The 72,089-nt window shown below is 39.8% G+C and overlaps 4 protein-coding genes across 9 annotated transcripts in view; 3 read left to right on the top strand and 1 right to left on the bottom strand.

The window, feature by feature from the left end:
• Positions 1-28,723, top strand: part of LOC136845056 (longitudinals lacking protein, isoforms H/M/V-like) — a 252,234-nt gene extending 223,511 nt beyond the window's left edge. Inside the window, exons 6-7 of one of the 6 annotated variants that reach the window (XR_010855053.1) lie at positions 3,900-4,264; positions 8,565-9,397. Coding sequence is in view for 4 of the 6 variants with exons in the window: in XM_067114810.1 (XP_066970911.1) it covers positions 21,185-21,679 (495 nt within the window). In the remaining 2 variants the exon portion in view is untranslated. Of the gene's footprint in view, positions 1-3,899; positions 4,265-6,284; positions 7,437-8,564; positions 9,398-21,184; positions 22,847-24,140; positions 24,369-28,015 lie in introns of those variants that run through there. The other 5 variants (XR_010855054.1, XM_067114856.1, XM_067114850.1 and 2 more) reach the window with 5 other exon arrangements.
• Positions 28,724-31,249: 2,526 nt separating this feature from the next.
• On the top strand, positions 31,250-36,738 carry LOC136845055 (protein TIS11-like). Its single transcript, XM_067114805.1, has 3 exons — positions 31,250-31,299; positions 34,107-34,360; positions 34,644-36,738. The coding sequence occupies exons 1-3, from the start codon at positions 31,297-31,299 to the stop codon at positions 35,203-35,205; spliced, it is 819 nt and encodes a 272-aa protein (XP_066970906.1). The 5' UTR covers positions 31,250-31,296; the 3' UTR covers positions 35,206-36,738.
• A 717-nt stretch (positions 36,739-37,455) lies between these two features.
• Positions 37,456-68,282, top strand: LOC136845052 (uncharacterized). The gene is given in 15 exon segments (XM_067114800.1): positions 37,456-37,495; positions 37,498-37,555; positions 40,651-40,814; positions 41,961-42,163; positions 42,427-42,600; positions 43,126-43,217; positions 45,128-45,313; positions 47,054-47,169; positions 48,909-49,035; positions 52,061-52,267; positions 53,341-53,515; positions 54,240-54,352; positions 55,956-56,123; positions 64,691-64,903; positions 68,018-68,282. Coding segments are annotated over 15 exon segments (2,142 nt in total). The 5' UTR covers positions 37,456-37,470; the 3' UTR covers positions 68,139-68,282.
• Positions 68,283-69,765: 1,483 nt separating this feature from the next.
• LOC136845054 (uncharacterized) overlaps positions 69,766-72,089 on the bottom strand; it is a 20,766-nt gene continuing 18,442 nt past the window's right edge. The window contains 1 exon segment of the mRNA XM_067114804.1: positions 69,766-72,089. This exon segment is cut by the window's right edge and continues 616 nt beyond it. The gene's annotated coding sequence lies outside the window, so the exon portion shown is untranslated.

The following is a 72,089-nucleotide window of genomic DNA, read 5'->3' as shown; positions in this document are numbered from 1 at the left end:
AATTTTAAATTGGAAAGAAAATTCAAACAATGGTGTATTCATTGTGTTGAAATGTTTTTCAAGTATCCCATTTTTTTTTTTAAGTTTTGAGTTTTCCAGTCAGAGTGTCTCGGTTTTTGATTATCTATAATATATCAAAATTTCAGCTGTCAGCTTTCTCACATTTTCCATCTAAATTTCCTCAAAAGAATTGCAAATTAGAAGCTCTGAATAATATCAAAATCTTTGAGGCCTATTTTCTCAAACTGGAGAAAAAATGGCTTGCACCAGTTCGTCAAACTATGGACGTATGTGAATCAATAAGCTTTGTTTTTATATAATTATGGGTATGATTACGAGGCGGTCTTATCACAGTTGATAAGAAAAGCAGCGTCGTAAGATTCCTTTGAACTAGATAATTATTAGTGAAAGAATGATACCTGTAATAATTAGGAAAGGTAATTTTAAACTAGTTTTGGGCAGTCTTGAAAAATGACACGTCGTTTTTGTCCAATAATGATAAATTTAATGCATATAATAACTAAATTATAACAGTAGGCCTAATGAAACTTTGTTTAAATTTAGTGCTGTTTTTCACTGAGCCGACCGAGAATGAACACCAGCACTCTTTCACTTGTGTACAAATTTAGAGCATAACTGCACTGACGTCACGCTATTCCTCTAGGAACATCGAGTAATGATTCTCGTTCGGAAGTAGGGACTCAATGCTGTGTAAGTCAAGTGTGAATTTGTAAGCGGAACTTCGATGTAAATTACAATCTATATTCCCTCAAGTGTCAATTAAAATAAAAAATATTTCACTGACGTTGGCTGTTAATTGTGCAAAATCTCTTAGAATAACAGTAATGAAGAAATTCTGTTTTGGAATGCCGCGAAAATTGTATTGTTTCTCGCGTCCTTAGATTATCCTTAGGCCTTCAGATGTACATACATACATATATACATACACAGACACGCTCTCTCTCTCTCTCTCTCTCTCTCTCTCTCTCTCTCTCTCTCTCTCTCTCTCTCTCTATATATATATATATATATATATATATATATATATATGTGTGTGTGTGTGTGTGTGTGTGTGTATGTATGTATGTATGTATCTTAGCCAGTATGGATTAACAGAAACATAAATGCATGGAGTAGAAACTTATATTTCATTGTATTTGCATTTCTGATCACAAAAAGAAGTATAACTGAGTAGGTCTTGTATGTGTGTGTATGTGAATGAATTCTTGTGAATTAAAATAAGCATACGATCTCCAGAATCTATAAAAAGTATTTAACTGATAAGAATTTTTTTACACTGAAATTGCCATAGTGTATCCTACAGTATATCTGAGAAGTATAAAATTAACTTCGATTTATGGAAACTTATCTGATATTTCTTTAATGCAGTTTATTTTTTAATTTTTCTATCTCTTTTTTTCTGTTATGGTCTGCTTTGATGCCTTGGGAATAATAATAATAATAATAATAATAATAATAATAATAATAATAATAATAATAATAATAATTAATAAATAAAATCGTACATACAAACTGTGACATTGCTGTAAAAATCTACGGAGTCCACTACCCACATTTAACTTACTTGAACGCTTATGCTGAGGCGCCGTTTTAAAGACAAACCTTCGGAAACCCCGAACTACATTCTTTCACAATGCAACTTATGTACGTACTCTCACATCGGGATCGAACCCAGGTCTTTCCACTGAAAGGCAAGGGCGCTACGATCTGAACCACATAGGTCATATATGTATGTGTGTATATACATATATATATTTTTTATATATATAAATAATGTGTAATAATATATATAAGGTTTTCTCCGCAGAATGACCAGGCGAATGTTTATCAGTATATAAAATATGAATTGTTTGTGTATGTGCGTGTATTGGTACGTAACCGAATACTGTTGTATTAGCAATGATGGGAACAAAATATTTATTATGATAGTTATTACACAGTTTAAGAATAAGTGGAAGTATTGTATTAGAATTCAGTTTATTTTCAAAGAGCAAATACTGTAGCTGACCACCTCAAAACATTTTTCTTAAGTTTTTTTATTTTTTTATAAGATCTTACAATGGCCAATTTGGTTTACAACTTTGGGTTTTGGCAAATCAATAGTTTTACTCTCTCTAATAATAATAATAATAATAATAATAATAATAATAATAATAATAATAATAAAAGTCTATTCTGCATCACTGTAACCAGAAGTTTCTTCGGCGCAACTGAGTTTTCTGTACAGTGTACAATGCCGTATGAAACTCTCATCCACGACCCATGAAACTCTTAGCCGTGGTCCATGAAACTTTCAGCCACTGCCCGGTAGTGGTGTGTGTTGTTGGCACCTATAGCGGTGCCAAACGCACGATCACGGCTAACTTTAGCCTTAAATAAAATAAAAACTGCTGAGGCTGGAGGGCTGCAATTTGGTGTGCTTGATGATTGGAGGGTGGATGATCAATATACAAATTTGCAGCCCTCTAGCCTCAGTAGATTTTAATATCTGAGGGCGGACAGGAAATTTTTTTTTTTTTCAGAAAGCTAATGAGTAAAAATACACAGTTATGCATATAATCAATTCTGTATTCATCATTTTTGTGTTTTGATGAATGCAGACTTGCTCGTATAAATAACTGGATTTTTAATAATAATAATAATAATAATATAATAATAATAATAATAATAATAGTAATAATAGCTCTTGAAATAATGTTAGAAAAACACTCTCAAAATCCCAACCAATATATAACGGATCCGAGCTACGTTGATGTTTCATAAATCTCGGAATATAAATCTCGCGGATCTGTTCAGCAAAAAATAAAAAAATAAAATTTTTTTTAAACACGCTTTTATTAAAATGCACCAAAAAGAGAAAAATAAATTTTTTGAGACACACCAGGATTTTCTTACAGTTAATCATGTCTACAAAAATAAAAGCGTGGAAGGAAATGCCACAAGAAAAGAAATATATTTTTTTATTTTATTTCTTGCAGCTTTCCTTCCATGTTTGGCGCCCACGCTTTTATTTTTGTAGACGCGTTTAATTGCAAGAAAACCTTGGTGTGTCTCAAAACTTTATTTTTCACTTTTTAGTGCATTTTAATAAAAGCGTGTTTTTAAAAAAATTTGTTTTTTATTTTATACTTTTTAGTTTTGACAGAAATTGTAGCCGATTTATTATCGTAGCCAGCGAAATTGATATCCTGTGGAGCCAAAGAAGGTTTGAAAAATCCGTAGAGTTATTTACAGAGTCAAAGACGTTGTGAAAAATCCGAAGCTTCTCTTACAAATCCTGAGGTACTGGGAGAGGTCACTATAGGGTCGCTAGAGGTCACTGGTGACCTGTTGATCATGTAGGATTGTATTGTCACCGGCATTGAGTAACCATGCACAATTTCAAGTCCATCAGACGAAAGGAACAGGTCGAAAATTGAGTTACAAGATTTGACCAAGACAAATTAACAAAGACAAAAAAACAAGATAAATAAAAGCGCATAAAAAATATATTTCCGATGAAAAGACAAATCAAGACGAGAAATACCAGGGCTCAGAACATGTGGGACGAGCTGACCTTTGATTGTCGAAATCGAATGAATGACAAAATAAAAAAAAGTGCAAGACTGACAGTTATTGTCATATACGTTTGTCACAATAAAAGCTTAAAGAACGGTGGACTACGATGACAAAGTATTATTTGCTGGACTGTGTATAAACCTAAAAGAATGATGGATCTGAATGAATGAAATTTCTGGAGACGTGCCGTTCACTCGTCACCCAAACGATGACAGATTGACGGATGAAAGAGGAGGAGCTAAATGAATGATTTGTGCACCCGCCATGGCCACACTGAACTGTTGAATTCTGATCGAGGAACACTTCCATCTCCCCCACAGGTGGCGGGGCCTGACATCGGCGACCAAGGATTCTGGAGAGAGGGGAGCGACCTGAGGCCTCCTGCCGCAACCGCCCCGGAGCCGACGCCGGCAGCGCCACCTAGGCCTAACATTTGCAATGCCATCGGCGGCCTGAAGACGTACGAGTGCCCCTTCTGCCCCTACAGGACGATCTACTCCAGCCACTGTCAGAACCACGTCCGCACGCACACGGGAGAGCAGCCCTTCGTCTGCTCGCACTGCTCGCGGCGTTTTGCGCAGAAGGGCAGTCTCCGGAGGCACGTGTTCCTCAGGCACCAGGTGAAACAGCTGTGAAAAGACGCCGCTGAGGAAATGGACCAGGGGGGACATTCTGCATAGATCTCGTGAGTAAAATAGAGGTGGGGGTTTTGTCTTATTTTTCTCGTTTGGAATAGAATTGAGTATTCAGTTTACAACGGAGGTCAAGCGCTGGGACCTATGATGCCATTCAACGATGAAAGGAAAATTGAGAGGAAAAGATTACAAAGGTGTAACAGGAGGAAAACCTCGCGGAAGCACAATGAAACAACTGTTCTCGTATACCAGAGGCTAGCTTCGGATATGGCGCATAAATGGCCGTCATTGTTGTTGCCGTTAAGACATGTGAAAAACTCGAAACTTAATCTTCTGTTTATATTTGGTGGAAACGAAAATAAAAACCAAACGTTCCCTCTGATGAAGAAAAACTGGCAAAATTATGAGTGACAAACATTAATTTTTTCGTTTGGTACTGAAAATCAAGTTTCCACATCGCAACCGGCTCCTGAAAAGTAGTACAAGAATAAATGGGAATCAGTGGATGTAAATTCTGGGTTAATGGAATGGAATGGAATATAGAGCTTAGGCCAAAGGCCAAGCACTGGGACCTATGAGGTCATTCAGCGCTGGACGGGAAATTGAAAGTATGTAGAAAGGTGTAACAGGAGGAAACCCTATAGCAGTTGCACTATGAAATAATTGTTAGAGAGGGTGGATAGCAAGATGGGAGAAAGAGAATGTGAATGGAGGTACAGTGAAAGAAATGAAAGGGGTTGCAGCTAGGGGCCGAAGGGACGCTGCAAGGAACCTTTGGTAATGCCTACAGTGCACCCCATGAGGTTCGCTGACGGCACTAACCCCCTACGGGGAATTTGTAGTAGCCTGTAGTCTTCAGTGTCGTCTTATCAAGCTAACACAATCATTTTACTCAAACAGTTTGTTATGAGTTTTGAGGATGCTGGCAGAGCCGTTGAACTGTGTGTTGAGGCGTCTGACGGATTAAAAATGAATAGTAAAAGTAATCTCTCTCTCTCTCTCTCTCTCTCTCTCTCTCTCTCTCTCTCTCTCTCTCTCTCTCTCTCTCTCTCTCGTGGTTTTTTTTATCACAACTTGTGGAAGGAGAAACAGGTTATAAATGTGAAAGTCTCTCTCTCTCTCTCTCTCTCTCTCTCGTGGTTTTTTTATCACGACTTGAGGAAGGAGAAACAGATTATAAATGTGAAAGTCTCTCTCTCTCACACACACACACACACACACACACACACACACACACACACACACACACACACACACACACACACACACACACACACACGTGGGATTTTATCACAATTTATGGAAGGAGAAACATTGTAAATCTGAGTATCTCTCTCTCTCTCTCTCTCTGTTAAATGACCCTCTATGAAAGAGTTAGAAATCACGTTTTGAATTATGAACTAGTTAGCCAATCATGTCCAGATGAAATCCTACTACGTGACATTCACTGACCTGTCCGTCTTATCAGTCAGTAATTGTTTTATATTTATGTAACATTATTTTACTTTTACGTTTCAACTCCCGTGGGAGTGGGATAGTGCTGTCAGTGCACCTCATACGGTTCACTGTAGGCACTACTAAAGGCTCTTTGCAGCGTCCCTTCGGCACCCTAGCTGCAGCCCGTTTTATTCCTTTCACTGTACTTTCGTTCGTATTCTCTTTCTTCCATCTTACTTTTCGTCCTGACCGCTTTTGGCTATAGTCTGGAAAGACATCTTCAAGATTAAGAATCTTGAAGGTGTCGTAGAAAGTAAAGGCGAAACCAGTTAGGATATATACTTAGTGTTATATTGTTCTGTTTGGTACATTATATATAATTATGTGTGTTTGTGTGTGCGTGTGTGTGTGTGTATATACATGTACACATGTAGGGATGAGCTCACGTATGAGAAGCATTACTTACTACACTGAAAACACTATAGAAAAAGCGACAAACAGGAACGTCCTGGTGAGTATATTCAAGCTACAATGATCAAGAAATATTTTAAAATACCAAAACCAAAAATTGCTGTTGTAAATGTAGAACTGGAATTCTGATCGAAGTAAACAGAAAAAAAATCTTCTCTACAGGTAGACATGGATACTAGTACCTACCCAGAGGGACCCATACCCCCCTGGACTGGAGGAGGAGGAGGAGAAGAATTAACGATGGCCCAACCAGGAACCCCTCACCACCACCATCATCCTCCTCTGACGGGAGCGAACTCGGCAGGGGCGGTCGGCAAGCTGCACGCATGCGCCTATTGTCCCTACAGGACGCCATACACGACGCACCTTCAGGCTCACGTCCGCATCCACACGGGCGAGAAGCCCTTCGCTTGTCCCCACTGCCCCGTCCGATTCGCGCAGAAGAGTACGCTGAAGGTCCACCTGTTGACGCACACCGGGGAGAAGCCCTTTGCGTGTCCCCAGTGCCCCTACAGAGCCTCCAGGAGCGAGACGCTCAGGTCTCACTTGTGGGCCAAGCATAGGGAACTGGTGGGCTCTCGGCAGAAGAAAGTCTGAGGAAGTCTAAGCTCATAAAGTCCAAAAGACAATAATTATTATTATTACGAGCTTGTTGGCCTACGCTGCGCGCGCTGGATCTTGGTGCTGCTGTCTCCCCTACCCTCCCCATACCCCCACCCGGGTCGGACAAACAGGTCTGCAGGAGGAGGGTGGATGTCTCCCCTACCCTCCCAGCCCTCCTACCTACCCCGGATCACCAGGGGTGGACAAACAGGTTTGTAGGGGGAGGGTAGATGTCTCCCCTACCATCCCATTCCCCTACCTACCCTTCCCCCACCCGAGGCGGACAAACAGGTTTGCAGGGGAGGAGCGTGGATGTCTCCCCTTCCTTCCCATTCCCCTACCTACCCTACCCTCACCCGGGGCGGACATACTGGTTTACAGGGGGTGGGTGACTGTGTCATGTCTCCCCTACTATCACCCGGAGGGCAAACAAGATCCACACAGATATTATTATTACAGGATTATTCAGAAGATGAAGCCTATTCATATGGAACAAGCCCACCAAAGGGGCCACTGACTTGAAATTCAAGCTTCCAAAGAATATGGTCCAAGAACCCGCCACGGGAAAGTCTTAGAGAGCCTATCCTGGAGTCTTTGTTTACGAGTCTAAGAGGTTTTATCGTGAAAGTCTATTTTAAGTCGAATAAACCCAAGCATTCGAAAGTGTCGGTGAATCTGAAAGGCTTATGTTTAGGAAATCTATTAGGCCTAGGTTCGGGAACATCTTCGACCAGTGATGAGAAAACTCGAGAGGCCTAGGTAAGCCTATATTCAGTATTTGCAAGATATTAAACAATGAAAGAGAAGTTTATGTCCACGGAATGTTTTGCGAATCATGATCGTGGTTGGAATGTGGTTGTAAATACCAAGCGTAATTAATAACTATAAGAATAGTTAACACTATTTGCACAAAATATGCAGAGAAATCGAGTCGTATTTTGCAATTAAGTACTAAAAACTGTTACCCACGAAATCATTGTAATGTAGAAGATTCATGTTTGTGGAACTCGAAGAGAACGGAGCTTGTTAAAGGCACTGAGGATGGAGAAATGATAGTAATTATGCGATAAAATAAAAAGGAAGACATTACTGTAAGTGAGGAAACGCTGGGTTGAAAGCGAAAGTTACCCTGAGGTCAGAAAAAAAAAATTCTTTATCAAAATCACGACTTGACGAATTTCTGCGTTTTGTGCTATTCTGTGCAGCTGGTCAGTTCAGTTTACCGGAAATATTTTTAATCTGATTTTGAAAGTTTCTCAAAGCATCTTACTGAACAAGAGGAATATGTTATTATAGCACGGAGGTGAATATATGGTGTAAATGAAGTAACGTTTTAAGATTTGTATTGTGGATGACTATGTTCTGTAATGTATGCGTGTGAAGGAGAGAGCCTGCTTCTTACAACGAAGAGGCAGACTTTGTGAGAGAGAGAGAGAGAGAGAGAGAGAGAGAGAGAGAGAGAGAGAGAGAGAGAGAGAATATGTGCTGAAACGGAAATTGACAGCAAGAAGGTTAAAAAAGTGTAACAGGAGGAAGAAAGAGGATATGAACAGAGGTACAGTAAAAGGAATGACATAGGTTGCAGCTAGGGGCCGAAGGGACGCTGCAAAGAACCTTAAGTAAAGCCTACAGTGCGCCGCATGAGGTGTGCACTGACGGCTCTACCCCCTAGAGAGAGAGAGAGAGAGAGAGAGAGAGAGAGAGAGAGAGAGAGAGAGAGAGAGAGAGAGAGAGAGAGAGAGAGAGAGCATGCTTAACAGGATTATACCTATTAGACTGTTCCATCGAATGTATCATAAGAAAAAAGATCCCTTATCTCAAGTAGGACCTCTTCTCCAGGAAACGCTGGCGACAGAAGGCTTCTCTGAGGGAGCAGCAACAAACTGGACCCACACTGGCGGAAGAATACCGGTGACTGGCAGTGGCGGTTCTCAGGCAAACACCAGTCTCATCCACCAGTGCCGTTTCTGCCCTTACAGGAGCGCCGTCAGGACGAACTGGGTCAACCACATGCGCACGCACACAGGAGAGAGGCCCTTCGCGTGCCCCTGGTGTCCAGTGAGGTTCACGCAGAAGGTGAGCCTCGTGGGGCACATGCGCACTCACACAGGAGAGAAACCCTACTCCTGCCCCCACTGCGACTTCCGGACGGCCAAGAAGGGAAACTTGAAGCCTCACATTCTGTACAAACACAGCAAACTGTAAGGCGTCGACTGCTTGTTTTATTTTATTTTTTTCAATTGAAATTTTTAGAATCAGCTTTGTATATGTTTGGTATGTAATTCCTACCAGCCTTGTTTAGATGTTTTCCCGTTTTTAACATTTCCAAAATGTACGTAGAAGAAGCACTTGTGCTGCAGCTGATTTCCTTTTCTTTGTGTGTGTGTGTGTGTGTGTGTGTGTGTGTGTGTGTAACTGGTAAGATGTGACGCTTCCTCGAGATCACAAGCAAACGATCACATTATTGTGGTCTTTTGAATTGTAAAGGTGAGATACTTTTGCAGAAATGTTGAAGAATGGGTCTTTTTGTCTGTTAAATTTAGCGGACATTGCCAAAGGCAGCATCATGTGACACTTATGTTATATAAATATCCCAAGGAGATATGCTAAGCTTGTTTTTTAACCACTGACAACCACTGTATGTACATATATGCAATTATAGATGCAAATATGGAATATTTTGTTTTATTTTCATTACTTTAGTTGGTTACGTGTGTAGGAAGGGAACTTCACATCTATGTCAGCTTTTCAAATGTTTGGACCCTCTGAGGAAAGTTTTTTCAAAATTTTGAAGAGAAGTCTTGCCCCAAGACCCATCAGTGTTTCAGGTTACGAAAATCTATGCCAAGTCCCGTTCTTATTTGTTACAAAAATGTGAACCAAGCAGTCCCCCCATCCCCCCAAAATGTAAGTTGATTTTATGCCTAGAAGATTAAAATGGTATACAATCCTATACTGTCCTAAGCTGGCGTCCCAGAGAATAATTTCTGTGATTCATACGAGTTTTGTTCTTCTAAGCAGTCTTTGCTAACAACTGTCAAACTTGCCAAGCCTAGTTAGGGGTATAGTACTTTTATTTTAAGTCTCTCTCTCTCTCTCTCTCTCTCTCTCTCTCTCTCTCTCTCTCTCTCTCTCTCTCTCTCTCTCTCTCTCTCTCCCCGATGTTTTCCCTAACAGTGGAATTTACGGTTTTTGAATCATGGAATAAAAATTTTAGTTTAGAAAAAGAAAGACGAACCAAGTTTTCTGAAGTCGACCCTTTGGCTGCGGTCGCCATTGAATGAAGGCTTCCCATCTTTCACGGGCACTGAGTGATAATGAGTCTATGCAAGAATAATGTTTGAATCATTCAAGACGTATCTATCCAATGACAACCACTGTATATCACAGGAGAAGTTATTCAAGAAAGTTGTAGTTAAACTATAACTGACGAAGGTAAGGGACCCGCTGGAATGGACCGAGGGAGGGCCTTCGAAAATTAACCAGGATGGTGATGGTAAAGACTTGTGGGTTGTAGTCATAAGTTTCTGTAGATCGCTGTAATTGCCCTGTCAATATCTGTAGACGTGTAATCTTAGTGTGCATTTGTGTGTTGGTGACACTGGGGAAGAGTAGCCTATCATTCATTTCTGATGGAGAAGATAAATATATACTTCAGAGGGTAAGAAATAAAAGTAGTTATCTTTAGAAATGTGTTCCTAAACATTCAAACTTAATTCAAGAATTGTCTTCCGATTTGTAACTGTCAATAATTCAACTTTCAAATTTGTAGGAGTGAAAGAAGCCACTCTTATGAAGTGTCTCCTTTTTACCATCAAGCATTGATATTTTAGTAATGTTTCTAATTCAGAATAATCACCGACGCTTGAGCAGCTGCTCGTCAAAACTGCCGCCCACTTAGATTAATCGTGATTTTGAGAGCAACTGCTCTCGTGAATTCCTTGCTAGATAAGATTAGGCGTCAGATTCTCGGTAGTGACTCCCTTACTAGGACAGCTGTTAGGGGGAAATATGAGATGTAAAGTATATTAAAAAGCTATTTTGTGATCTGACACTGATACCTGTGACAAGTTATGAGAACCCGAATAAGGAAAGCGTCCTCTGCAGATAGACGACGTCGTCCGGAGAGGACCAGGAGGAGGTGGTTGTGGTGGTGGTGGTGGTGTGGGTGGTGGCGAAGGTTCTCCCTTCCACCACCAGATGGCCGCTTCCCAAGTCAAGCTGCACCAGTGCACCTACTGCTCTTACTCGACGGGGAACTATTCCCACCTGCTCCGTCACGTCCGCACGCACACGGGCGAGAAGCCCTTCGCCTGCCCCGAATGCCCCTTCCGCGCCACGCAGAAGGACAACCTGAAGAGACACATGAGGGTCCACACCGGGGAGAAGCCCTTCGCCTGCTCGCAGTGCTCCGTCCAGTACGCTGACATGCACGGTCTCAAGTACCACATGTGGAGTCACCATAGGTAATCAAACACAAAAAAGGTATTTATTTACTCCGCTTGTTGGTTCTGTTTTCTTCTCTTTTGCGTCGATGCTCTTTTGTCCTTTTTTAATTAGATTTTTATTTTTTTAATTTTCTTTCTTTTTGTTTTTCTTAGTTCGATCAATCCTAAACCCCTTTTTAGTTTGCAGAGAAATTTCATTGGGCCACCAATTCTCGTATTATACATACATTATATATATATATATATATATATATATATATATATATATATATATATATATATATATATATATATATATATATTTATATATATTCTTTCTGTCAATTTCATTATTTATGTAATAGATTTTTTATTTTTTCCCATTTTTATATTTCATTTATTTTATCATTATCTAAATCTTCAGTATTATCATTTTGTAATTGTTTTTCATTGGGGGGCACGTGCCCAGGTGCCCCCGCCCCCATCCCGGATCCGCTATTGGTTGACTATGCTAGAAGACGCTATAAAGATTCTGCACTTTCACCAGCAGTATCCAAGCTGCCTATAAGTTAAGAAATCCTGACAATAGTAATTTTAGAAATGGTATAAATACATAGTTATACTGATCGAAAAAATTGATTCCCATAAAACTGACATCTGAAGTTCAGTTGACGATTCATCCTCATTAGGCCAGTGGGTCTGCCCCCCTACTTCCTCTCTCCTTGTACTTCACCTTTATAGCAGCCTAGTCCATACCTTTCTTCTATTACCCCCCCACCCCCTCCTCACATCGCCCTACCCCTCCTCTGCCCAGACAGGGATTGTTTACAGTAACCGGCGATATTGCTACCTAGTCTATACTTCTATCTGAGGCTCGAATTCTAAAGTAACTTTTTTGTTGGCAAAATCAGTTATTAGGAAATTATTTAGTTAATTTTAGTTTTCTGTAAAAGAAAACTATTGTGCCGGCTTTGTCTGTCCGTCCGCACTTTATTCTGTCCGCACTTTTCCTGTCCGCCATCAGATCTTAAAAACTACTCAGGCTAGAGGGCTGCAAATTGGTACGTTGATCATTCACCCTCCAATCATCAAACATACCAAATTGCAGCCCTCTAGCCTCCTCAGTAGTTTTTATTCTATTCAAGGTTAAAGTTAGCCATAATCGTGCATCTGGCAGTGATATAGGAAAGGCCACCACCGGGCCGTGGTTAAAGTTTCATGGGCCCCCGCTCATACAGGATTATACCGAGACCACCGAAAGATAGATCTTTTCGGTGGCCTTGATTATGCGCCGTACAGAAAACTCGATTTACTTGTTATGATAATGGTCCAACCAAAGAAATGATGAGACATTCTGCAAAGAAAATCTTCTCAAACCGTTCAACCTGAAACGGAACCCGATAAATATTATTTTGATACAATCCTTTGATTTGTTTACGGATCGGGGAGAAAGGGGATCACTGTTAACTAAAGAGGGCTTTTGGTATGATGAGAGAGAGAGAGAGAGAGAGAGAGAGAGAGAGAGAGAGAGAGAGAGAGAGGTTACTCTGCTTTGAACTGTGAAAACTATTCCATGCTAGAAAAAAAGGAGTGCTCAGTTAATCCGCTGATGTGATAATCATCACGGCGTGATAAACTTTCTCAAAGGCAGGAATAACAGTTTGAGGCAGGACTATATTTTGACAAAAACTGTAGTCGCATAACGGGAGACTTCATCTGACCCAGCTGTAAAGTCACAAGAGGTAGAGACTAGAGAGCGCCTTGAGCCTTGTCAGTCATCTCTGATCTTGACTGAAATCCGTGGAGAGTTTTATAACGATGAAGCCGAAGGTTCCCCCAAGAAGGGAATAAGAGGGGTTTTGAGGAGGGGGGGTGGGTGGGTGGGCGTCCTTTGGGAAAGCCAAGAAGGAGGAAGGGGGTGTGCTCTTAAAATAACATTAGTACAGTCAACGAAAACTGAATCACAGATGTTTGTTTACCTTCCATAAGAATGCAGGCCCCACATTCAATAAGACTTCAGATGACATTACATTCTGTTGATTTCCACGCATTTCTTTGGCATAAGATATATCATCCAACAGTCTTTAAAGGAATATTATGAATGGAGTGTGATCGGTGTCAGGGCAATACAAATGACCGGAACATATCGCCATGGACCCAAGTATCCGAGAGGACTGTGGGTTTGGTGAAGAAGAGAGGTACCAGAAGGAGAAGCGTGTTAGACGGGATAACTTGTGTGCACACCATGAGCAGTAATGCTTTTGTGAGCCCCATTAGCTGTAGTAGTTTGAAGAACCGCACCCAGAACGTAAGCGAATACAGAAGAGGAAAACTAACTTTTAAGTTGAATACGGGTTAAAAAAAAAAAAGGAAAAAAAAAACCATTGATATTTCAGCTCAGTTTTGTATGTAGTAAAAATAGTAAAAGATTTTTTTTGGATGAAAGTTGAATAATCAATTAAATTTGGTTATGAAATTCAAAAAAAAAAAAACTTACAGCAGAGCTACAGAGCCTGATGCAAGCAGCACTGGGTGACAATGAGACCCGATAAATAAATAAAAAAAAACGAAAATTTCAACACTGAAGGAGAGCTGAGTATCCGTAAATGACGTAATTAAAATAGCATAATATTAAAAAATTACAATGTAGATAACAATAATTTTGTAAAAAAAATCAAGATTTATAAGAAAATCATTGTTATGAAAATGTTGATCACTAAGAAGAAATAACATTTGCAAATCTTATACCCACTATCTCATTGTATGTGTATTTCGTAAATGAATAATTTCAGAAGTGTCTTGCAAGTTTGTGAATTCGCCTAGGGACCAGAAATATGCGATCTGTTTTACATCTTTTTGCTAAGCATTCACTAGCTTAAAGTGCTAAACTCCTGTTGCCAATCTATATATCTATCTGTCTATACTAATCAATAGGAAAAGTAGAACGGTCTATCGTTTCCTTACATAACCGGATGTTCCAGAATCACATCTTTGTTATTTTCTTAACCTTCTGTGAAAAGAATCACCTACTTTGTTCCGGATTTTTCCACTGTATAGGGAGAGTTCCTCAGCCCATACCAGAATTCTCTGTCCTACTCTGTGTTTCCTGTACCGTGTGAGAAGATAAATACATGAACGAGAACTAACCAGCGTCTATTCAAAAATATTCCTGATAGTGGTCTGATCATGTGTGGAAACGGTGATGTTACTGAATCTTATCTTTCTAAGAAACATTACTAAAATGTCCTCAGTGTAGGTGTGAAGTAACGAAGCTAAGTCTCTGACAATCGTCCCCCGGCAGGTAGCAGCGGACTCCCAGCAGTTCTGGAGGCCCGGGAGACGCGGCCCCATCCCGTCTGCGCAGGCGCAGCGCTTGCAGGGCAAGACGCACCTCTGCCCCCACTGCTCCTACTCGACCGTCGTCAAGTCCAACCTGATCAGGCACGCCCGCATCCACACGGGCGAGAAGCCCTTCTGCTGCCCCCACTGCGCTTACCAGACCAACATGGGCGACAACCTGAAGCGCCACGCCCTGGTCCACACCGGGGAGAGGCCCTTCGCTTGCCCCTACTGCCCCTACAGGGCCATTCAGAAGGTGCATCTCACGTCGCACCTCAGGTCGCACGGCGAGGGGATGGGGAGCTTTGAGGAGGTCTAGGGGACTTAGGGGGACTTCTTAGGAGGCTTCTCGCTCTCTTTTGTGTGATTATCTCTTTTGTATGTTGTGCTTTCGTGATGTACAATGAAAATAATGAACTCCTTTGAACTTGGAAAATAAGGAAAAACGTGTTAAAAGTTTGATTTAAGCATGAAAACAACCTTCAGTGAAATGAATGAGCCAATTAAAGATATGTAAACTGTCGTAACTTAAAGAGGCTGCGATCAGATGTCAGATTTATTTTCTTTTCATTTGAAAGATGATGATGATGCTGACCCCGTTACTGTGAACTCACTCCTACAATTAGGCTAGTAGTCAAGTGTTTTAAATCACTTCGAAAACCTTACTGCCTTTATTTTTTTACACTGCAGGAGGCGTCACAAGAAAACTGAGAGGTACGGTACAGTCATTTTTCCTCCCTGGCCTGCCATGTGTCACTTAGTCATTTCCATTTTCCCATTTTTTGGATTCATTCGACTTCTGTTGTACTGTTCACAACCACTACATTTGTAATAAATTATTAATTTTCATTCATAATTAATAAGTAAGTGGCTATGTGGCAACTACTGTCAAGCCGTGAGTTGATTTGTCATGTTTTCAGAATCCTTGGAAAGCAGAGACAAGTGCCAAATATTGCACAAAAATAGTCTGACTTGTACACAAACTTATTTTAGGATGAGTAGTGGGTGACATTTGAAATCAAAACTTGATCATGTGTTTACGAGTGTTAAAACGCCTGCTATTTGAATGTTATTTTCAAGTAAACAGTATCTGACATTGTTCAGTTTTGATACCCGAGACAAAAATGAGGATTTTCCTTATTTAATATCTGGACATGGTATGAATATAACTGCGCCTGGTATATAAGGGGAAAATAGTATTTATTTTTGTCCCTACTTGAGTTATGCTTCTTGCTTTGATATGTGAAACTGGCTCTACCTGGAAAGTTTAATTACCTTGTTTGATGTGTCACAGCAGATTCGCTTTACCCAGTCACATGCAATCTCAAGTTTGAACTGACTATGAATGACACAAAATGTTAAAAACGATCTTGTGCCATAATCTAATTCCTGCAGTAACTCTCTTTACACCTGCTACTGGTATCTTTCCGCCATATTTTACTGTGCAATCAGTTGTAAGTGGCCACACTGACGTCGTGCATGTTCATAGTGGATGTGCCACACGAACACGACCATGCACGACTTCAGTTTTGCCTGTTGCTTACCCAAGGCGATTCAATGCGTTGTTTCTACTTGTACAGAGCGCAGTTCAGAGTGCACTAGCTCTTGCAAGAAACCGCAGGAGTGCAAGACAGTCGAAAACGTTTGCTTTGTACCCTGGACAGATAAAGTTCTTTATTGTTTAATATCAAGATAAATACAGAATTTGTTACCAATCTGAATTTTTATTTTAACTCCCCCCCCCACCACAATAACCGTTTTATCATAAAAAATTACATGTATGTAAAAATTCTTCTTAGTAAACAAGTGATGAGGCTTCGTTTATTTACATTGAGATATTTGTCATAAATAATAGTTTTAAATTTTATGGAATGGATTTGCAATGGGAGTGTGCATGAATAGGGAGAGACCTGGAATGCACAAAAGGATTGTTGTGCCAACTCTCCTCTATGGGAGTGTAGGATGGATGTTGAATGGGAATCAAAGGAAGAAATTTGAAGCTACTGGATGAATGGTCTGCATAGAACATGGGGCCAAAGAAGAACTGAAAAGGTGAAGAATGTGGAGATAGGCAGAAGTGATAGATATGTTAATGTTGCTGAAGTGGATGAATCACAGTGTTTTTAGATGGTTCGGTCATGGGAGAAAACTGGGAGACAAGTTGTTGGTGATCAGTAGGCACAGGTTGTTCATCCACGACCCAGCCGTTAAAGTGTGACTCTGGCAGTGACCTCTGTTGTTTCTTCTCAGCAGAAAGTGTTCTGGGATGAGGCTGCCAGCCCATAACTTTTTTCGCCCAGGCTGCGACCCAATACAGTCATCTAACAACCAGGTACATCGTTCACTGCTTAGGTCTAAAAAGGCACAAGGGCATTCTATGGGAAATAACATGGAGAAGTCTCGCTTACTCTGAAACCGAACTGGGTATAAGACATGGTAGTAGCTATAGATTTGAAATCAGTTAAGAGTATTCTGTTTATGTACTGATGTCACAAATGACTGTGTAACTTTCCAACTGATGTCACAAATGACTGTGTAACTTTCCTTTTTCTGATCTCTGTCTTTTCAACATGAACATTGTCGTGATAATGAACTGGCATAAGATTAGCATCGGCATATCCATGAAATTTCATGGGCGAAATTCACTGTTGACTCTTGACTCCCCTTTTCTAAGATGGATGTTTCCTGCAGGTAGAGGCCCACAACCCAGTCACGTCCCCTACGAGCGGATCAAGAGCGCATCAGAGTGCCCGAGTCTCTGGCAACGCCACCGCCTCCACTTCGGGCATCAAGATCCACAGATGCCCTCAGTGTTCGTACAAGACGCCTACCGCCAAACACTTGAAGCGCCACATGCAATCGCACTCTGGTAGGAAGTCGTTTGCTTGCTCGCACTGTCCTTACAGGGCTTCTCAGAAGGCGCACCTCACGATCCACATGCGGAAGCACACTGGGAGAAAAACGCCACGCGTGTCACTTATGTAACTCTAACTAGAGATGTTGCCAGAATCGGAAATCCTGAAGTCTTATGAAAAACCACCAGGAAGCACAGTATTTGCAAGTGAAAGCCCCCTTTCAATCTCCCTCCACTTTTATTGAGCTAAATATTGACGAACCTCTAGTCATACTAGTGCCTTGGACACTCTCTGGTTTAAGTGTAGCTCGTTAGTAAATATATTTTGGGTGGTTAACTAAAAATCAATAATTCTTCTGAATAACATTATTTTTTAAAATTAAGCCAGAGTGGTTTTCCGTCATGCTCAATTCCAAGATCATAACTGCTCTGCATCAATATGAACTTGGTCACTGTAGTGCAGGAAACTGATTATTGCCAAAATTTTGCAAAATTGTCACACTATCATCTCATCATTGTTGGCTGTCAGACCTTACTCTGCTTCACTGCTTCTACAAATCTCCTGAGGTCATGTAGCTTCCTGTGCTTCACTACGTCTTCTACAAGTCTCCTGAGGTCATGTGTAAGGTCACATAACTCATTTTTATATGCCCTAAGGCCCAGGAGCTGACAGAGAGGCCTTGCAAGCACTCCCATGAGGCAAAAGGAGCTTCCGTGCAGGACGATCTGAAAATGAATGAAATGGCAATACTGACATTGTGCTTCTGTGTATATAATCCTTTTCGTAAGGTTATTTCCTGGATTTTATCCGCTTGCTTCATCCGCCCTTTATATAGATAAGCTGAATGTGGCGTCAGCTAGGAAAAGCGTAGCACCCGTTGCTCGACTGTTTTCCCGCCTCGAGTGAAAAACACGGCCTGAAATGGCACCTTTGACAAAGCACCACAGTTTCGTTCATTTTCTGTCTCTTGTCCACAAATAAATAACTTCTGGATTTTCGTCTCAATTCGCAGACCATAGAGTTAAGGATTAGAGTTCTCTCAGCACAAAAATTCGTGTCTTTGTCTTGTTATGAAAGAGTATTCATTTGGAATTTTAGCTGCCACACGCTATGTAAGTGTTACGAGATTCTTTAGGATTGGATTGGATTATAGAGTTTAGACCAAAGGCCAAGCGCTGGGACCTACGAGGTCATTCAGCGCTGAAAGGGAAATGTAACAGGAGGAAAACCTCAAAGCAGTTGCACCGTGAAACAATTGTTAGAGAGGGTGGAAAGTCACGTGGAAGAAACAGAATAGGAACGGAAGTAAATAAAAAATGAAACGAGATTCTTAAGCCCAGGGTACTGAACAGAATTATATACCACTTAATAGGAGAGGATTTCTGTGAACAATTTCAAAAGAGTCGTTTAGTTGCTGATTTGACTGTTTTCGATGTTTTACTAATTTTAAAGATTTCAGTTACTAAATATGATATGTAAGATTTTATTCTATTGTAGATGTTTAAAAGATTTTTTTTCTCATTTAAGTTGACAAAGATAAGCAATTTGAAAATGACTGAGAGCCTGAAAAGTTAAGGTTTTATTGTATTGTAGATGTTTAAAGAAATTTTTCATTTAAATTGTCTTAAGATAAACCATTTGAAAACGATTGAGAGTATTTCAGGAAAGAAGTACTTTGGAAATGGATGAATAACGCATGCCACTAACTGTGGCCACCAAACAGGCCTTATCAGAAAGGGCATTTGTTATACAGTATTACATATACATTATCTAATGGTAGGTTACAGTAATGTTTCACGTTCCTCTGATATGTTATTAATATCCATGTTATGAAAACACTGACCCAATAAAGTGTCAGATTTAAAGGTATTTTCATGAGATCCTTCGTCGTGACAGAGAATTTGCTCTCTTCTCAATCTCTGCCTCTTAAAGCTCATTTTTAGTTGTCTGTAAAGAAAACTGTTGTGCCGGCTTTGTCTGCCCGTCCGCACTTTTTTCTGTCCGCCCTCAGGTCTTAATAACAACTAATGAGGCTAGAGGGCTGCAAATTGGTATGTTGATCATCCACCCTCTAATCACCAAACATACCAAATTGCAGCCCTCTAGCCTCCTCAGTAGTTTTGATTTTATTTAAGGTTAAAGTTAGCCATAATCATGTTTCTGGCAACTATATAGGATAGGCCACCACCGGGCAGTGGTTAAAGTTTCATGGAATGCGGCTCATACAGCATTATATCGAGACCACCTAAAGGTAGATCTATTTTCTGGGCTGAACCAATTAGCATTTTGTCTTTGAAAGCTTGATTTCCCTTCATACTGTTTCGTAATTTCTTCTTCATTTTCTGTTTTTCTAATAACTGAGCTCCTTTTGTTGCTTCTTTCGAGTAAAAACCATATTCTTTGGAAGCTTGAATTTCGAGTCGATGGCCCCTGTGGTGGGCTTGTTCCATATGAATAGGTTCTGCATAATGATAATATTCTCGTAGTCTCTCTCTCTCTTATATAGCTAGATTTATCGGAACGACCGTCTGTTTAGATTAAATTTCACGTAACGATTGTCTTTTTAAAGGTAAATTTCCACCAATAACTGCTCTTGCTGTCAAATTTCCTGTCTTCTGATTTTCCATAACCTGATTCTTCTCAATGTGCGCCATTTTAAGCACAGTTCCTATGTATGACAAAGATAGAAGAGGAGAAAATGGACGTAGCAGAGCTGAGAATGTTGAGATGGATGTCTGGCGTAACGAGGGAGGATACGGTAGGACTGAGTATATCAGAGAGTCAACAAAGGTGGTTGAAATATCAAAGAAAGTCCTGGAGGGGAGACTGAGATGGTACGGACATCTGTAACTGAGAAGGGAGGAGGAGGACCATATTGGAAGGCATGTGAAGATGGAAGTGCAACTGTGCAAGATAGAAGAAGAAGAGGAAGACCAAGAAAGATGGAAGGAGAGACAGCGTGAGGGAGGACTTGACGAAGCAGGAACGAACAACAGACGTAGATGGAAGCGGCTCACCCAAAACGGCGACCCCTTATAGAAACGGGACTAAGCTGAGAAGAAGAAGAAGTTTTTAAGCACAATTCCTCTGTTAACCTTCCGACGTAAACATGCTCAGTCGATCGCAGTTGCTCAAAAGTGATTCCTACTTGTGTGAGTATCACTGGAAAGAGAAGTGTGAGCCAATGGCATGGCTCGCGTTCCTAAGGTCCACACCTCAACCCAGCTTTGAATGGGTACTAACATCGGGTGGGGCCAAGAAATGGGTATTATGAGGCTAGTAACCTCGTCTCGAGAGCCTTGCCGAGACCCGGAAGGCTCTGTCCCTCTGGCATTAAATTCATTTAAATATAGAAAAATTGTATATTTTATTTTGCAGTCAGTGAATAATAAATTTCTTTTTATGTGTGTGGATTTGTGTCGGTGTATGTGCATAAGATACGTCGTATGTAAGTCTCAGAAAATGAATGCATGTTTCCATTTTCATAAATCTGAGAGAGAGAGAGAGAGAGAGAGAGAGAGAGAGAGAGAGAGAGAGAGAGAGAGAGCCCGCAAACCTGATTATACTCCTAAACTTTTGCTAATAAAAAATATATTACCAGATTTCACCAGGACCCCATGCAAAAATCTCGCTTGCTTACTAGGTAAAAGTAGTAAAATGCAAATGGTCATAGTAGACTTAATAAAATTCCAAATATATTTCCCCAGGTGCAAATAAACAAACAATTGTCGGAGATGATTTCTGTAATAAGGCTAGTGCTTGTTAGTGTGACCCGACCTCCAATGCACCTCTCTCCTCATCACTCGAGAGCACGAAATAAGACTGATGTCTCCTACAGGTGATGCTGAGTGTGGCCCCCGACCTAGAGATCGTGGACTCGGCCTTGTCTGCCCTCGGGGGAATGAGTGACCACCGGAGTAGCAGCGGAGCCTTCGAGGGTGGTGGGGCTCCCGGAGGGGAGGAAGATGCGACGTCCCTGAGGACAGGAAACGTGAGCTCTTCCGACCTGGGCAACCCGATGGCCTCCCCCGCCTCAGGTAATGTCACCTCCTTGACGTCAGGCATCAAGATCCACCAGTGCCCGCTGTGTTCGTACAGCACGCCCAACGCCAACCACTTGCAGTACCACATGCGCGCCCATACGGGCGAGAAGCCGTTCTCTTGTCCCTACTGCCCCTACAGGGCGTCGCAGAAGACCCACCTGAAGACTCACATGCGGACGCACACGGGAGAGAAACCTTACGCCTGCAACATGTGCGATTTCAGGGCTGCCCAGACTGGGAACCTCCGGAAACACATTGCAAAGCACCATTACTCCTCCTCTTCTTCTTGAAAGACGTCTTTCAGTCCTCTCCCCTCAGTGTCCTTCGTCTTTCGAGAGACGAACGGAATCCTGGACTGTGGTGGTGATGCTGTTCTTGCTGTTTATTGCGTTTACCTTGCAGCATGAAGTTCACGAATTATAATTATCATTGGTATTCTTGGGCAGTTTTGAGTTTAAATGGGCCTTGTTTGGAAGTGGTATTTGAAAGGTAAGAGGCTATAGAAATATCGATCTGTTCTGAAAAGAAGTACCAACTGGCCATCAATGTTTCCAAAATCTATGATTTAATTTCATCGCCAATTTTAGAAAACTGGATTTCAACGATATAAAAAAGTTTCTTCCTCCTGAATGTGGTCATATGAGGTCAGAAAACTGGCCAGCACACCAAGTTTTGCAAAAAGGTGACCAAACATTTCCTACTTATTGTGGTAGCTCTCCTGCCTTCTTGTTACTGACTGCCCCCTCTACCAGACTCCCAACGTCATTTGGGAGTTCCAGTGATTAAGTGTGACGACTCACAAAGCCAGGGAACCGATAAATAAGCAGCTTTCTACGCACTCCAGGGAAATCCCAGTTGCACCTGGGAGCCTTCACAGAAGCCCAAGAGAGAAGATTAAAATGCACGCTCATCTGCCTACAGAGAACTGGAATTCTATAACACCAAGACTCAGGATTCCTTTGCTTAGTTTTGATTGAGAAAGTATTTTTGAATTTCAACTGCATGGTTCTTAAAAGCTTTCCGCTCCCTGCATTATAATCTAAGGATCGTTTACCTAAATTACTTCGCTGTGGATTGCGTGAATGGATTCAGTGCAATGTGGTGAGGTTCCAATAGCAAAGACGACATAGGCCTATGGTTGATGTTCCTAAGTTTATTCTGAATGTGCCATTAACCATTTATGCAAGAAGAATGCTGTACTCTTTGATATGGATATAAATTATTTACCGTTTATTAATCTAGACATCGATTGCACCAAAAATAAAACTTTCACCGAAATTATAATATACATTGTAAGTGTAAATAAATGAAATTTTAAAATATGTACGATAGAAATGAATAGAAAATTCTTAACCCATGTAGTTAGTGTGTAGATGAAATTATATCCATACTTCCAACACAGTATACTGTGAAAACAGTGTGCCAACATCGACGTTAAATAAATTTTCTAAACTTAATATTTTAAATCTTTTTATGCCAATTTCTCTCCGTTTCTACAATTTTAAAGGTTCCTTTATCCTAACTGCAAACTTTCAAGCTCAATTTAACAGGTTTAGGTGGCTTTTAAAAATCAGTTTCCGCTATTCATGCCGTTTTAACCTTGTGTTCCCGAGTCTGTACTTACGACTAGGTTTCTCTGAGATTATGACTTTTAAAAATATTTCTCTGGCCTTTTAAAGCTAAAACTCTTTTAATTTGTTCCTTATTATGGTAAATAATTTTACATCTATGATTGTCGTGGACAAAAAATGTCTTAGAACTTCTGCCTCCTTATGGATAAATTTCTACTAATAAGTGGCCTCTGGAGACGCATTTCTACAAAACTAAATTAACCAGATTTCTGCTTTATATGATATATTAGTCCCACTGACGCTTTTACTCTAAATTTTCTTTAAATTTCAGTCATGAGAAGTCCACATTTACAACTAACATTGACTCAATTTAAAATTTTAAGATTACCTTATCTTAATTTTTGCCTGTTATGCCTCACCGTGTGTTGATCACTGCCATTACAAGCAAAAATATGTCCTAATTGTGTCGGAATTACGTATTCTGACGTGCTTGTCCGTTGGCACAGCTTACACAACTTATTTCAGAATGATCTCGGATTAAGTAAAGTGTATGACAAAGGACAAGTTAACTGAACCGTATCTATTATACGAAGCAAAAATCTGTAAACATAGACACTATATATATATATATATATATATATATATATATATATATATATATATATATATATATATATATATATATATATATATATATAATATTTTGCACGCATAAGCATAAAATTTTATAAAATAAAATAGGCAACACGACATTAATTTAAAAAGATATCGGAGCCTCGCAAATTTAATTTAGACACCCATCAAATTTATTCACGTTTTCTTTAATAAACTGAGAGAAAATGGGAATTTCTTTAATAGGGTAAACTCATATACCCTAACTCATTTCTTTCTCGTGTCGGTTCCGATATTAAAACACTTCCCAAGAAAAGAGCACTACCGTATATGTGGAGATAGATTTGAACAATGATAAATAAAAGCGCACGTGTTTACGTAATTAGATACATCGAGGGTAAATGAATAAGATACCATCGTTAGTAAAATAATTATGACAGGCCTATACCAACACCAGCATTTCCCCGGCTACCTCCGCTGTACCTACCACTACTATACAAATAATACAGATGAATATGATGATTACGTCATTCACTGTGATACAACACTCATTCTGCTTCCCTTCCAGGTCGTGCAGGAATGCCCAGGACGCCCCAGGAAAATCCTACAGTGCCCTGTCTGCTCGTACAGTTCCTACATCATGACCAATTACCGAAATCACATGTTGACCCACACTAACTGGAAGCCCTTCGCGTGTACCTACTGCCCCTACAGGTCGACGCAGAAGGGCAACGTCAAGAGGCACATGTTTACCCACCACATGCAGGAGCCGACGGTGCAAAATTCACACTCCTAAGTAAGTCTCGGTTCCTGGGCTTGGCTCTCTCTCTCTCTCTACGACCTACGACATGAAAATACGTCACAGTGAGCATTAACATCTGATGCAAGTACCGTTTCTCTCTCTCTCTCTCTCTCTCTGCGACCTACGACATGATAATACATCACAGTGACCGTTTACATCTGATGTTAGTACCGTCTCTCTCTCTCTCTCTCTCTCTCTCTCTCTCTCTCTCTCTCTCTCTCTCTCTCTCTCTCTCTCTCTCTCTCTCTCTCGTACATTCTTCTTTTTCTCGCTATAATGTTCAGAGCGTTCTTTATTAAGTTGTTCCTCCGCTCTCAGATGAGATCTATTAAATTCGATACAATAATAAAGTTTTTAATTACTTATTCACTGTAGCTATTTTTTCTCTACATACTCTTCTATGTATTATTTGTGTGCCTATGATGGCAGCTGGGAGTGTTGTTGCTATGGCCTGTATAATGACTTTGATAAATATTATCTCTGCAAAAAAAAGGCAACGTATATTTTCATCTCTTGTAACTCGAATGAATTACCTGTCCAGTTACTGGTATTCATTTATTTTTACTGGTCTTCATTTATTTTTTTTTTGTGTGTGCATATTTTGGTTATATATGGCTACAGAGAGTTTATTAACATTTAATTTTATTTAGGTGCATATATAATTACCTGTGTGAATGTATATACCGATATGGCATAAGCATATAATGAAATCAACTGTCTCTCTCATGCATCGGAAAGGAAAAGCCTTTATCCTTCATGAACTAACCCTCTCTCTCTCTCTCTCTCTCTCTCTCTCTCTCTCTCTCTCTCTCTCTCTCTCTCTCTCTCTCTCTCTCTCTCTCTCTCTGCTCTGTACACCAGAACACGACAATAATATTCTGAAAAAGGTGAAACATTTTAGTCCTATCACTAGCAAGGGTTCGTTTTTTTTTTTAATTAAGCGAATTCATTATTTATAGTCAGCTGTACCTTTCTTTTTAACGCTGGATTCAAAGTTGTATATTGCATCGTCATTATTTGTGTAAGAATCGATGTACGTACAGCATACAATGATTTAACAAGTTTTCACCAGTACAGTAAAGCACTGGTACTCGTTGCTAAGTTTAGCGGAAGTTGCTAATGACGTCGCAAAAATAATGATCTTGTGCCTACTTAAGACATGTTGACGCAGTTGGATAACTGTGGAAATGTACTGACGATGGCATGTGTAATCACAAGATTTAATAAAAAAAAAAAAAAAAAAAAAATAAAAAGGGAGTTTCTCATGAGAATGTATACGCAAGCTACGAAACAATAACAAATTTACAGTCATTGAACTAAGCATAAATTCACAGTTCTCCAAGTTTTTTCCATGGTCAGCTTATGTTACAAAGTTAACACAACTGCTTACTGACTCGTACCTGTATGGTCATGAAATATAAATGATTTATATATATATTTATATATATATATATATATATATATATATATATATATATATATATATATATATATATAAAATGGTAATGTACACTCATGAAATATTCGTAAAACTGACCTTGTGCCGCTTTGACGGAGGCCAGGCGCCATTGTCCGATGCCTTTGTCGAGAGAGGAAGTACTGACAGCATTCTGGAAAAGAGGAAGAACAAAAACGATATAAAAGGCGTGCATTTTCTTATATATTTCGTGGTATTACAGTTGTCTTTTTTGTACAATTACAGTCGAATACACAAGAAAACGGAGAAGTACAAAGATCGGGAAGAAAGTGACCAGAGAAACCATTTATCATGAAAAATGTCGGCAGGCCTGCGAAGTTACTGTACACAGGAGGTAGTACCTAATTAAGGATTTGGGAAATGACCCTTTCTCTCTCTCTCCCTTTCTCTCTCTCTCTCTCTCTCTCTCTCTCTCTCTCTCTCTCTCTCTCTCTCAACATTCCCTTAAAAATTCAGTATGCCTCAGTTGACCTAAGTAGTGATATCGGTACGTGGTAATTGGCCACATTTTTAGGGTAGTAGGGAGCATGGTAGGATTTATAGATATCATAATATCAAAACCGGAGATGAAGCCATTCGTAAAGTCGTATCATCTCGAAGTTCCACTTCAACGCAGCATCTGTGGGACTTCGTGACTGACTTCCACTGCATCTAGGACTAACCTGGAGGCGTCATTAACAATCGAGGAGTCCTGTGAGCCGTTACAAAGAGCAGTCCCTACTACTGTTACTGCTACTGGGTGGAATGCCCTAGGCTGGAGGCGTTGATTACTACTGTTACAGCTACTGGGTGGAATGCCCTAGGCTGGAGGCGTTGATTACTACTGTTACTGCTACTGGGTGGAATGCCCTAGAGCGGAGGCGTTGGCTACTACTGTTACTGCTACTGGTTGGAATGCCTTAGGCTAAAAGCGTTGATTACGACTGTTATTGCTACTAGGTGGAATGCCCTAGGCTGGAGGCGTTCATTACTACTGTTACTGCTACTGGTTGGAATGCCTTAGGCTGAAAGTGTTGATTATGACTGTTACTGCTACTGGGTGGAATGCCTTAGGCTGAAGGAGTTGATTCTCCATCGTTACAGATTCTTGATTCCCAGATTTCACAAATTCGTAATACCATCGAATGATAAATTATTCTACGGAGTGATAAATCACTGGACGCGTCGTATGAAAATTTGTGTAATGTGGTTAGTAGGTGGTGTTACTCATGAAAGTAATATATATTTTTACTAAATAAATTAAAAAAAAGGAAATATGAAGAATGAAAACTCTAATTAACGTCTGTCTTATCCCTACGTATATATATATATATATATATATATATATATATATATATATATATATATATATATATATATATTATATATATATGTATATATATACATATTAATTGTTTATTAAGATAACACTGGTTGCTGAGTGTATGTGTAAGAATGCAGAGGAAAACGATGCTTTAGATACATAGGCTCACGAGAAGGAATGGACACATGGGTGCCATTTTACGATGAAAGTGAAGCTTATGTAAGAGTAGTATGTGAATGTTCGAGTGACTGGTTTGGTGCAAAAGTCGACCACTGTCCCCAAGGCTGTTTGGTTTTCCTATGGAGAAATTAGGGAAAAAAAAATATAACTGATAATAAGAAAGAGAAGCTGAAAAGCCTGGTGAAAGAGTTGAAAGTATTTGTAAGGGGGTAAATGTGAGATACGATATGACCCATTCTTATCGATAATGCTAGGTAAATGTTACGAATAATTGAGGGTATATCTTAAGGGAAGGATAAAGGAAAGGGGAGTGGGAGCTTTGCAAGAAGAAGAAGAGTCTTTAGGGAAGCAGAGGTTAAAAGAAATGGAGTGACAATCGAGTGGACTGAATGGGATTGTTAGGGTGTATGTGTATATAAGATATACAATGGAAATCGTAGACCTAACATAGCCACTATCATGACAAGAATCTCTCTCTCTCTCTCTCTCTCTCTCTCTCTCTCTCTCTCTCTCTCTCTCTCTCTCTCTCTCTCTTACATACACATACACACACACACAGCTGTGTGGTCACCAAAAGTCAAGAATGAATCATAAGCATGTGGTATTTTGTATTGTGATGTCATTTCGCATCGTATCCAATCAGTTCTCTAATTCACCATCTCCCCCTTTCTTCCTCCGCAGGGGAGATCCGCCTTCGGAATCCACCACCACACCGGCGTCCAAGCGCCTTCCATGAACTGGCTCCAGCCGCCACCGCCCCATCCCCCTAGACCGAGCGTCTTGCTCCAAGGGGGGCGCCCTCCCAAGATGCTCGGCTGCACCTTCTGCTCCTACAAGACGGTCTTCAAGACGAACTACCTCAATCACCTGCGCAAGCACACGGGGGAGAAGCCCTTCGCCTGTCCCCACTGCAGCTACTGCTCGACCCAAAAGAGCAACCTGACGAGGCACGTGCTGAGGTGTGCCTCGAAAGCCATGTTTCACTAGAGTCCTGACTCAGGTCTCGTCTTCAGAGACGATGGTTTCCCGTTTTCTATGGAAGGCTAATGAGCATGTTTCTCTCTCTCTCTCTCTCTCTCGTCTTCAGAGATGATGATTTCCTGTTTTCTGTGGAAGGCTAATGAACATCTCTCTCTCTCTCTCTCTCTCTCTCTCTCTCTCTCTCTCTCGTCTTCAGAGATGATGATTTCCCGTTTTCTATGGAAGGCTAATGAACGTGTTTCTCTCTCTCTCTCTCCCGTCTTCAGAGATGATGGTTTCCCGTTTTCTGTGGAAGGCTAATGAACATTCTCTCTCTCTCTCTCTCTCTCTCTCTCTCTCTCTCTCTCTCTCTCTCTCTCTCTCTCTCGTCTTCAGAGATGATGATTTCCCCCTTTCTATGGAAGGCTAATGAACGTGTTTCTCTCTCTCTCGTCTTCAGAGATGATTTCCTGTTTTCTATGGAAGGCTAATGAACGCGTTTCTCCCTCTCTCTCAGTTCTTCATTGGGCGAGTGGGTTCCGTTCTCAGCTAGCACTCTGCTGGCCGCGAGTTCGAATCTCCGACCGGCCAACGAAGAATAAGTTTATTTCTGGTGATAGAAATTCATTTCTCGCTATAATGTGGTTCGGATTCCACAATAAGCTGTAGGTCCCGTTGCTAGGTAACCGATTGGTTCTTTGCCACGTAAAATAAATCTGATCCTTCAGGCCAGCCCTTGGAGAGCTGTTAATCAGCTCAGTGGTCTGGTTAAACTAAGGTATACTTAACTTTCTCTCTTCTCTCTCTCTCTCTCTCTCTCTCTCTCTCTCTCTCTCTCTCTCTCTCTCTCTCTCTCTCTCTCTCTGTCGTATCTAAGAAATGCCAAGAAATCCTGTCGTATAAGAATGGAAGGTCAAAGGTGAATCATTGCAACGAGTAAAGATAGTAACAATAATAATGATAATACTAATAATTAAGTCATGATTTCACTGCCATATTTTAAAAGAATACAAATTAATACTTGACACTTTAGAAGAAATAAAAACTCGTAGCTTGAATTACGAAATTTGATAAAAGTGAATGTCTGGTGATTTTACCTTATAAATATTAAGTGATTTTACTTGTTAATGTTAAGTGATTTTTCTTATAAATTCTAGGTGATTTTAGTAATGTATTTTAAGTTATTTTGCTTGTAATGTTAAATTTTGCAGCCAAGTCTGTCTCTTTATAGTTTATATATATATATATATATATATATATATATATATATATATATATATATATATATATATATATATATATATATATATATATATATATATATATATATATATATATATATAACTATTTAAAGGACAGAAGTTGTATTATATAAGAATTTTTGCACTATTTAAGAATTTCCCTTCTATTTTTCATATTTACTCAATGGCATTTTTGTTTTTAATTTTACCTCTTTGAGGCAAAATGAAAAAAAACTGATTCAGGATAAATAAATTTTTATTTAAGGTAATGTGGAATTTTTTTTACTGTCTTAACTTTCAGTAGAAAGAATTGTCACTTACCATTGTTTGGTAATTGCTGAAGAATGATCAATTATCAAGCAAACAGATTCATATAAATTACATAAACAGCAAAGAAGAAGAATTATCAGGCATTTGTTCAATTTCCTGTGTGAAAAAAATGAGTTTGCCAAAAAAAAATCCAGAGATACATTCTGCAAAAAATGTATGAAATAAAAAATGATATTAATCATCATTATGATTATTTGAGAATATGCAAGAAACTGTTCGTTACGTTAAATGAATGCACATGGGTCAATAAAACTAATATCAAATTTTCCTTTTTGTGCCGTTTAAATTACCTACAACATTGTATGTGTGTTTCTGCATATCTCAAGAACGGGTGAGCAGAATTTGATGGCAGTCAACTGATGGATTCGTTCAGTGGCCCTCCCGGTGTGATTAATGAATTTTTTTTTTTGGTGGGGGGGGCGGCGGGCAGAAATCGTCCTAGATTTGGGACGGCTTCCATGAAAACCATTTCGAGTTAATGCCTCACGGAAGTTTAAATATCTCTGAGGAGTTACCTAATAAATATACTTATCGAGTTTCATCAGATTCTGTGATAGATCCTCTCTCTCTCTCTCTCTAAATATAAAAAGTTGTAAACTACTTCTTCGTTTAACGTGCTTTTTCCCATAAAAGATGCGCCGAAGTTTCTTCAGCACAATCATGTCTTCTGTACAGCCGCTACAGCGCATAATCAAGGCCACCGAAAATAGATCTATCTTTCGGTGGTCTCTGTATAATGCTGTATGAGCCGCGGCCCATGAAACTTTAACCACGGCCCGGTGGTGGCCTATTTAAATACAATAAAAAACTACTGAGGTTAGTGAGCTGCAATTTGGTATGTTTGATGATTGGAGTGTGGATGTTCAACAAACCAATTTGCAGCCCTCTAGCCGCAGTAGTTTTTAAGATCTGGGGGCGGACAGAATAAATTTTGGACGGACAAACAAACCCGGCACAATAGTTTGTTTTTTTTTACAGAAAACTAAAAATTGCGCCCAGCGCCAAATTTCTTAACTAACTCTCGTAAGTTCTGCCCGCTGTTAGAAATGCGTCTGTAAATAGCAGTACTGTATTGAATGCGAAGTCATGAAATTCCAAACATGCAAAATCTACACCTTCTTGGAATAATTTATGAACTAAAAACGAAAGCAATGCATATATAGTAATGATGGAAAATTCAAACGTGAGTGCAACGTGAATATTGCAAGTTCGGACATAAAACGACATATTATCGCTCTCCAAAATTAAGGGCTAAGAAGCTGATATGGTTTAGAGCTTAAGATATAAAAGAAATCAAGTTTCAAGCAGTGATTTAATCGAGACTCGAATTCTGGCGGGAAAAACCCACTGTGACAAAGATTGCAAGCAGACGCCATCTCCAGTTGTCAAGAATCACTTGGCAGGGATGGACATGTTTCGCATGATGAATTCATGGTAAGTTTTTTTCGAACTATTTCTCAGAACGATTTAGTTTTGTTTTCCAACAAATGGCGACGATTTCGGTGACGTGGAATACTTTGTACCGAGAGGAATACGGCGTGAAATGTGCAAGTCTAGAGTAAGCTATAACAGCAAGTTACCGGTAGCCATTGGCGTCCGTTCTCACGAGACGCCCGGGCGTGATTTTTAAAATGAATCTGCCTGTTATTACGCACTGAAATAACCGTCGCTTTTCCCCCTTTTATGAAATCTGTGACTTCCATTTTGCTCATGTATTTTTGGAATATAAAAACGGCGTAAGTGGTAAGAAGTAGATTAGCCAAGGGCAGGGGATTTCAACATGGAGTGCGTTTTCAAATTTAAATTTGACGGTTGGCGTTCAAATTGTTCCGATTTTTCGGAGACCTGCGTTAATATTAAACATTTGTCATATTAAAATAAAAAAATAAAAGTAATTATGTGACGTTTGCAGTAGCAAATACAGTATGTGTCACCCTCTATATCCAAGAAAAATGTGATATCCCATCCCATTTTCCATAAATATTTATAAACATGTACATCATATATACCGTATATATATAAAATGGACACGATAAAATTAGCCAACTCTAGTTAATGATTAACCTCGTAAAAGCAACAGATGATATACGGAGACACCTCACCACTGTGCAAAGTAATTTTGGTAAACCATTATGTAATTCGAACTTTTTTCTTTGAAATGAAACCTATGAATGGCGGTTCTCACAGCCCACCCCCTCCACCTTTCCCGTCCTCTAATTTTCTTCGTATGAAAGTTGTGTAAAACATGAAATCAGGTTCCCAACACACCAGTGACGGTTATAGCCTTCGACTTCACCAGGCCTCGTTTCACACTTTTATCATGTATTAGCAGTGACGCATCTTGAACGTATATTTACATTTAGAAACTTGGGTAAAACCAATCAGTTTACGTGCAAAATTGGGCGTCATGTTTCAGTACCCGTAGGTGAGTAGGGCCGTCAGTGCGCCTAACGCGATCCACTGTAGGCATTACTAAAGGTTCTTTGCAGCCTCCCTTCGGAGCTGCAACCCCTTTCATTCCCTTTACTGTACCTCCATCCATATTATATTTCTTCCAACTTGCTGTCAACCCTCTCCTAACGATTATTTCATAGTGCAACTGCGAGGTTTTCCTCCAGTTACACCTTTCAAACCTACCTATACCCTCAGTTTCCTTTCCAGCGCTGAATGACACCAATGGTCCCAGTGTTTGGTCTATGGCCCAAACTATATTCCATTCCATTCCAACACCAGGTATGAACACGAACAAAAAATTACACAAAAGTTACCGCAGGAATAACCACACGCTAGAGCCTTCGTCGAAGTCACCAAGGTCGAGGACCTTTTGCCACCAAGAATTAAAGCTTACCGTTGTTTTGGTATAATAACAACGCCATCTGTTGACGGAATTTATTATAATTAATAACAATGCTCAGCTGTCTTGTGTTTCGTATCTCAGTCGAAATTAAATGTTGAATCCTCATATAATTCTCGTAAAAAGTCGAAATTAAATGCTGAATTCTGGTATAAAGTCGAAATAAAATGCCGAATTCTCGTATAAAGTCGAAGTTAAATGCTGAATTCTCATATAATTCTCGTACAATTGAGTACATATAACTATCTATATTTTATAGAATGCCTCCTGCATGCCAGATTCAAAAGACAAAAATACGAATCTTATGGGTAAAAAAAAAATCGTCCTTAGGCCTACGTGAAGATTGCTCTCGTAAATTAGGTGTGCAGATTCTCCGTTAGACCTGAAAAGCAACCACGAATCAGCCACTGGATTATTGTGTCTGTTTATAGGATGTGGAAAAACAAACTTGCTGTCTACATTGAGTTTGGGCCGTAAGTCTAGGCCGTGAGCTTTTTTACGTACAAAATGGGCGCTGTGTTTAGTACCAGGACCTTGGGGATGTACGTAAAACATAAAATAATGACGGTAAATACCGTAATCATAACTTCTTACGTTGTTATGGTTGTTACGGACTAAATAACTTACGGCCGAAATGACCACAAAGACTGCATTGCCCGTAAAATATGGCAATGTGCACACACCGCCCCCCCCCCCCCCCGCCCTCCGTGTGTTCAGGAATGGATGACATTTAAGCGGTTGAAATTATTAGATTAAAATAAACCTGAATTCATGTTGGTAGGAAGGAAAACGATTTAAGAAACCTCAAAGATTTTCAGCTGAATATAAATTGTAATGTGGTTCCGATCGCTGACGAAGTACGTGAATAATGCGTACTACTGTCTTGCAATTTGCCTCTTAGTGCTCAAATTAAAAAAAAATTGTCGAAAGGGTTACTGGTTATTATCTTAGAAATGTTGCATTTGTAAGGAAAATATATTTTGATAAATGTTCTGTAAATGAAAAAGACTAATTGTGTCATAAACAGTAAATTATTGCAGCTCTATCAAAATCTGCCTAAAAATATCCTAAATCGAGCGGCAATATTATTGAAGTGTGTTGCACCGCGGGACAGGATTGCGCCTGTATAACTGTTTGGGTTGCACTGGCTTCTTATCTAAGCTAGACTGATATTCAAAATGTATATTTAATGACTCACCAAACTATCAAGATAAGCTCTCAAAAATGTTTTGATTACTAGCAGAAGGAATGCAAGATTCAAAAGCACTCGGTATGGCATTACAAACCGGTGTGAAACTCCTCATGGATTCTAGTCCTATTCTATTTTCGCTATAATTGTTACAGTTGAGGTCAGCGTTAAATCTTTAACGTATCTTTTACGTTACAGGGAAAAGGTCAGCGCTCGACCCCGAAACAGCCAATCCGTAGTAGATCTTCACCCAGCAATGGGTTTCAGAGAAGTAGGCAGGGGACTCCCCCAGGGTGCCGGTGGATTCACTTCCTCAGCCCTCCGTCGTCAGCTGCACGGGAGAGTAGCCTCGACAGAAAGGAAGGAACTTCGCAGTGCCACTACCGTCCAGTTGTCCAGCTACGATACAAGACAGAGCTTTGCAAAGCTTTTGAGGAGAACAAAGTGTGCCGGTGAGTATTTCCAGCCCATCTTCTAGGGTTAGTATTCAGACGCCAATGGGATCTTCTTTGGTGCATCAGGCAGGCATCCATTATTTGTTGGGTGCAAGTTAGAAGTTTCCTTTAATTCTTTTCCGAAGAGTGGTCTAGACAATAATGTCACTTAATATGAATTCAACCTACTACGTAAATTTTTACTTTCTCCTGGAAGCGATGATTTTTGCAGACGTACGTACATGGGAGGGTACAGTTCACCACCCATTGAACGTAACCACTTGTATGTCATGCTTTACAGATTCGGGAGGGACTGCACCTTTGCCCATGGATTTGCAGAACTGCGAGCTGTCTCCCATCATCCCAAATACAAAAGTGAGCTGTGTCGGTCTTTCCACAACTCGGGCTTCTGTCTGTATGGGACCCGATGCCACTTCGTACACAATCACGAAGAAATTGGTGGTTTGTCTTCAACGGGAAGGTATCTCATACATAAACACCAAAGAGAAATGCTTTCAGCCAAGGCCCAGTCAGAAACTAACGCGGGACCTGCTGTCAACAGTTCTTTCAAAACCCAGCAGCCTTGTTCTGCACAACAAACTGGAAAATGGCTTTCATCGCCTCTTGACCCTCAGCACTTGGTAAATGATAACTGCTTAGCAGGCCGCGATCTAATTATGCCATTGAAAAATAAACAGCAAGTTTCCACAGATACTGCGCGAACAGTTGCTTCACTTCTGCAGGGACTCGGTCATATGGCCATATCGTCACCTAATATTAGCCACGATCATCTGACTGAAGCTGGTGTGGGTGCAGGAAAAGACACTAGCGTCAACATAACTGGAAAGCAGTGGTATGCTTGACTCAAGTGTTTTCAGTTTGTACCTTGAAGAGTGCCTTTGAGATGACGAGTGTAAGTATTTACTCGAGCATCTAAGATTATCACAAGGGTAAATGTAAATGTTAAGAGATGTTTTAAAGAATCAAGTGCAATATGATGGTTTTAGATAACTGGAAATACTCTCAGTAACATTAATTTTGACAATTTGAGTTCGTAAATACAAAAGAGTCAATGGGAATACAACAGTACTTGTTTTCAGTTAAATTATATGAATAGACACAAAACATTGATTGATTGATTATATATTGCACTAAAAAGAATCGGGAGTTGCAAAATATGCTTATAGTTTAGAGGGAATTATTTTTATTGGTTGACGTACTCTCTTTAGTGACTGCTGCAAGAATTATGTTTGCAGTTGAATTTTGAATTGTAATTTAATTTCTAGCATGAATTTAAAGTTTTCCTTTTTATGTTGACATGCAGTAACTGTATTTTGTTTCTTATTCTAAAGTTGAATGGGATGTGGTAAATACCCCCTTAAAAGTATTTGTTTTTGAAATGAATAGTCTATGTGGTTAATTAATGTTTTGTATGGAGATAGTTAAGTATGGCAGTAGAGACAAATGTGCAATATTTCTGCTCCAGAAAGTATTCTGGGTAATGAGAACTGAGATTGCCTATTCTGATAAGATCCTCAGTTTCAGTTTTGCGAGTGATACCCTTGGTGTGAGTCTAAGTACTGGAATATGCTATTATGCATAATACATCAGGTTGAATTAGACTGAAGGATTTCTTGACAGTTCCTGAGATTTTATATCCAAATGCTCTGATGTATTTAAGGCAATTGAAAGTTTTTCTGTAGGTCGTATAACTGCTTCGTCCCTTACAGCTGAGGTTGGTTTGCATGAACAATTTAATGTGGTTTTAGAACTAAGAATCCAGTGAAGTTATGCCAGCTGTAATACTGAGCCCTTACAAGATTTTGAGTCCATTTGTAGTAACGCTGAGTTTTATTCTTGTACGGAAATCGATAACACAGTACTTAATAATTTATCAGTTATATATATATATAAAAAAAAGACTTGCTTGTCGACTTAGAAAACATTATGGTGTCTTAAACTGATCCCAGTGATTGCATAGCGTGGTTCCCTTCCCCATATCTAGCAGCCGTATTTGGGTTTCTGTTTTCATTTAATTTAACAGTGACCCAGAAACCAGAATTATCCAAGAAAGAAACGAGTTAAGTGAGACACATCTCTGGTTAAAAAAAAAAACACATTGACTCATGACGCCATGCACTTGAAAGGGGCTGATTTAGAAAGATGCGAAGTTATGAATTTAAAAATTTATAGGGATTAGCGAAATTTGTTTTACCACTGCAAATGTCCCTTTGAAAAATAATAAATTAGAATATCAGTGTTGAAAAGCTGTAAGGAACTGGTATTCTTTAAACACTTGTAGCACACACTACTCCATTATATATATATATATACGTCCACTCTTGCATTTTTACTTATGGTAATGTTCATGTTTTAAATAAAATTAGTTACATTGCCACTTGTTTTTTCACTTTTGTTCCTTCTGGATATATACAACACACACACACACACACATATATATATATATATATATATATATATATATATATATATATATTACATATACAAAATGTTACAGCACAAAAGTTGAAGTGAATGGACACTGGAAAGTGCTTTAATCTTGTATTAGGCCCAGTGTTGCATCTAAAATAATTTAGTTTGTTTAATGTATTCACGGGGGAAAAATAACACTGGATATTGAGCAGTTTTATTCATAAATTACCTACCTCATTCAAGAATATATTGACATTGAATATTTACACCATGCAAGTCAGTCTTGTGAACACGAAAAAAAATTCAAAAGATTAAGTTGATAAGGACCAGTTTGCCGTTTTGAATAAGCTTTCTTTTACTTGGACTGATGGTTAAAGATGGTCTGTAAGCGTGCTGCCAGAGGCAAATGGAATAGATATGCCTTCTGTGGACCCCAAGACTTCAAACCAACCGAGAATCTCGTTACGTAACGTTTTACGGTATCGATCAAAGAGATCTGTAAGTGAAGTCTCGTCTCGCAAAGGTGTCAGCTCATTTGACACTGGAGAGCTTTGTAACAAGACTAATAATTTAACTGAATACTAAAATGTAACATTGCGCAGGACAATCGGGCCCAACGGCACATGATGTAACCGGCTCCGTGGGAACTTACAAATTCCGAGAAGAAGAAGAAGAAGAATCACTTGTAAACAACCATGGCAGGGTTGATGTTACGAAAACGTCTCTACGGGTCATCCCCGGCTTCACGACCGTCAGGCCGAAAACTAGCTACGTCGTGCTGTAAGTAATTATTGTTAGGGACATGTGTCGTGTCATATCTAGTAAAATTTGCCCTTAAAAAGGCTGCAATCCGCCTCGGTAGGCGTATGGGTGGTGTTGGGACAGTGACTTTCGTAACGGCGAGGCCAAGCGCTGACAGGGAGGTCGCTGATAAAACTGGGTGTATACCTGCTGACAGCATATTGAGCACGTTTATTTCTATCCTTTATGGAATCTATGTACCATATCTTAGTAGTATAAGTTGTAGCATTATTTATATGAATATCTGATAGCCTGATATTTCACTCCATTGGGGTTTTTACGCTGTGGTCTTATGACGGTGAAATTGTCGGTAACGGTAATTTTCTGACAGATTATAGTGTGATTTTTGCATTATGCATATTAAGGAGACATGAGAGCACAGTATAGGTTTAAAACTCAAATTTTAAATAAGTCCCTTAGTTTAATACTTTAAACACAAAAAACACCTTTAAAAAATCACATATACTCTTACCGAGATATTTTTTTGTCTTTTGTGTATGTTTTAACATTCATTCCCATGGGCCTGGTACTAAGCGTAGCACTCATGGTAGTGTTTGTAGTGCTGAAGAAAAAATTTCCCAAGTGCTGTATTTTTTTACCACTGCGGTGTTTAACAGTGCCAAATTAGCCTATTGTTTTGTAATTCTACAAAGTAGGTCACCATGAAGTTTCTTGTATTAAAAGTTTAAAAATAATGAAAGCCACCAATGACTTGTCATGTTGTGCATATAAAAATATGAGGAACCCGGCCAAAACCACCCAAAGTACATTAACCCATTACACAACCCCTAATGCCAACAGTAATGGAAGACCACAGAGTGAAACCTGGGATTTTGATGGGGAAATTTGGAAACTAGTGAAATATACAGGAATTGAACCTAACCTGAGCAAGGTCATTGGTCCTATCAGACCAGGGGCCAGCGCCACTTAACCTGATGTACATCAGCATAAATTATTATGAAGACTTTAGCTTACTTACATACTTTGGTTATTTGTTGACCACTATGTTCCTTCCCATAATGTATGTGAACTTTAGTATTTTTTTAGTTTTCTGCTGTGGTTCCTTATTATTAGACTGAAGGTGGTGTAAAAACTTACCATTTCCTTCAGAAATAAATATCAGTTATTCCTACAGAATAAGATGTAGTATTGTAAGGTGTTGCATTTATGTTCAGCATGAACAAAACTGCTCAGGAATGCAAATAATAAAATGTGTGAACAATGTAAGGTATTGTTTCATGTTGTGTGTCCTTGTTGTTAGTGTTACTACCAGTTGTGATGCTGAACAAGGGTAGGTCCTTTGTAATGGAGAGGTTCGGTAGCAGAGGAGAAAGGCCATAAGATGTTCGCAAGTTTTCAAAGGGGGATTACTCCACTTTTGATACCAATAAATCTTTTCAGCTCCTTTGTCGTCATCTTCTACTTTGTAGTCTACTTCTACCTTGACCCCTCTCTCTTTTCCTTTATTGGCAGGCATCAAGAAAGGGGAAGTCTAGCCCTCACATAAGAAGTCTTGATAAGCTTCGTTTTATGTTTCCCCCTCAGGGGAGGAAAACATTGATTGCCACCGGTGGTCGGTTTTCCACAGGTGGGGTAAGCGATGCCGTGCCAGCACATGTAAATTTGAGGTCTGCCTTCATCTCATCTCTTAGTGCGCTCTTGGCTCAGGCTCGAGGCTGGCTTGTTTGCCTAGTGTATGAGTTGTCCCCCTCTCACTGCTCTTGCAAGTCCGGAACACTTTGTGTTTGGGACCTGTGATGGCTGTCCAGTGTGTTGTGTAACCACCCAAGCTCCATTTTGTCCATAGATCCTAAGCCTGGTGGAAGTGGAATTACTGGATTCCATTTCATCCTAATTCCCTCCTTTGAGAGAAGCATCTGGGCTGAAGTACATGCTGGAGTCAGGCAGGGTACAGAAGGAGGCTTCTCCCTCGTCCTCACTTATAACAAAATGGAGAGGGGACTAGGTTGAATGTAGTCCAACACCCAATTCTGGGTTTTACTAGGACCAAACTTCCTTCCAACATGAAGTCTCCTGCCAGAGGTGTCATGGTTCTCTGAGTGGTTCCTTTCTTAAGTAACCCCTTCTCACCTTGGGAGAGACACTCAAGCCTAGGGCTCTACTGCTTTGGCCAACCATTTTGCCAGACCAGTAGGGATTCAGAAGCTATGACCTCCCTTTCTTGCAAGGCAACCCTCATCATATCATATCTGTGGTGGTTCTCAACTCCAGTCAGTGGAAGGGGACTGACCTCCTATGTAAGGAGTAAGTCTACTGTATAAAAGGCATGGTTTGTATTCCCATAAGAACAAATAGCAAATTGTGAACAAGTTTATATTTTTCCTAGCTTACAGCAGGTGAGTGGGGTTTTCCTCGCACTTAGCCACCTACCGTCAGTCAACCACTGTTATCAAGCTTCAACCCATGATTCAAGTGTGTGTTTGGGAATACTCCTACATACAAGGCTCTAGGTTATGTACCTAGGAAAATTGAAATTTTGTATAATTTATAGCACCTGCCACTTGAGGCTGGAAAATTGACTATCATTTCAAACGTTGTGATGGTTTGGGTTTGTGATGGAAATTGGGAAAGAGGAACAGCCCATCTGAGGATTGGCATATATGGAAGGAGCAAGTTAGAGGCCAGTAGAATATCCAAAAATTATGGAGAATTGGCTTAGAAGAAGACTGGGATTACAAGGGAGTTTTCGCTGGCTGAAAGTATGCAGGACATCTAACCCAATAAAGAGAAAACACGAGGTCAAAATGCTTAATGACGACATAGCAGCATTTAAGGTATACACAGTATACATTATAGCTATTTTTTATGATTTATAGTGTTCATTTTATATTTCACAAGTTTGGAATTTGAATGAAAGTTCAAGTTGCAGAGTTTGTTTAGCAAAAGATAAACAGCTAAACATTTGTCAAGATAAAGTACCTCTGCTGCTTCCTTTAGTGTTAAAGCTTCCATTTTATTTGTATTCAGTGAAGTCTTGGGCTTGGAGGTATGTCTTGAAAGTATAAGTATAATGCTTTAGTTATTTTATATGTAATCACTTCATTTATTTGCAGATTACCAGAAACTCCACTTGATACACCTGAAGACAATGCCTTGTTGCGATCAGAAGACTTACCACAGTTTGATCAACTCACACCAGAGAAATGTTGGAATGGCATTGGGAAACTGGCGCTGGAATATGAGTCAGGAGTCTGGGCTGTTGAAGAGAGAGCCAGAAGTAAGTAGAGTTCTTTAATATTTAGAAATTCAAGTGCAAATTGCTTTATATCTTTTCACCACTATATACTGTATATAATCATCCTTTACCGCGAAAAGTTTAAGAAGAGAAAATGCTGTAAAAGTTGTCAAGAATGAGTCATTACATATTTTTCAAACCAGTATAGTATGTATTTGAACAGTAATTATTATACATTTACAGATTACGAACACCATTTTATGTTTTGCTATAGATAGACTATATCTTTCATGGCATTTTGATAATTTATAGTGCACAGATTGACAGAGCTTTGTTCCTGATATAGATTGATGAGGTATCATGAATCGCTTTTTATCTCCAATCAAGATCTGATTCTCGAGGCAGTTTTTCTGCTGACAGTCTCAGAAAAACATGTTGGCAAGTTGCATGGCCTTTCATATCTTTCTTGGTCTCATTGTTCCTGAGTTTGTGGTAAAATCTCAAAACCTGAGAGATTCAAGAATTCAGTTTCTTCTTCCTAGACTTTTTGGTGATCCAGATGAGATGCTTTTGTGCCCAGAGGGAACCTTGCAGATCTGTCTACAAAGGACCTCACCTCTCGGGCCAGAGCATTGGTGCCTTTTTGTTAGTACAGTACCAGCAGACACAAGGAGGTCCCCAGAAACATTTTCTTTCTAGCTTTGTGAAAGCACTCAAACTGGCAGATGGGTCTTCCTGCGGGGAGGATGATAGTGCAGTCCTGGTGAAAACTCACCAAGTAAGGGGTGTTACTGTAGCCCCAGCTTTTCAGAAAAATTATTTGTTTCTCAGGTAAGGAGGGCAGGTGTCTGGCATTGGCAGGCTACCTTTACTTAATTCCGCATTAGGGATATTGCCCACAAATCCTTGCACACCTCCTAAGTACCTGCAATGCTGCTTATCTTGTTATGTAACCATCCAAGCATCAACAAAAGTTAAAACCTTTAGTTAAGGATTACTTGTACATAAAGGCTTTTGTTTGTATACCTAGAAAAAATAAATTACTTAATAATTCCATATATATTTTCCCACCATTCATTTTCAAATTTTAAAATATATATGTCTTATTTAAGGCTGCCCATTCCTTGGTAGTAAAAAAGAAACCCGATTTTAGAAATCACTGTATTTCTATTTTTAATATTTCCACAGATGAGGAAACATCATTCCAGAATATCATAGAAGAATTAGACAAGTTAGAGTCTCCTCTGAATACTTCGTGGGGGACAGTCAAAACACTTTTTACCGTCAAGAACAATGAAATGAATGCCAACATGTACCTTAAAATTCACGAAAGAGCTCGGAAAGCAAGAGCTCACAAATTTATAAGTCAGCCTATTTACGAAGCATGTAAGGTAAGGAACATTCTTCATTTTCTTAATACTGTACCGTAGGGTTTCTTGACTGATGAAATGTTTTTGGAAAGGAGTGATAATAATAGAAATTTTGTTCTTGGACAGTTCAGTTACTACCCTCGTGATCCCAACAGTTCAGTCATTGGTTTGCCCATAAGGTGGCTGCCACCTGCCCATTGCTTTCTGTCGTTTGTCTTTCACTCTCCACTTCTTATTGTCAAAAAGTAGTTTAATAAAACCACTGTGAACTGTGAATGTTACAGAGTATATATGGAAGGGAAGCAGACTTGAGTGAAACTCAGCAGCGTGTTTTACGCAAATACATGTTAGAAGCGCGCTTAAATGGGATTGAGTTACCCTCTGAGAAATCTGATCTTCTTGCAACTGTCTTGAAGAAGTTAGAGGACCACAAATCAGAGTTTAAGAAAAAAGTTGTTGTAAGTATTTTTTTTGATGATTTATTATGGTACCGGTAATCTCTTTTAGGATCTGTCAGATGCCTTAATGAATGCCACAGATTATTGTTCTAATATCATGATACTGCATTGTAAAGTTAACTGGTTATGCATAGAGATAGTGAAAAAATATATTGCGTAAAGTTCCTTGACCAGCAAATGTATGTTATATACTCTGAGTATCAGTTCTGTCTTGCTGTAGCTGGTATTGATTTTAATAAGTGAACTTCTAAAGTAACTAAAGTAAATTTAAAGTTTGTTAGAAAGAAATGAGCAACAGAAGAGTCACCTGTTTGCATTTAAGTTGGCAGGTTCTCTTGTAGAAGTTCAGACTTTTAGCCTTTGGTGAAAAAATTGATCTCATGGTTTTTAGGAACTAACTCTTTTAGATTTGCTGTAATTTTGGTTCAAGTTGAAAGAATAGTGATATGAGAAATATCCTACTTTATTGCTGAGTGATTATAGTGAACTGTGATCTTAAGTTTCAAGTGATCCATTTTGTTGCAGGAGTCCACAAACAGATTCTCATATCGAATACAAGATCCATTAATGGTGAGAGACTTTCCTGTTGAATTGCTTGAAAAAATGTGCCAAGACAGGTTAGTATTAACATGAATAATGACTGCTGATTTTTGTGCATGTTTCTAGTTTAAGTAGTTATTATCCTTAGGTCATACATGTCATTTTGAAAAGCATACTTCAGTTGACAAAAACTGCCATTGAATGTCAATTTCAATTTGCTAAGAAGTACTTAGATGTAGTAGTGAAGTTTTTTGTGAGTTTGGGCACTCAGAATTTGGCATTCTTGATGTCAGAACTCCTCATTCATTGTTTGCTCCTCCTCAGATATGGTTCCTAGAACTGCAGCTCTGCTTTGACATTCATTCGCAACAGCTTCTCCATTTCCATTCTCAGAGTTACTGTAATAAACCTGGATACTCTTAAAATTTTTGCTTGGTGCTTGTAAATCAGACTTAAGTGTGGCAGTGACAAGTTGGTGATTACTACTGACGTCAGCTTCTCTGTTGCTTCTAACATTCCCACTGTTCTTTTTATCTCTCATCAATTAATAGCTGTGCTATGTACTTGGTTTTTATGACTGCCATCTTTAAAAGACCAGGTTTATATATAGAAATCCTCCTGGGGAAAGTAGCACCTCTGGTCGCCAAATTATTGTAGCACAAAAACCTATAAAATGCATCCATTTGTGTGTAGTCTTTCTAGGGCATTCCTTGCCCATTATATACTTTGTACCTTTATTGGTCCTACCACTTAAATTCATAACCCAACAACCATTCTCATATTATTTTGTGATTTGGTGTTTCCTCTGTAACATTTTGCAGTTTTTAGAAATTCATCTTTGATTTCACAGGAGAGTTAACATGTTAAAGCATAACCCACTATAATACATAGTACCTTTTATTTAAACCTTACCAGGATTTAAATCTTACAGTGAGGAGTAAGCTACTGCTCACTGTTCTCCGGTCATATATATATATATATATAGTCCTTTTCTGCTTTTGGTACTAGAATAATGTGTACCAATTCTGTTTGTTCTTCCTGAATAAATACACACATTATCCCTTTTACAATTCCTTTGCCCTGTGGTTTACAAGCAGCCAAGATTTCCAGTCCATATATCTTTAATTCATTTTCTGCCTGTTCTGTCTTTCCAATTTTATTCAGGATTTTTGTTATCCAATTTCTTGTTTTCAGTTTATCCCTAGTATTTACGAACTGGAAGAGTCTTAGCACAGGTGTATGGCTGGGACCAGGGCCCACTTCTGAATTGTGCCTTTCCATTAATATTCATTGGCTAAGTACACTAAAGATACCCAGCTTCTTGTAGTGTGCACTTCCTAGTGAAGGTCAATGGCCCCTGCCATTGCTTATTGGTTTTTAACCTAGGTCATCTGCCAGGCATCCAAGTTCGAAGCTGAAGAAACAAAGCACTCAGTGCCTTAACCTTGTCCATCACCCTAGGGCGCCTCCTTAACAAGACCACAATGTCAACTATGGATTTAGCCATTTTCTAAAGAGCTGTCCAACTACAAGGCAATAGGTGCATATACTTTGAACTAGTAGCCCTAATACTGGTACTACCCCAGGTACTGGTGCTTTTCACAGTGTTTGTAATAAACTGTGGGGTGACCACTTATATTATTCTTTTCTCAAGGTTATAACTGTATTGGACTTAAAAACCAGGGCTACATCTATAGTGAATTTTTTTTTTTTTTTTTAGTATGTGAATCTTGCTGGTGTAAAAATGCAAAAACAGCTTTTGAAATTTTAGACGTTAGCTTTTTACTATGAAAGTGTATACTAAAAGTCTGATACAGATCCAGAAGAGCTGCTAATTTATTTTTTGAAAGGAAAAATATATAACTAGTATTTATATGTTAAAAGTAAAACTGAAATATTGACAAATCTATGTTCCCATATTTTAAGCAGACATAACTTGATGTATTTTGCATTTGGTTTATATATACAGTATTTAATTTATTTACAGGGCAAGATGTCATCAAGGACCATGGGATGTGAGCCTTCACCCAGATGTGTATAAAATGTTTTTAGAGTATTGCCCTGATACTGAAATCAGACGTAACACTTACCGTGCTCACAACATGAGAGCCTCCAACCACCTCAGTAAGGATGTCAATAATAGTATTCACATAGAAGAAATACGATCACTCAGGTGAGTAGTGTCATACAATATTTCAAACAAAATGTTTTAAACTAATAATTAGCTGTGTTAATCTAAATAAAAATATTTATGTGATGTGCTAGAAGGTCTTATAGTTTCCAGAATTAATTTATTGTTAAGTTCAGTTTCCCCCATTCCAGTGGTAGTCTGAAGCATATAGGCAGATGGACTCAAAAGTTTTACAGTGGTAACGTTTGTGTAATCAAGTAGTTGCTCTTGGTGGAAACAGTTGTGAATTTGATCTAAGTAAATGCTTTTAGCAATTCCTGTGGAGTTTGGATTGTTGATTTCATGGTTAGGGTTGGCTGTTTAATGATAATGATAAACAGTTTCTCTTAAAAATGATACAATATGAAGAGATTGCTAGGTTACTGGGAAATAACATTGCATTGTTAAACAGCAGAATTTGATGAGTTGAGTCACAAATATGGGAATGACTGTAATGGTATGAAACAAGGGCAGTAGAGTACTTCCAGCTGTTTGGACAGGCATGAGAATGACTCATGACTAAACTCGGCTCACTTGATGTGACAGTATAATGAGAATGCATTAAAAATGAATAGATGACAAGGCATGTTTCAAAACTGTAGAGTTATTGGAAATCCTGGAGAGAGGGCAGAACAATTGAAGAGGTTGGAGACACAAAACTGAATAAGGAGTGGTAGCTTCCTGTTGAAATGGGGGAGTTGGCAGAGTTGTGTGTTGGGATCCGATCCATACAGTGTAAGGCTAAGGTTGACGTAAGATGAATGGGTTGTAATAACAACTCTGTACTTATTTGTAATAGCTTTACTAGTGGCTGTCCAAGTTTTACCTACAGGGGGAAGTGTAGGGGAGTCATCGCCTTACCTTCCTAAATCTTCCATCTTTCATGTTCATTCATGGTATCTTCAAGATATAAACTTCCTAGGTTATTAGCAGTTACATCAAGAGATCAGTTGCATGTAGACAATGCTGTATTTTTTTATCATATTCAGCTTGATCGTCCAACCTAAAGGGAAATTTGAGTGATGGGATTGGATAAAACCAAAAAAATTTTATAAGTACAAAATTATTTTTCTCATGCAAACCCATCACCCTAGAGTGCTTGGGTCTGATCAGTAGTTGAATGTGTGGCCAACTTGGAATGCCAGATACTGATGACTTAACCTAGATTTGTTGCCCAGTCATTGCACCAAAATCTGGAGGCAAAATAAAAGTAGGAACTCCAGAGGGTACCTTCCCAGGTAGGAGTCAGGGCTCCTGCCAGGCCAGATAGCATTCCCAGAGGAGGACCACACCTAGAGGGCAGGGACTCTCAAAACAATGACCCTGACTAGTATTGAGAGGAGGAGAAGAAGAGAACTGTACAAAATCATCCATATATGGAGTTCCCTCCATATATCTTATCAAACAGGTTTCTCATTCAGATTCCATGAAAAACGAAGGTTCCACTGGAGTTGGTACTTGTCCAGTAGTTGATACTACTTTTATCCTTTGAGCAAGAGTTCACAGGGTCTAGGGACATTCAAAACCACTGATAGGAACTACTTGAGTAATTTGTGTGTGTGGTCGATCTGCTGAATATTTAGATTTGAGTTTTTCTGTTTGATTGTTCATGTTGTACAATGCTAGTAGATTTCAAGTTATAAGTTTCTTTTATAATCATAATTGCCTTTATTTGGTAAACTTAGAATTGAGTGCTTTTTTTATATTTTTTGTTAGTTATCAAATGTTCTTTCTCTTCTTCAGGGCGGATCAAGCTCGGGTTCTTGGGTACGAAAACTTTGCACAGATGTCTATGGAAACAAAGATGGCCAGTAGTGTAGATAATGTTTTTTCCATGATTACCAGCTTGTTAGCAAAAGGTAATGTACTTATAAAAGTAATTATGTCTGAAAAAGTATAAACTTGTTCTATGTGGAACCTCAAATATTGACCAATGAAGTTTTTAGTACCCCTTCAGATATGTTTGATGTTCAGAATATTACCATTAAGGCTAATGTTTTGTTAGGTCCATTTGAACCTTTGTCGTGGGTCTTCAAGAATATCATGCTGTAGAAGTTAGCTTGCAGGAAGACTGAAGTTGTGGCAGTCTTTCCTTCTCTTAAGACTTTCGTCAGAGTTCCAAAACTTGGATATGCAAGCTGACTTTACCCAATGTTGTTACACTCAGAAATTGCTGTTATGCAAAGAAAAAAATGTATGGACACAATGGATTTTATTTTATGGTTATTGTAAAGTAGTTGAACCGGGCAACTGAGTCACATTTATGGACTCAGGAGGTTTGCCTGAAGGTTTTACTCCCAGTTGAAAAAGTGACAATTGGACCAAAACACATTGAAGAATTTGCTGGTAAATGAGATGGATTGATGCAGAGAACTTAAGTGATGTCTGCATTATGCTGTTCAAGGTATATTGTTGGTAGGAACATCTATATTGTGAAGTTATGGAATGGAGACCAATCAGAATTGATATACACTACATGTTAGGTACCATTAATTGTTTCTGGGTGATAATGGGCTCACCTCAAGATGTGGAAAAGTTAGAAAGTCACTCTTCCATCTCATTATTTTTCTTGTTTTATTATTACTGTTGTTAATGTTTCTTTTGATGAAACCACAGGGTCACATTTCTAGAAATGCATGGCTTGCCCAAAGGGTTTGTTCATGAGTGATGGGTGAAAATTGGAGCAGGGCAAAATTAATGAAGTTGAAAATCTTGATTGGGAGATGCAAATTGTCTTGTTACATAGCAGGAATGTTGTGGGTTGGAATTTTATGCCTGTATTTTGTTTAGTTTTTACTTTCCTTCCTCAACCAGCAGCAAAAGTCCTGTTTTAGATATCAGTCAGATATGTAAATTTTGTCTGAATCTTCATTTTCAGTTTATCCAATTTTCACATTTTTAAAGAACAGTAAGTTATTAGGTAAAATTTAATTTTATTATTAAAGACAAACCCTTGTGCCAGTCCTATTAGAGTTAAATATTTAAACAAAAGTGGTCTAGTTGAACTACGAAATAATAATTGTACTTCTCATAATTGAGAAATGCTGTTTAAATTAAGTATTCAACTTGGAAAGACAGCTCACATTACTACAGTATCCATGTTGTAGAATTTGCTTGCTTTGCTTTTAGGCAAATGTAATGGATAACTGATTACTTTTTTAAAACAGAAAAAATATGTATTGGTACAAAAATTACAATTGATGGGAGGACTAATAGGTGTGTGATGGCCTCATCACACTCAGATGAGATTTATTGAATAATTTTTTCTTCATTTTTATTGCTCTGTATGGTAAGTGTCAGTATGCATAGAGTAGGCTGAGTGAATTGCAAGCTTAGCCTAAGGTTATTTTGCTAGGTGGAGGACTTATTACTGAATGTGAGAGAGAGATCACTGTATTGGTATTTGAAACTAGAAAAAGATTTCTTGTAAGGAACACTAACATGAGTGGTGAGAAGCCTTATTTCAAAAGTATCATCTGTAATTAACACATTTAAGGCCTTTGTTGTGCAGGGGAAGGTAAATTTGAGGTGTGGAATTTCAGAAAGAGAAAAGAACTGAAAATTAGCGATATTCATGTAATTATTTTTTACTTTTCAGCAAGAACAGCTCAGGAAGAAGAAATTGCTTCACTACAAGAATTTGCAGGGAGCAGAGGTTTTGACATAAAACTCGACGCTTGGGATGTACCATACTGGAGAAGGAAGCAGAAAAGGGTGCTTTTCAAGTAAGATTTCAGTTGTTGGTTTTGTATTGATTGATTTTCAGTACTGTAAAATCCAGCAGTACTGACATCTTGGAGTTTGGAACACCCTTCTTAGCAGAGGCAATTTTCAGTTTTCAGGTCTGTCTGAGACTATGATTTTAGTGATATCAGACTCTATTTGTAAACTCTTAAATTGCTAACTCAGACAAGTAGGGAAAGAGCTTTAAATTACTCTATATTAACTTATCAGTTTTGAAAAAATGCATAAATTTAACCTTGCACATATGGCACTATACTTTGTTAAACAAAAGATAAAGTGGAAAAGCACATGGGAAATGCATTGCATGTGTAAGAAGATATTTACTAACTGTTGACCAAGGAAATATTTGTCAGTATAATCATAATATAAAGTTATATTTTGTACTGAACAGAGATAAACTAGCAACTCATTTATTACATTATCATGATGAATGCACAATTACAGAGAAAGCTTGAGACCAGAGATGTTACAAAAAGCATAAATTTGAGAAATGTATCTCACGAAGTAGGTTATTTTATCCCTCATTCATACTGATTGCCAAATAGCACCCATTTCAGGTTAGTTTTGGGAAGTAACTTACTACACCCTAGCCTGGCTGATAGTAAACATTGCTGTTTAGCAATCCCAGTAATAGGGGACCCTTTATTGGGATTTTACTGTGAAGTAATTGTCTACTGCATCTGATAACTTAGAGAAAATCATAGAAAACCCCTGCAGAACAATTATCTCAACCAAGCATTTTATTTTGGGGTATTTATTTTTGCTTGTTGATTTGACATTTTTTTTTTTATTAAAGTGCACTTGTAAATTATATCTCTGGATTAAAGTGAGTTGACTCTTGCTCTGCAGTGATAATCAGTGGTAACAGGTAAGAAAAATATAAGGCGAAGGGCTCATCACTAATGTCACTGAAGTGTTCTCTCTACATTGTAGAAAATATAGTAGTTGATAAGACAACAGAGTTAATGACAAAAATGATTAACGGAACAGTGCAGTATTATGCATTAGTTTTCAGCAGTGACATTAGCATTTATTGCTGTTGAATATACATGTTTGCAAGTGTTGACACTTGAGTTCAAAACCCACTGGATACTGCTTCAAATTAGCCAAAAAGCAGCATGCCAGAGAGAGTGAGTTTTGCACAGGCACACACCCACCTACATGATTACCCTTTGTTGTTCATGATAGTAAAATAATGAAGATCTCTCAAGCTGGACAGTACTGTACGGTTGGCCAGGTTTCATTTATGAGTAAGTCTGCTGTTGCATATAAATACCCAAACACCCAGGGTATGTAATCATACAGCTTACAGTTGTCACTACACTGTATGACAGACCAACTTGAACATCATTAAAATTGGAAACTTGTAACAGTACAAAAACAATACTAACCCTCTCTGACCACTGCTACTAGGTAAACAGTGAAATTGGTGCTGTGATATTAGAGTTTGTAAATACTCAGATTCATGGTTGAGAATTAAACCATCAGGATGTGTATTCTTTTTAAGTGCAGGTACCTGGTGGTGCTGGTTCATCTTTGCTGCTTTTCTTCAGCATCATTTTCATTCATTAACTAGGTACAAAAACTTGTTGGGTCACTATTTTATATTGTGATTCTATGCAAATCCAAGTACAAGTAGCTTTTTCTTACCTCATTGTGTTCATCTCCATTGTAAATAACCCACTGAGGTATCAGAGCCTCTGTATTTCGCTTGCATAGTCCCAAGGCTCTCTCCTGGATTTTACAGATGTAATTAAACACTCTAGGGCAGTCACTGACTTGACCTTCCACCTAAAAAGCACTTTGGGTGAGGATATAATGTGGTGAAACAGTTTTTAGAAGATAAAACTTTTTTTTTTTAAACCTTGTTTTGGGGTGGATCTGGATAAGATGTTTTTATGGCTGCTTTGAGCCTTGCTTTATAACCTAAGTAGACCTGAGGCAATCAAAAGGTGTATGATTTTGGTGTGAGGAGAATAATTGTCCATTCCAGGTGAGAGCCCCTTGGAGTATGATGCAGTGGCATGTCTGTGGCCTTTTGGGTGAACTTCTTGGCTTCACCTAAAGGATGTCATCCACAAGTCTTTCTCCTTATAGGACCTGTGATACCTGCTTAGTGATTTGTTTAGATATTCAAGCTTCTCTCAGACAGAAAATTTGTAGATATTCACCTCAGACAAAAAGCCATCATGTGTAAGGTACTCTTGACGGCATAAGGTTGGAGGGTAAACAAGTTAATGATTGGCATCTCTCATTCACCATTACTCCTTTCTTTGAAAGGAAGCAGTTGGGCCAAGGAAGTACTGGACTGGGCTTTGGAGCAGGTAAGCTACACAATTGAGCATCGTGTGGCAGTGCTTCATTTCATAAGGTCTGACACTCCTTTCTCCCTTTCAGCCGGGATGGAATTGGTGATATAGCTGTCAGCTGAACTCAATCGGTATTTGATTGACACACATCTTACTGTAACTTGGGGCCCTATCTCAGTCACATCCCTGTGCTAAGTTTTATAGAAGGTTACATTTCATTGGTCTCATGCTTATTACTGTGATTAGGAACATGCTATGTCTGAGTGGAGATTCAACTAGCTAGTCATTCAGAGACTTCTCCCGTCTAAGGAGGAGTGACTCATAAAATGTGATGGTTTGTATTTTTGTGGGAGCAAGTATAAAATTTGTTATTTAATTTGTATATTTCTTAGGTATACAAACTAGATCCTTTTATCATAATACAACCTCCACCCTTATACCAAAAGAAAGAATGCTGGGATCTAGCGAGTGAGTTGGAGGCCAATCCAGCTACATCCAATTAACCTCCTTGGTACCAAGTCTTGGTGATTGTTCCAGCTTGTTCTGAGGAGTACCCCTATGTAAAAGGCTCTTGTATGTTTATGGGGAAAAAAAATTTATATATTTCTGTGTTTGTAGATGTATTAGCAAAGAATGAATATTAGAAAAGGCAGTGTTTTACATTTAAAGAAATTCCTTGTATTTTCTTTCCTTGCAGCTATGATGAAAGCCACATTCGTGAGTTCTTCCCCTTTGATCATGTTTTTGAAGGCCTTCTAGAATTGTGTTCAGAATTGTTTGGTGTATCTTTCCGAGAGGTTGACAGCAGTCTGGTATCCACATGGCATCCAGATGTCCGTTTCTTTCAGGTGTTGGATTCCAGAGGGGAACACATCTCATCATTTTATTTAGATCCATATAAAAGGTAAATAAATGTTTCTTATGTTTGTGGATGATTCAGTGTTATGAAGATGGTTATAAAAGTGCTATACAAGATTTTTTTGGTAAATCTTTCCTTCATCAATTTTTATAGACATTTCATTTTTCACTAATATACAGTACTGTTATTGTATGGAGAGTTTCTGCTTACAGTACAGTATGTACAAAAATTGCTGTTAATAATTTTATGAGAGAGAGAGAGAGAGAGAGAGAGAAATCATCGGCTATAAATGCATTAAACTGCGGTAAATTTTCCGGCAAAGTTGTTTTACATCATTTACTACAGATACGTGAATCAAATTACACAATGCTTTGGCCATTTGGTTTACAGTTTTTCACAAATCAAGAAAGGAATTATTAGATTGTATGTATTTGCTATGTGTAATTTTATTGTAGCATGTAAGGGATGTACTGCACTACATTTTGAATCAGTTGTAATTTGCATGGAAAGCATTCAAGGAAATAGTACATGCTTGTGGACATGGATTTTGGACCACCGCATACATCTGTTATATTTCATCAACTTCTGTGTAATGATTAAATAAGAAATAGAATTACAATGACAGTAGGGACAGTGATGGACAACACATACCAGTTAGTTGCCTCCTACATTTTATATTATTAAATTCTAGTGACATGAGTGACTAAAAGAAAAAAATTTGTATTGATAGGGATCAATAAAATTAGGAATGTAATTGTTGCTACTACAGTATAAGGATCAAAAACCCCCAGCTGAAAGTAACACAGGATTCATGCCTATCAAAATGGAAGGTGGAGCAGTGATAGCTCACCTGTTAAATGTTTGTTTCCTTTCTCTGCCACCCTATTAGGTGCCCAAGCCAAAAGGTTAAGATATTAGTTGCTTTTCCCAATCTCACTGAAGGCTTTGTATAAAACAGTGTTTTGTGTTTCAAAGTTGCAGCACACAGTTTTCCCTTTTTATTGATGAATGGCATCACCTCCCCATCCTTTTAGGAGTGTTTCTTGTAAATGTTTGCCTCGTTCTGAATCAAGGTTATCATTAAAGATTTAATTTGAAATTTTGGATAATTTTTGCAGACCTGGAGAAAAGCTTCATTCTTTAGGCTCTTCTTGGATGTTAGGGCTCCGTAACCGTTCAGATGTTGCCGGGACCACTCCTTTAGCTAATCTGGTGTTCAACTTTTCACCACCTGAGTCAGAAGAGAAACCGTGTTTACTGACATTTGCAGAGGTTAATCAACTTTTCTTGAAGGTAGGTCTAATTTTGGTTAGTAGTTACAACTAGATAGCAATTCAGTTCAACTTGATATTTCTCATAAGAAATTTAATGGTAGATTAAGATGTACTCTTGTGACTCAGAGTCAACAAAGACACAAACTCAAAATGATGCAGTTACATTTATCGTCTTAGTGATTTTTTGTACAACAATACAGGGTGGTGTGTATATGGTATCCTCTGTTCTGACCCCTTTTCTGAAAATTTCATGTAAATATAATGTATGAACTGTGATTAAAGATTTGCTTTGTTGAATATTTTACTAATTACTTTATTGTGAATATGTGGTCCAAGCTCTTTACAACTCACAAGATTACTGTATACATTGTGTGTGTGAATTATTGAGAAAAAATTTTATGCATTGAAAATCTTTCATTCTCGTATACATTCCACAAAAACTATATACTGTAATTAACATATTGTTATGAAAAGAAATATGCTTTGAAAGGTTTTGAATACTGTACAGAGCATATACTAATGTACTGAACTCTGTTCTGTCTCGCATGTCTTAATTATGATGAATGATTATGGGACTAAACAAAAAGTTTGATATATAGTCTTTGGAATATGAAAAACTTCACTTTTATTTTTATTATTCTTTTGTTACCTCTCAGCTTGTTGGATGCTTAAAAAAAAAAAAAAATTGGCTTTAAGAGTTAGGTGTATAGACACCTTGAAAAACAGTCTTCTTTTCTTTACAGTTTGGCCATGCTTTACAACACCTCCTAACAACAGTACCATACAATGAAGCATCAGGGTTAACCAATATCGAGTGGGATGCTGTAGAAGTCTGCTCAAACTTCATGCGAAATTGGTATGTGTCATTCAAGTTTTTAAAATTGTGGTATGCTGTTTCTGTGTTTTGTCATTGTGTGCTTACCCTTATGAAGACGTTCTCAGTTTTTGAGAGCACAACATACATGCAACTTTGTCAAACTTTGTTGCTCTCACTCCACTAAAATCAGTATTACTAGAAAGAAGAGAGAAACACTGTAATTTTTGTTTTATTGTATTGCTTTAGGGAAAGGCATGAAAGTCTCATTTTAGGGTGTTGTTAAACAGAGAATTTCATCATTTGTCATCGAGGCCTGTAGAAAGGTTCTGAGGTCGTATCATTGAAACTGATATGCAGGAGACAGTTTTGTAGATATATATACACATATATATAACATTATTAATGCAACTGGCAGTAGCATTCTTAACCTTCCTGTCACTGGATGACTCCTCTCTGATGCTCTACCTATTCTAGCCTTGTAGTTGGTTTGTCACCAACATTGTGCCATGAATGGCATGCTGTAGATGGTACTAGATTTTCCCCACAACATCCCCTTTCTTCAACTGGGTGTCAAGATGTAGCAGCCCTAGCCCCCATTGAACAGAAAAGTACCTTCCTAAGATTCACAGTCGGAATAAATTTGTGCCAGTTAACGACAGTTGGTTCTGCTTCATTCCCTCTCCCTCTGTATAGTACCCTATGGCTCTGTACAGCTAGTTTTGCCAGGTGCAGATGAGCTACACAGAAAAGCATCCTGTCTCTTGGCTTTTGGTAGATGCAACTCCTTTTATTTCCGTTTGAGAGGTGGATTGGTAGACATTAGACCATTATTATCTCTCTGTTTGATTGCTACTTTTTGAGGAACTTGTATTCCCTTCATGAACAGGAAACTCAAATTCTCCTTAGTTTTCCTAAAGCCAAGCTACAGAAAGCCAACTCTTGCACAGGGCCCTCTCAAGCTCTGCATCTCTTATGCCAGGCTGTACAGGTGGTGACAGTCCCCCTTTCCCTGCTCATGTAGATATTAAGTAAGGTAGCTGGCATTCTTGGGTGGGAAGAGGTAACCAGTCATGTTCTCTGACCAGTAACTCCTGCCCAAGAAGTAAGACCACACAAAAGACGAAGGTTTGTAGCCTCGTAGGAACATGTTGCAAATTCGGGTTAATATGCAATTTTATATATATGCAAACTTGAAGTCTTTCATCATCACCTGCGCTCTAACCAACCCTGCATTTGTTCCACCTTTGGAAGGAAAAATTACACCATCAGTTGAGGGATTAGGCAAGTCCCCCACCCCTCACTTGCTTGCTGCTAGTCAGATAAGCTACTTTCTTATCAAACTTGATTGACAGAACCAATTTTTCCCAAGTTAGCCACTGAAAGGACTTTAGGATAAGTGCAAATTATCATGACTGCCATTATTAGTTTCAAATGTTGTTCTAGATGTGAGAGATTTCCATGTTCTAAGAGCATTTTTTTTTTTTTTTTTTTTTTGGGTAGTGTCAACATGACTATCACCTTTCCTTTGTGTTTAATATTGTTGACTCAGTGATGGCTTATATATCATGAAGTGCATTTCTGAATTTTGTTTGAGTGGTAAAGTAGCGTTTTCTTTTTTGTTTATATCAACTTTATTTTCTAGGTTACACGAACCATCTGTTCTGGAACGGATCAGTCGCCATTATGATTCTGGGTTACCGTTGAATGAATCTAGTATCACAGACATCATCGCTAGCCTCAACCATATGTCAGGATTTGATCTCTGTAAAGAACTGTATTATTCCCATTTAGACATGCAGCTGTACACAAGGTTAGTTTTAAAGATTTGGTAAACTTTTATCTTCAATGGTAAGTTACATGTTAATTTTCAAACAGGTGTATAGATTATTAAAAAATTGTAGCTAGGGTCATTGGCTGTGTACTTAGGGCAAAATAGATCATACCTATATTCAGCACCTCTTTTCTGGTCATCTTGTGAACTGGATCACTAATTTTAATGAGATTTAAGTTTAATGGTTTGGTTCTTTAGTAATAATTGTTACCTGTAGCTGATACTTTGGGAAGCGATTCGTTTGCAAATTGCTTTTTCTGAGTTCAGTCCCGTGTCAGCCGGTGAAATTCCATTACAGCACGAATTTCTAGGTATAACAATGCTAGATATACCAGAGAAAAAGAGCTTTCAGGAAAGCTGGGGTTACTACCCCAGTCGACCAAATCTTTTAGAAGACGTCGGTATAATGAAGGGTGAGTGAAATACCACTACCACGGAAATATACTGAAAGATCTCTCTATCAAAACCCCGTAAAGAGCGGTGAGCCGTTACAGCTCCCACACTCAACACCCGCCAGGATGGCGACACCAGCGCCACCTACTTCATTCCATTTTCTAGCACGTGATACGTTCGCTTCTTTTTGTGTGCTCGTCCCTATTTTGGATTTATTTTTTCTTCATCTACGATGGCTTTGTTAGCACCTTTTCCATCTCTAAGTTAAGTACCATCTTCTTGTGGGGCTTTTGATCTATTGTTGGCTGTTTTGGTCTCGTATTTTCATAAATATTGGGATCTTCGTATGGCGCCACGGCGCCCCCTATCAGCCATGGCGAGATGAGGCGACTCTTCTGTTCTTTCTGGTGGAGTTTTCTCCCCAGTCGCTATATATTTAGATTTTGCCCTTGAATTCCTTCCTGGTGGTTCCGTGCGGTGGCTCTCCCCACTTTAGTTTTTGTTTGTTAGGGGAGTTGCCCCATCCTGTACCCCTACCAGGTCGGGTTCCTTTTCATTTAGTCTCATAGGCTATTATGTTATTCTTGAAGATGGTGCTCTTAATTTGGGTTAATGTTTTTAGTTTTATTTGTTTTTTGTTTTTGGTTGTGTAGTTTGCCTTTGATGAGCCTAATAAATATTTTGAATTACTCTCGAGGTAGGCTACACTTCCTGTGAACGTAATTTTATTTTCTTGTTTTTGTATGATGGTCGTAGTGTAGGCTCCATCCCTTGCCCCCTGGGTGCGGAGATCAGGTTGAGGGAGTTTTGTTGCTGTTCCTCAGGGTCCGTTTGTGGGTCAGAGTGAGCCCCTTAGTCCTCTTCCCCCCCAATTTCGGAGGAATCGAGTTCTTTGGACGTGTTCCTCCAGGCTAGTCGCCTTCTTATCCCCTGCTGCGTTCCCTGCTGGCTCTCGGCACAAAATTTCTCTCCCTGTTGGTTACTCTCTCCTTTTGCACCCCTCTCTCCTCTCCTAACCTATGCTAGGTTTGGATTTATTAGGCTACGCCTAGGAGATGTTGGGCTTTGGGCTGTGTAGCTCCCTGAGTAGGCTTCCCTTCCAAGTTCCTTGGGAAGGAAGGTTGCAGTTGAGCGGGTATCATGTTCTCCTTGTCTCCTCTCCCCTTCTGGTAGCCTACTCCTCCCCACCCCCCCTCAGCCTTGTGACTTCGATGCGGGTGACGCTAGATGGCGTTTTCTCCGAGTCAGGACTTCTCTTTGGTTGAGAGATTCGCTCCTCCCATGTCGTCCCCAGCTTCGCTGTGGTGGGGTGGGTGGTTCATTGCTCGAGCGTGTTCGGATCCTGTCTCGCCTCTCGTCTCCCCATCGAGCTCTGCGGTTTGGGTTTAGTGTGGCCCGCCGCCGTATATTATGAACATTGTTCCTTTACCCATTCGCTTCTCCGGCGGGGAGATAGGTGTGAGATGGTTCCATGTAATGCTAGCATACAGACCCCGGAGGGTTACCATCATTATTAATTTTGTTTATTGTTATTATTATTATTATTTTGTTTTACCATATACGTGATTCCGGTCCCACACCTGGGGGCTCCGCCGTTAATTTTCTGGCAGCCCTTATGGTTGGTTCCTGGTTTCTCGTTCCTTCATTCCCCGGAGTCCTCCGGTATGGAATCTTAAACTTCCGCTCGATGCATTTAAAGCTTATTGGCCCAGTTTAAATTGGTAGTTCTTCTACACCGGAGTATTCCGGTTGTAGTTGAGTTTCCCGGCCTTGCCGGCTTTATTTTGCTTAGAGTGTGAGGTTCATGTACTGTTACCTTTACAGACTGTTCGTTGTGAGGAGCCGTGTACCGCCTCCCTTCAACAACCCTACGGCATCGTAGTGTGCCGGACCCACGCTGGTTGTGCGGTCCGGCTAGACGACCTGGTTGTTTGGCACCCGATGGCTGTGAGGTTTGCTTAGCTCTCTCCTCAACCATCCAAGACGAGTCGGTAAGTGAAAGTCTTCTTTCCTCCGGTCCATGCTCCTCATACGTTACGTTGGTTATATCTTCCGTCGGTCTTTGCATTCCTGACTAACCACAGGTTTCCTTGCAGGCGGATGAAAATTCCAAGAAGTCTGCCTTGGAATCCCCTCCGGGCCTGGGTGGCTGGGTTGGCAGAAATGTTCGTCGGGAAGCCCTACGTCCTCCACGCCAGGTTGAGGGACCTGCTTTACCCGGGCGCACGGGTGGCGCAGCAGTTCGGGAAGAACTTGCCACCCCTATTATCCAGCAGATCCTTGATGCGACCCAGCCACCTCAAGTGGACATTTTGTACGCCGAGGTCTCGGAGGATGTTGCCGCACTAAATCTCGACTTGGAACCTATGAATGGAGCAGGACCAGGTGGTAAGTGGAGAGGTAAGTGAGGAGGTTGGGGGGGCCCCTCTTTGTTTAACTCCCTGATTCATCTATGTCATCTTTTTTCAGGTTTTGTGAAGTCTTCTTCTTTGGGTGATAGAGCTCCGTCTGCTATCCCCAAGTTGAAGACTTCATGAAGGCGAGGGCTATAAGTCCTCGACTTCTAAGAAGGCATTGCTCTTCCCCGTCGAAGGCTAAGGTCCCAGGACCGGTAGCCCCGGGAGTAAGTCTAGCTCCTCCGGCAAGGGCGCGAGTAAGAGGGGCAAACCAAGCCCTCCTCCCCAGCCTCTTTTGACGCAGAAGCCCTGGCCACTGAACTGTACAAACAGTTCACGCAGGATCTAGACTCGAGATTTGAGAAGATCTCAGAAAAGTTTGCCACTTATGACAGTGTACTGGAAGGTTTGGCTCGCCAACCTAAAGCCGAACCGCAGTACTCTATCCCCGACACTGCGGACCTCCCGCCGTTTGATGTCGGAAACCCTTGGCGGTTCGCACCGGGCCATCCAACATGATGGCAAACTCACCTTAGACGGTCTGGGCACAAGACGGTTGGAGGAGTTGGAGTTCTTCCCCGATCTCTTGCCCCTTATCCTGGCCGTGAGGCTTACCGAAGAAGCCTGGATTCGGTCAGACAAGGTTCCTAGGGAAACTGTCATCATCCCTAGAGACCAAGCCCAGTCGGCGGCTCTCCTGCGCACTCTGACGGAGTGGCAGGCAGTGAACACAAATTGACCCCTTTCAAGGGCAATTTCACGATGTTCACCCTAGGTGAAGATCTTCCCACTCCTTTGTATGGACAAAATTGCTCTGGCCACGACCTGAGCATGCCTCGATGGGAACCCCTTTCTCAATTGAGGGAAACAGACCCTACTTCCCTGGTATTCCCAGGAAGTAACGAGTTCTGGGTGGACGCCCGTCCACTTTCACTGTAGGCAAGCTGGACCCTCTTTGCGCTTCCACGCAGTTTAGCGAGCAACTCCCTAAGCTGCCGGAATCATTGTTAAAGCGGAGTTTGAGACCCGGACTAAGTTAGCCCGGTCCTTGAGCTCCGCTGTCTTACGAGCTACTGCCGTCTCCGCTCGGACGAGCCCTTTTCCAGGTCCTGGCTAAGTCTTTCCTGGCGACCTTCCAGTTAGACTTGCATGAGTTTGTTATGGCTAGGCTGGAATGTAGAAAATTTATTTTTGCTGACGCTACAATCCGCCACGAGCCTAACAAGCTCATTAAAAGTTCAATCTGGGACCTAACTCTTCCCTGAAGGAGAGGTTACATCCGTCATGTCCCGGCTACACGGGCCAATCAGAGTCTTCGCGCTCGTGGGGAATTCCCACTTATAAGCGCAAGACCCCAGAATCGGCCGGCCCTCAGACGAGAGGAGAAAAAGGTTCAGGAGACATAAGAGGCCTCATCAGGCGATAGTCAAGCCGTCCCGGTCTCGGCAGTGGCCCAGCCATCTACCTCTAAGTCCCAACCCCAGCAGTATGTTTTGGTTCAACCAGCGGGCGCCCTCCTATGTATCCTCACCAGCATACAACCCTACATATGAAGGCCGGGATTTTTCACGGCCTCAACAGGGTGGCAAGGAGGAAGAGGCAAGGCCCCCTACAGAGGAAAATCTAACACCACCCCAAGGGGGAGAGGACGTGGTAGAGGGAACAAACCCACTCCCTCCCACTGAGAAAACGCAGGTAGGCGGTCGCCTGTATTGGTTCAGGGACCAATGGACCTTCAGCCCTTGGGCACACAGCATTGTGTCCAAGGGACTAGGGTGGAGCTGGATCAAGAATCCTCCTCTCCAAACAGATTTTACCAGCCACCCACATCAATCCTACAGGATTATGTAAAAGGATTGCTCAACAAACGAGCAATAAAAGAAAGCAAGGCACCTAAAATTTCAAGGCAGGCTATTCACTGTTCCCAAAAAAGGCTCCGATCAGCTAAGAGTGATCCTGGATCTGTCGTCTAAATCTCTACATAAAATGCGACAAGTTTCGCATGCTTACGTAGCTCAGGTCCGGACTCTACTTCCGCGTGGAGCCGTCACCACCTCTATCGATCTTTCAGACGCTTATTATCACGTCCCAGTTGCGCTGAACTTCTCTCAGTTCCTCGGTTTCAGACTTGGGAACAAGCTACTCCTTCAGGGTCATGCCCTTCGGTCTGAACATTGCACCCAGGATATTCACCAAGCTGGCGGATACGGTAGTACAGCAGCTCCGGTCCCAAGGAATCTCCCTAGCAGCGCACCTGGACGACTGGATAATCTGGGCTCCAACTGTGCCGGAGTGTCAGAAAGCCACGCCCATAGTCACCAATTTCCTAGAGTCATTGGGTTTTCAGCTGAACAGGAGAAGTCCCGCCTGACTCGGAGTCTCGGTTTTCAATGGCTGGTCTTCAGTGGACCTGTCCTCCCACACGTTGTCTCTCCCTCCTTCCAAGAGAAAGAGATAGCGTCTCTCACCAAGAGGTTTCTCAAAATCAGTCAGCATCCCGCCGGTCCCAGGAAAGGGTCCTTGGGTCTCTCCAATTTGCTTCAGTAACAGACCTGCTCTTGAAAGCCAAGTTAAAGGACATAAACAGGTGTGGCGGAGCCGAGCAAACACCAAGCTCCAGGGACAGGGTCTCCTCTATCCCTCGGATCTTAAAGACAAGGCTGCCTTGGACCACAGTCAAGGGCCTGTCCAAACAATCCCACTTCAGTTTCCCCTCCGGCACTAGTTATCCACACAGACGCTTCTCTAAGCGGCTGGGGGATATTCACCAAAACAAAAAGTACAGGAACGTGGTCCACAATGTTTTAGCAGTTCCATATAAACACCCTGGAAGCCATGGCGGTCTTTCTGACGCTGAAGAAAATCCGCCTCCCAATCGGATTCATATCAGGTTGGTGTTAGACAGCGCAGTGGTGGTTCATTGCATCAACAGGGCGGCTCCAAATCAGGTCGAGTAAAACCAAGTAATGGTAGCTATCTTCTCCCTGGCGAACAAGCACGGTTGGCACCTGTCAGCCACCCACCTGGCAGGTGTCCGGAACGTGGTGGCGGATTCCCTGTCCAGGACTACTCCGTTGGAGACGGAGTGGTCCCTGGACGCGGAATCTTTTCAGTGGATTTGCCGCTGGGTCCCGGGACTCCAAGTGGATCTGTTCGCAACAGAGAGCAACTTCAAGCTCCCCTGTTACGTAGCCCCCAACCTGGACCCTCAGGCGTTCGCCACAGACGCAATGACAGTAGATTGGAACAATTGGGAGAGAATTTATCTGTTCCTCCAATAAATTTGCTGCTGAAAGTTTTACACAAACTAAGGACATTCAAAAGGTCAACCAGCTCTGGTAGCCCCCTATTGGCCAAGAGCAATTGGTTCCCTCTTCTTCAGGAACTGGGCTTATGGAGTCTTCGGATTCCCAAGCCCATTCTGACCCAGACAGTACAAACCAAGACTGTGTCAGCTTCCTCAAGGATTCAAGATGCCCTAGCTTTATGGACTTTATAAAGTTCACCCAGCTCAAAAAGGAGCAAACATTGACCCTGTCAACACTCTGTTTTTAGAATCAGATAAAAGAGATTCTACTATTAGGCAATATGACTCAGCAGTCAAGAAGTTAGCCTCCTTCCTAAAAGCTTCTGAAGCCAAAATCATGACGACTAATTTAGGAGTTTCCTTCTTTAGGTCACTGTTTGAGAAAGGCCTGGCTCCGGCCACTATTACCACAGTCAAGTCGGCATTGAAGAAAGTATTTCTTTACGGCTTTAAAATTGACCTTACAGATTCTTATTTTCATCCATCCCCAGAGCATGCGCTCGTCTGAGACCAGTATCACGTCCACATTCGGTTACTTGGTTTCTCAATGACGTCCTTAAATTAGCATCAGAGTTGGATAACTTAAATTGCTCTTATCAAGATCTGTTAAGGAAAACCTTATTTTTACTTAGTTTGGCTTCAGGTGCTAGAATTTCAGAGCTGTCAGCTTTCACTAGAGGTGATAATTTTGTTAACTTTCTCCCATCCGAGAAGTCCTCCTCCCCTGACCCTAGTTTTTAGCTAAAACGAAGACCCACAGGACAGGTGGTCTCCTGGAAGGTGGTGCCCCTTCCTCAAGATCAATCTTTATGTCCAGTCCATACACTTAAATCTTATCTCTCAAGAACTCCACAGAGTAAGTCGGGTCCTCTTTTTATCAGGGAGAAAGGTGGTACTCTTTCCCTTAATGGTATAAGACAACAGATTCTGTATTTCATTAAACAAGCCAACCCAGACTCAGTTCCTAAAGTTCATGATATTCGAGCAGTGGCTACTTCTACTAATTATTTTCATAATATGGACTTTCAGAGTTATCAAAATATACGGGTTGGAAGTCACCTCTAGTGTTTAAACGCCACTATTTAAAATCACTCAAGCCCTGAAATATTCTACTGTAGCAGTGGGAAGTGTCATCTCCCACATTAAATAATTATATCCTTTCCTTTCCCCCGCCCGCCTACCTCATTTGCTTCTCTGCTTGTTTTCCTGGTAGTTTATGCCTCACTGCCTAGCTCTTCATATTGATATGTTTGTATTTTATGATGGAAAACTGTAACCTGATTAGCCATAATTGTTTTTCGTTTACGGGGTACTGGACAGTTTTTGTTGGCTCCACGTACCCCGGATAATTTATGTGTTATTTTCATTAGTCTTGCCTCTTACATGTTTAAGCCTAAGTTTACATATATAGTTTTAAAGTTGTTTTTCTTGTTCTGTGCACATTTCATGTTTCACTACTTTTAAGTAATTTTAAGATTTTTGAGGTTTCTCCCCATCAGTCAGGAGACCTCCCCAGTGTTTTGTAGTGTTAAGTTTTTTGATGTGCCTTAAAATTAAGTTGCCTTACTTTTAAGTATTCTTGCTTCATGGAAGAGATTCTTTAATTAAAATTATTTTCGTTAAAATTTTGCCTTTTCTTCAGGTTACCCCCTTGTTTTCCAGTAGTAGCAGTCTTGGCATGATTCTCTATCACTATTTCACCGGCTGACACGGGACTGAACTCAGAAAAGGGATTTTGACAGAGGAAAATCTATTTCTGAGGAAGGTCCCGTGTCACCCGTGACCCTCCCTGAATCAGCCTAGTACTCTCTCCCATTTTGCACATGCCTAGTCTGGGGTTAGTGCTAGCATGGAATGAAGTAGGTGGCGCTGGTGTCGCGCCGTCCTGGCGGGTGTTGAGTGTGGGAGCTGTAACGGCTCACCGCTCTTTTACGGGGTTTTGATAGGAGAGATCTTTCGAGTATATTTCCGTGGTAGTGGTATTTCACTCACCCTTCATTATACCGACGTCTTCCTAAAAGACGGTCGACTGGGGGTAGTAACCCCAGCTTTCCTGAAAGCTCTTTTTCTCTGGTATATCTAGCATTGTTATACCTAGAAATTCGTGCTGTAATGGAATTTCACCGGGTGACACGGGACCTTCCTCAGAAATAGATTTTTCCTCTGTCAAAATCCCTTTATTATTGAGGCCTTGTATCAGTTATTTTGAATCATTTATATAAATTGTAAGGTGGTTTCTGCCACTTTTGCTGTCATATTGACAGATTGTGGTGTTAGCTGTTTGATAAATTTATTTGTAATTAAGAGGTATTACTAATGTTTCTTTGAAGGAGAATATCATTCAAGATTTTAGGTTTTAAAGAAATGTTATATTGCTTTGATGTAGTTTATATCATCCTCAAGTATGTTATGCAGATTAATTATATACAACACATGTTTTGGCATTGCAGCAAAGAATTCTGGTTGGACTTGATGAGAGACCTCTGGAAAACATACAGACCATTTGTACTGGACAAGTATGATTCTCATTTGTGTTCCAATACAACCATTATTGTGGATGTCTGGGCAGCAGCTTACTATTCTCACCTGTGGTCCCGTATGGTAGCTGCTGATGCATTTGAGGCCTTTCGGGAATCAGAAGACATCTCAGAGACTGGTGCAAGGTTAGTGAGAACTAATGCTGTCATAAAGTGTTACATGAATAATTTAATTGAGTCATGAGTGATTCAGGTAAAAGCTAAAGCTTAAAAAAAAATCCAAACTTCTTCATGTAAGCCAAAACAGAGGTGAAGATAGAAGCCATGCATCAGAAGAGAAAAGATATTAGGATAAGGTAAGGAATACATGAAGCCAAACTTGAATAATTTGTTATAATTGTAGTACCATGGTTTCAGTTACAATTTTAGGGAAACAAGTTAACAATTCTTAGTAAATATATATATATATGTATTAATGTTAACCAATGAAAATTGGGTATGTACAGATTTTAAATATGTACTCAGTTTTTATTGGTTAACATTAATAAACTGGAGTGTGAATTTGAACCTTACACTTTTTAAATATGTAGATTCACTTTTTATTGGTTAATATTAATATAAGCTGGAGTGTGAATTTGAACCTAGCAAAAAGCTAAAAATAATCTTGGCCAGCTTTGTTATTAGGGCTATAAAGCAAAAGCACTCAGTTAGTTAAAAAGTGCTGGGCTACAAACATGTAATTTAGTGTAAAATTTCAGTACAAAAATGCCTAGACGAGGCTAAACATATAAAGCTATAATATTTTTATTTCAAATTAAAAAACACTCGCTAAAAAACTGTTTATGTTGCCACTCACTAAAAAACTGTTTATGTTGCCACTAAAACCATGGTTCATTGGTCACCATTGTAGTTCTCATTACGCTCTCAGTACCTGTCCTAGTCTTCATACTGTTAAATTCAGAGAAATTTGTGACAAGGCTTCAAAGTGTAAGTACACAGTGCTCACCATGAGTTAAAAGCTTGAGCTGCTTAATGAAATTAAAGAAAGGTGTACCAGTGTCCCAGTTTTGTGTCAAATACGGTGCTGCAAAGCAGTTGATAGTGATGTCAAGCATAACAAGGACAAGATTTAGGGTTTTGCTGCCCAGTCATCTGGAAGTGTTCAGTGTCCCACATTAAAAGTAAGATTACCATGCACAGCCATTAGGTACAGTTAGATGAGACAGTGATTGACCCTTTCATATTTTGATGACAAAGTTACATCATCCAGTTCTCAGCTTCTGAGATAGATATTAAAAATGCAAAAATTCATATAAAGCATGTTTGGGGAAGGCCTGGAGGATATACATTCATGGTAGAAGCCACAAACAGATTAATGCTCATAGATATGGTCCTCCAAATGGAAACTCTACACCATCATGTTTTTTGTTCAGCACAAGTCCTTGAACACAGACATCCAGATATTTGGATAAACTTCTGTTTATTGTCATGGACTATCTTGGAATTATATTTTCCAAGCTTCCTGCATATGTGAAAGCCTTTACAGGCATTTTATTGACTTTGATATGAGATACAACTCTTGCTAAGCATTTTGGAGAGGATGTAGTCAGTGAAGCAAGGGTTATCTAGACATGGCTCTCCTCCTATGCCCAACAGGATGACACCATACAAATAACCACCTTAGTCACTGTTGTTAGTTTCTCCAAGAATTCCTTTTCCATGTCATCTTGAAACAGAAATGGGTTGAGAAGATTTATGACTCTCAGGTTTCTGATGTTTGAGGAGGATAGGTAAGAAAGGTTGTTAGTTAGTGTGCTGCATTTTCATGTTACTGGCAGGAGGCACATGGCATATAAGTGTGCAGGATCAAAGCCAGCCTCAATTTCATCACCAATCCTTCTGGCCTCGGCCCCCTTTTTCAGCAGTTAACCAATGAGGTCCAGGACCTACTTGTACCAGTTGATAATGGTGGTTAACTCCTTGAGCAAATGCTTAGTGGCATGAAGGTGACACAAGAGGGGGCAAAAGAAGCTGGTGCCTGCCTTGTGATCTTTTCCAAGATGAGGATGAAAGATGAGCCCCAGAGAAATAGCCTGGATAATGTAGAATGTGCTAAATCTGTCACCTGGTAGTGTTTATGTGTAGGGCAGCCATCAATCAGCTATATTCTTTGGCTATTCCTTGACCTTTGACCTTCCATCCTCAACTTTCCCTAGGTAGTGATGTTAAGTGGGCCATAAACAGGTTGAAAAGTCAATTGCTGGGTTATCCTTTTAAGTACCTGCCCTTAATCCTGCAGTCAGTGCTCCCTTCTTTGGGCACTGCAGTCGCTAAAGATGAAATGTGTTGCACATTTTGTCTAATACCCTCAAATTAAGGCCAGACAAGTTGAAGAGCAATCCCTTGAATAGCACCACAGACATTACAGGAGTGGATAGGTCTTAGGAGCTTTGGGTGTTTTGAGTAACAGGATCCAAGGAAATCTCAGGCAATGCCTCCTCTTCTGCCATCTGGCTGTGCTGAGCAAAGTTGACAAAAGCAGCACATCACCAGAAGACATGGAACCCACTCCAACTGACGACCTCTTGGCTAAGGTCCGTGCTTTCTGTTGTAAATCTCTATTCAGCACACTACCAAGCGTCACAGAATATTCATTAACAGCGTCTGTAGAAGAGCCCAGCTTCATAGGGAAATCTTCAGTACTACTACTACTACTATGGTCAGTGTCCTTGGTATGGTTGCCCAGATGTCAAGCAGATCCACAAATGTCCTCCCTGCCAGAAGATGAGTGGTCAGTCACTGCATGTACCTGACAAACAGTCTTGGCTGGATGAGGTGTGCCTCAAGCAACCTGAAAGGTCACCAATATGGTCATGGTTTAACTGGATCTGTTCCTAGATGGTGACATCTCCAAAGTCAGAATATCTGACAATAAAAGTTGGTCTTTCAGATTACATACTCTTCATTGGCTGTAAACACACCTCAGTTTGCACAGAAACAGGAGGGGAACCTTAACAGGCATTGCCAACTCTGATGACTGGTACTGACAGCAAATTATCCCCTACTTCATTGGCAGCAAGAGGAGATTCACAGGCAAGTCCACTGGTAGAGACAGAACAGAAAGGGCAAGAAACATGGTCAAACAGTAAGAGCAGCAGGCAAACACAAAGCAATAGGTGCAGCAATAGAGGCATTTTGAAGCTAGATTATGTGGTGCAATATAGTGCTATCTATAGAAATTTCCCTTTAGTGTAGTTTAAATGAAATCGCTTAAAGTTAATAGTGGTGCCTTCCTTCCAGGTTCCGGGAAACATTCTTGTCTTTAGGTGGTGGATGTCATCCAGGTGAAGTTTTCCGAAGGTTCCGAGGACGTGATCCCTCCCCCGATGCTCTTCATACCCTTCATGGACTGAACAATTAAGTCACTGTAATTTCTTTTAGTTCGCTGTATAATAGAAGTAAATTTTGTTTATACAATGATATATATTTATTGTTGGCTCATACGAGTATGTTTATATTTTTGTCTAGTGCTTTAATGTAAGGTAAATAAAATTCTTGTACAGAACAGTATTATCATGATCCTTGCTGAGAGGTTTAGCCATAGATTAAGCTATTTTGACACCATATGAGCCACTGAATCTCACCGTAGTCAATAAACTGCCTAACAACACATTGGAACCCCTCCAAGACCATACTGTCAAAAGCAGGTTTTGGTTTGAGTCAGAAAGCTTCCGACTGTCAGTCAAACTTCACCTGAAAGGGTATGGAACTCACTGACACACCTGGAGGAGGCCAAGACAATCTTAAGAGTCAAATCTAAAATGGATGCAGCTTGTAAGGAGGAGAGGCATCTGACAGAGGCTCAAGAAGATTGTGCAGTACCAAAGTCTAGTGCCAATTTAGAGGTTTTACTAAAACATAAAAGGATATGGCAAAGTGATGAAAAGGTTGGAAATGCTCGTCATTCTCTGGGTCCAAGGCTTACTGAAGAAAGACTGCAGTAAGGGCAGAATGATAACCTTTAATGGCAAAGAAAGCACTTTGATGTTTCTCAGGTAAACATAGAGTCTGTTAGGGCTGAAATAGAGGCCTTGGGGGATGAGAACCCTATTTCCTGCACCAAGCCACAAGTATAGCCTACTTTGCCTAAAAAAGGTGTAGTAGATATGCAGGGAATAGTGATGGCATTTGTAGCAACACCCAAAAAGCCCCACTGCTCCTGTGTGTGTGTGAGAGAGAGAATTTCAAAGGTCTGGGAACCATTCTGTGTGGCAAAAGAGGAGCAGTGAGTTAGCCAAATGCCAGATGCTTCACCAGAACCTGTCACAGCAGTCCAAGCCCAGGAAATGCACAGACATCAAGATTGTTCAAGGATTCTCTTTGGAAAGGGGGTCCCAAAGAAGCAGCAGAACTTCTTAAAAGATTATGCTAGAACAGGAAAAATGAAGCAGCAGAACTGCAACTCGGGGAGATCAGAGGAACCATTAATGAAGCCTGGAAAGACAACTCTGCAAGTGGGGGTCACCAAAGGCAAGAGCTGAGGAAAGGATTGTCGAGGCAGCTAGGACAGACATGGATGCTGAAGTGAATTAAGCATCACAGGTGGGGGTGCGTGTGTTTGTGTGTGCTGCAACAAAAGTCAAGACAGCCAAATACACAGGTGCAGGGTATAAGCTAAGGTTGAGTGTACTACACTGGCTTGAACAAGTATGTGGGCATGGCCAGTTAGATGAAAGCAGTCAAGGATTCAGGTGTGTACTTCCACAAAGCTGTTGTCTAGAACACAGGCCTAGTGGTGTACACTGAAGCATTATGAGCACATGGGATTGGGTAAGTATGCAGAAGCAGAAGGATTCACAAAAGATTACCCTAATATCAATGTCAAAGCAGCAGGCGCAGTATCGGGATGTGGCACCCCTGCAGCAGAAGCGGGAACAAACTCTGGCAGCACCTGCATGCATTCTTTACAGTTAAGACTACATAAGATTAATGGGTGTACAGTAACAAATATTTACAATTTTTTTTTCTTGGGTGAAGGAAAAGCAATATGGGCTCCATTAAAACTGGTATACATTTTCTTTAGTCAACTGATTTCATAGTTGGTTCTACAAACATGGTAATTCATACAAATATTTTAAAATATATTTTATAGATACAAACCATTGGCTTATTAGTTTATTATTTCAGTACTCAAAAGGACAGGCTAACTTACATTATAAGTAAGATGGCAGCATCTGCTCCTCTATGAACTTGAAGAATTATCCTGACCAGTGGGATATGACCATTGCGATATAGCTAGTTTTGTGCTTTGCTATCAAGTTAACACATATTCACCGACTGTCAGGTAGGGATGGAAGACCTTGGATATTACGCAACCATCTGTATATAATGAACAAAATTTACATTTAAATATTTTTATAAATCTACACAGAGTAAAATCTGCAGTCTAAGCAGACTTTACTATATTCCTTTGGAATGACACTTGTCAATTGATAATAGCACTGTACCATCATCAAGTTCTCACGCCAAAGATGGTGAGACTGAATTTCCTCTGCCATCAAATCCACTCGTCATTTTTTATGAAAATTAAATTAAACCCCTCACTTTTATCACTTTCATTATCCAAGTTTCTCCTGATCTGGTCTGAAAAAACCACACAGTTCAAATGGCTAAATGTAACCTTAAAAAAATGGGTGAAAAGTTTAGATGCTGCAAAATCTTTTCTTTATCTCAGTTTTCAAAGCTTTAGTGTTAGAATTATCCCTCTTTGGAATACTGCTTTTATAATTGGAGTCACTCTTACAAGCTGATTCACCAGGCTAAATGGAACACGACGCACTACAAAAGAAACTAATAAAAAGTACAAGACCTTTCATTACCTATGGAAATGTAAAATTTCCCCAAACTAATTTTTGCTCAACAAATCTTGCACAGCAGTTGATCAGTTTATCAAATGCTTCAGGGATCTGGCCATCTGATAAGCAGAAAAACCCAATGGGTTACAAAATCTTTAAACTGCATGACCAATAGCAATGCCACAATTTTTAGCCCAAAGCAAACCTATACATTATACTTTAAAACACAAAATGCACATTATTTTAAAAAAGTAGCCTATCAAAAACTCATAAAAATATAGCTGATAAATATTACATTCTAAGCTTAAGAGCTATTGTACTAAAATTCACATTACTAATATCATCATACGTAACTTGAATGAGATAACTGAGTAACATTTCTAGTCTCATAGGGCTTGCCCAAAGGATTTCTTTTTAAACGAAGTGAAATTGGAGCAAAGGAAGGTTAAAAGAGGCTGAACAGATGAAGAATTAAAGGCAAAAAGCTATGCACTTAGGGAAGCAGGAACACTTGAAAGAACCTGCAACACCATCTACAGTGTGCCCCACACAATACACTAAAAGTAGTAACCCCACAAGTATCTTGATTGCAAAACCTTGATATCTAACAGATTTCTAAGCCATGCAAAGGTATTTCATTTACTATGACATGATTACTACAGCACAGAAAATACAAAAGTTTACCCCTAACCAATGCATTGGAACTGACTTCATGACAAACAAGATCAAAAGAAATTCAAAACTAAAATGACATCAGTACAATATTTGTTGTAGAGCAATGTACAATATAATGTAGTTTAGATATGTTCACTTAATATTATGGGCTGGTAAAATAAGAGATAAAGGCCCTACGAGACTCAAGAGTAAAGATAAGCCCATGCACACAACTCACCCTTGCTGTTCCTCCTGAAACATAATTTGGCACATCTTAACTTCTTCATTTACGGCAAATTTTACAAGGAACAGACTCACCCAAAAGATGTTCAGCCATCTACAACACTTCCTCTACTGAAACATGGTATCAGCACTCAGATACATAAACACAAACTTTACAAACGAAAAACAGATTATAAACAAAATGTGAGGCACTCACATTCACAGAAGAAGGCTCCTGTCATGGATAATATCAAGAAAAATGAAGAACAAAAAGAAAGTATAGTATAATACTATAAATACTTGCATTTATAAATAAAGTGGCTATTCACAACATAAGCTACAAAACTTTGAAGGTAGAAAATGATAAGGGAAACTCATGAATAACATCATATTGAACTATAAACAATTAAACAGGTGAAAACTTCAACAATCACAACAAGGACAAGTAGATCAAATATAAATAACAAAGACAGAATGGAATTATTATAAGTTATATGGCATTGCAATGACAAAGACGATGAAAAATATTATGAGCATGATATGTAACAGTAGCAGGTAAGGAAATGAGTGCCTTGCCTTTGCTTGCCAGGCACTGCTCATCCTCTTGGAAATGTTTCCCGTCTTCCTACATCAATTCTTGG

Source organism: Macrobrachium rosenbergii, chromosome 13 (genome assembly GCF_040412425.1).
Source record: "Macrobrachium rosenbergii isolate ZJJX-2024 chromosome 13, ASM4041242v1, whole genome shotgun sequence".
NCBI classification, from domain to species: domain Eukaryota; kingdom Metazoa; phylum Arthropoda; class Malacostraca; order Decapoda; family Palaemonidae; genus Macrobrachium; species Macrobrachium rosenbergii.
The sequence above is the reverse complement of the archived record's forward strand: the minus strand, read 5'-3'. Positions and strand labels throughout refer to the sequence as shown.

What these genes read in the sequence shown, in the direction of transcription:
- LOC136845055 (XM_067114805.1), top strand. An exon ending in GAGGAGAACAAAGTGTGCCG is followed by an intron (nt 34,361 to 34,643) that starts GTGAGTATTTCC and finishes CATGCTTTACAG; the next exon opens with ATTCGGGAGGGACTGCACCT.